Source organism: Rhinoraja longicauda, chromosome 40, assembly GCF_053455715.1.
Source record: "Rhinoraja longicauda isolate Sanriku21f chromosome 40, sRhiLon1.1, whole genome shotgun sequence".
Taxonomy (NCBI): Eukaryota; Metazoa; Chordata; class Chondrichthyes; order Rajiformes; family Arhynchobatidae; genus Rhinoraja; species Rhinoraja longicauda.
The window spans coordinates 5,969,342-6,041,222 of record NC_135992.1 but is presented as its reverse complement, the minus strand read 5'-3'; the positions used below and the strand labels follow the sequence as shown (position 1 = coordinate 6,041,222).

Below are 71,881 nucleotides of genomic sequence, written 5' to 3'. Positions count from 1 at the left end.
GCGGTAGAGTTGCTGCCTCACAGCGCCAGAGACCCGGGTTCAATCCTGTCTGTACGGAGTTCGCACGTTCTTCCTGTGACAGTGTGGGTTTTCTCCAGGTTCTCCGGTTTCCTCCCACAATACAAAGTCGTACAGATTTGTAGATTAATTGGCTTCGGTAAAAATTGTATATTGTCCCTAGGGTGCATGACAGTGCTCGAGTGCGGGGATCGCTGGTCGGTGCGGACTCGATGGGCCGAAGGGACCGTTTCTGCGCCGTGCCCCAAAACTAAACAAATTTAAATCTCCAGCTGTCATCATGGGAATTGAACTCTTATCTGTCCATTAATCCAAGCACCTGGGTACTGGTCATTGCACTTTCATTTGGTGGAGCATCACAACGGCTGTGAAGGCGGATGAAGGCTGTAGCAGAAAAGGGTCCCCGGTCGTCTTGGACTCCATGCCACTGGATCCTGACCCAGATCTGTCAAGGACTGTGTGGTGGCTGTCTGTGCACCACGTTAAACAAAGTCACGCACAGGCGTCCTCCATAAATGGAGAGGACAGTCACACTGGCTTTGAGTGACTGCCGATGATTCTTGCTATTGAGGGAGTGCAGCATAGGTTTACTATGTTAATTCCCGGAATGGCCGGACTGACATATGTTGAAAGACTGCAGCGACTAGGCTTGTATACACTGGAATTTAGAAGGATGAGAGGGGATCTTATCGAAACGTATAAGATTGCTAAGGGGTTGGACACGTTAGAGGCAGGAAACATGTTCCCAATGCGGGGATCGCTGGGCGGCGCGGACTTGGTGGGCCGAAAAGGCCTGTTTCCGGCTGTATATATATGATATGATATGATGATAATGTTGGGGGAGTCCAGAACAAGGGGCCACAGTTTAAGAATAAGGGGTAGGCCATTTAGAACTGAGATGAGGAAAAACATTTTCAGTCAGAGTTGTGAATCTGTGGAATTCTCTGCCTCAGAAGGCAGTGGAGGCCAATTCTCTGAATGCATTCAAGAGAGAGCTAGATAGAGCTCTTAAGGATAGCGGAGTCAGGGGGTATGGGGAGAAGGTAGGAACGGGGTACTGATTGAGAATGATCAGCCATGATCACATTGAATGTGATCATGGCTGATCGAAGCCATGGCTCGAAGGGCCGAATGGCCTCCTCCTGCACCTATTGTCTATTGATGATGAGGAGGGCGCTTTCATTCCTACAAATTTGACCTGGGCTCGACACTAAACAATCACTTCTAGATCTCAAAGTAGATACGCCACAAATCTTGCACTATGTCAAGTTACACCCCAAGAATCTATTACATTTGGCAAAGAGAAGGGTTGCTATTGTGTTGTGTCTGAATTTTGCCCATTAGCGACTACAGGTTTTATGTACTCAACTGCCTCTTGTTTCATGCATGAGTTTGTACAGCGACGTGCCAAAGACTCAGTGCCTTATTTTCTTTGTGCACACTTTTTGGTGGTTTAGACAGTGCTCGTCTCAACATTAGAAACTAGAGAAAAAGCCACGCCTAACCTAAAGTTCCCACCGAGACCCTGACAATAAGTGACCTCCATGTTTACATCAGACAGTTCTCTAACTACATGTCTGCCTGCTGAAATCCTACCTTAGTATAATCTATTATCAAAAATCTATTTACTAGCAACAGGATACAAATCAGATTTTTTGGGGAAAAATAGCAATAAAGGGATTGGCCCACACCTTTAGACTAACAGTGTGGGAACTGGCCTTTTGGCTCACCGAGCCCGCGCTGACCAGCGATCATCCTGTACACTTGCACTATCCTACACATTATGGGGCAATTTACAATTTACAGAGGCCAATTAACCCACAAACCTGTACGCCTTTGGAGTGTGGGAGGAAACTAGCACCTAGAGAAAACACACGTGGTCACAGGGAGAACGTATAAACTCCGCACAGACAGCACCCGTTGTCAGGATCGAACCCAGGTCTCTGGCATTGCACGGCAGCAACTCTAACGCTGCCCCACTGTTAAAAAGAACTACCCAACCTAATCCAGCCTTCCAACAATAGGGCCAGACCATTGCAGGTTAAGTACATGTCCAAGTACTCTTTGTAATGATGGCCTCAGCCTTCACTCAAGCAACTAATTCAAGACCCTTGTTACCTTCTGGGTGCAGAGCTACCTCATTTCCCCTCTAATCCTACAACTAATTAATTTTGGGGAAAGGGTTCTGTCTCGGGTTGTGTAGTCAGAGGACTTTCTAGTTCAGAGATACAGCGCGGAAACAGGCCCTTTGGCCCACCGAGTCCGCACCAACCAGCGATCCCAGCACACTAACACTATTCTACACACACGAGGGACAATTTACACAGACACCAAGCCAATTAACCTACAAACCTAACAATCTTTGGAGTGTGGGAGTAAACCGAAGATCTGGGAGAAAACCCATGCAGTCACGGGGAGAACGTACAAACTCTGTACAGACAGCGCCCGTAGTCGGGATGGAACCAGGATCTCCGGCTCTGCAAGCGCTGTCAGGCAACAACTCTACCGCTGTGCCACCGTGCCGCCCTTTTAACATTTTGTAGAAATATGAAGTCATGTACTTATCAGTGAGTTCCTGCAACAAAACGACAAGCTTTTATTTACTAAATGTTTGCAGCATGGATTGTGACACTGCCGTCGGGGAAAAACTAGCTGCTTAATTTTGTACATCTCTATCAAAGATATATCAACAAACTCCAACACATCCAGAACTCCGCTGCCCGTCTACTCACCCACTCCCCGATCCGTGACCATATCACCCCCGTACTTTACAAGCTCCACTGGCTCCCCATCCCCCAGAGAATCCAGTACAAAATCCTCATGACATACAAAGCCCTCCATAACCTGGCCCCATCCTACCTGACTGACCTCCTCCACAGGCACACTCCCACCCGTACCCTCTGCTCAGTGATCCCCGTACACTAACTGCTGCTAACCTCCTGTGTCCCCCCATCCGGACCAAACTCAGATCCTGGGGGGACAGGGCTTTCTTCATCGCTGCTCCCACCCTCTGGAACTCACTACCCCAAACCGTCAGAGACTCCTCCTCACTCACCACATTCAAAACATCACTGAAGTCTCATCTGTTCAGCACTGCCTTCAATCACTGACCGTTACCTCACCTTTTTGCTTTTCTCTTCGTTTACTCATTTATCTATTTATTTTCTTTTATGTTTTAGTAAACCTTGTAAAGCATCTTTGAGTGTTAGAAAAGCGCTATATAAATGTAATGCATTATTATTATTATAGAAATTAAAGCTTACGTTTTAGTTTAGTTTAGAGATACAGGGCGGAAACAGGCCACTCGGCCCATCAAGTCCCCGCCGATCAGCGATCCCCATACACTAACGCTATCCTAGGGACAATTTACAATTTTTTACCAAGCCAATTATCATACAAACCTGTTGATTGGCATCTGCAAAATTGCCCCCACATGTGCAGGGAGTGGATGAGAAAGTGGGATAACAAAGACCCTCCCCTGGGTAGATGTGGAAAAGACTTCCCAATACCGCCAAGTTGCCCCATGCTCAACAATACGATATAACTTTATTTATCCCAGGAGGGATATTAGTCTGCCAATAGTCATAAAACGCAAGAAAATAAATTAAACATGAAATTAAAGTGACGAGTAGAAAGGATTGGGGATGTGCAAAGATTCTGGAGGGGGTCAGTCAATCTTGTCATAAGCTATAGGAGCAGAATTGGGCCATTTGGCCCATCGAGTATACTTTGCCATTCAATCATGGCTGATCTATCTTTCCCTCTCAACCACATTCTCCTGCCTTCTCCCCATAACACCCTTACTAATCAAGAATCTATCAATCTCCACCTTAACAATACCCTATGACTTGGCCTCCATAGCCGTCTGTGGCAGTGAGTTCCAGAGTCGCCACCCTCAGGCTAAAGAAATCCCCGCTCATCTCCTTTCTAAAGATACGCCCTTTTATTCTGAAGCTGTGCCCCGTGGTCCTGGACTCCTATTAATAGAAACATCCTCTCCACATCCATTCTATCCACGCCTTTCACTATTCATAAATTTCAATGAGGCTCCTCCCTCATCCTTCTAAACAGGCCCAGGCCCGTCAAACGCTAATCATAGAGCTAATCATGAGTCAGCAGTGGAGTTGCCCGCCTTATAGCACCAGAGACCCGGGGTTCGATCCTCACTACGGGTGTTGTCTATACGGAGTTTGTACGTTCTCCCCGTGATCTGCGCGGGTTATCTCCAAGATCTTCAGTTTCCTCCCACACTCCAAAGACTTACAGGTTTGTAGGTATAAATGTAAATTGTCTCTAGTGTGTAGGATAGTGTTAATGTGCGGGGATCGCTGGTCGGTGCGGACCCGGTTGGCCGAAGGGCCTGTTTCCACACCGTATCTCAACTAAACTAAACTCGTCTGGTTCAGCACTCTTACCATCAGCATGCAGAAGTCCGGCAAGTGCCCAGTCATTCCAAACACAGTTGTCTTCAGGTACTTTTCATGTCCGGCGAGATCAATGAAGGTGATGACTTTGGTGGATTTCTCACAGATCTTTGTCCAGTCCAGCCCCCCACCGTGGCTGTCGGGCTTGTTCACCACATCGCCAGTGCTGTCAAAGCCCAGAATGTCGTTGCCGACGCTGCTCGTCCGCCCAGATTCCACCTCGTGCTTGTGCCGGAATAGCTTCTGCCGCGCAAATCCTCGCCCGTTGTCGAGCTCGCCGTGCGTCAGGACGCCCAACAATGTGCTCTTCCCAGCGTCCACATTCCCAACCACTGCTACCCTGGGGGGGGGAGGAGGAGGAGGAATGAACTCTGATGACTGCAGGCCACAAGGTTTAGCTTAGTTCATTATCGCCACGCGTACCGAGGTACAGTGAAAAGCTTCTTTGTTGTGTGCTATTCAGTCAGTGAAAAGACAATTCAGCGTGTCGATGCTGGTTTAAACCGAAGGTAGACACAAAAAGATGGAGTACGTCAGCGGGACAGGCAGCATTTCTGGAGAGAAGGAATGGGCGGCGTTTCGGGTCGAGACCCTTCTTCAGTCTGAAGGGTCTCGACCCGAAAAGTCACCCATTTCTACTCTCCAGAAATGCTGCCTGTCCAGCTGAGTTCCTCCAGCTTTTTGTGTCCATCTTCGGAAAAGACTATATAGGTCCAACATCGTTTTCTTGCACCCTTGGTTCCAGAGCCGGTTGGGATTATCCGTTTAGCTGGAGCAGATGTCACAGGCTCCGAGTGGATTTGAACGGTACTGGAGCGGTCCGCCCAGGCACCGAGATACCAGCCCACAAAGTCGGCCTCGGATTCCGGCTACTAGTAAGTAATTGTAAGAAAATAACTGCAGATGCTGGTACAAATCGAAGGTGTTTATTCACAAAATGCTGGAGTAACTCAGCAGGTCAGGCAGCATCTCAGGAGAGAAGGAATGGGTGACGTTTCGGGTCGAGACCCTTCTTCAGACTGAAGAAGGGTCTCGACCCGAAACATCACCCATTCCTTCTCTCCTGAGATGCTGCCTGACCTGCTGAGTTACTCCAGCATTTTGTGAATAAATACTAGTAAGTGATTGATCATTTTCCTAGAGATTGCTACATTTCCTACAAAGTTTCTAAACTACTTTACTGGCTGTAAAATGCTTTAGGATGCCCAAACTGCAACTGCAATAGAAATGCGCAAGTATCTTTTTCTTATCGTATTCCAGTAGGAATCTCAGGTTTTTTTCTGTACAATCTGTTAATTCACTTTAACTTTCAGCAAATATTTGATTTTCACCTGCCGCATTGGGAAGCATAACCTTGGTCAGGATTAGATTCCGGTGGCGCAACGGTAGAGTTGCTGCTTTACAGCACCAGAGACTCGGGTTGGAGCCTGACTACAGGTGCTGTCCATACGGAGTTTGTACGCTCACCCTGTGACAGCGCGAGTTTTCTCCGGGTGCTCCAGTTTCCTCCCACATCCCAAAGACGTGCAGGTTTGTAGGTTAATTGGCTTCTGTAAATTGTCCCTAGTGTGTCGGACAGAACTAATGTACGGGTGATCGTTGGTCAGCACGGACTCAGTGGGCCAAAGGGCCTTTTTTCCACGCTGTTTCTACCTAAACCTAACCTATTCCCTATGATACTCAATATCTTGGCTAAAGCACAAAATCGAGCCAAGCTTGCAGAGAAGGCAGCAGTAAACATAAACTGAGCCACACAGGTATTCCAGCATTTTCAGTAAATCAGGAGTGAAAAAGAAAAATGGGCAGCAAATTATCCTACATCCCAAACAATATTGTTGATTTACTCCAATTTTCCACAGGGGCAGTTTGACTCGAGTATTTTTTATTGCGTCTAATATAAATTACAACTTTATTACGTACTAAAAACAAACTTGTTTTTGCTTTTCCTTACCTGACCTCCAGAAAGTCATTCTCCCCGACTCGCTTGCGAACCAAGTAGTCGGCCACCTTCCCGCCTGCCTCCTGCCGCTCACGCAGAAGGATCAGATCAGAGTCGATCTGCTCCGACAGGCTCTTGACAGTCGCTACAGATGCTTCGATGTCGTCATCGTTCAGTCCGTATTTCTTGCCATCTGGAATAAGAGCCCGGGAGTTTATTGGGCATTTTCAAGGCGGAGAGTGATAGATTCTTGATTAGTAAGGGCATCAACTGGATATGGGGAGAAGGCAGGTGAATGGGGTTGAGAGGGAAAGGTAGATTGATCAGCCATGAATGGGATCACAGGTATCACAAAATGCTGGAGTAACTCAGCAGGTCAGGCAGCATCTAGGAGAGAGGGAATGGGTGACGTTTCGGGGCGAGACCCTTCTTCAGACTGAAGCCATGAATGGGATGGTGGAGTAAGACTTGATGGGCCAAGTGGCCTAATTCTGCTCCTCTGAATTATGGGCGCATGGTGGCGCAGCGGTAGAGTTGTTGCCTTACAGCCCTGGAGACCCGGGTTCGATCCCGACCATGGGTGCTGTCTGTACGGAGTTATTACGTTCTCCCCGTGACCGTGTGGGCTTTCTCCGAGATCTTCGGTTTCCGCCCACACTCCAAAGACGTACAGGTATGTAGGTTAATTGGCTTGGTGCAAGAGTGAATTGTCCCTAGTGTGTGTAGGATCGTGTTACTGTGCGGGGACCGCTGGTCGGCGCGGACTCGGTGGGCTGAAGGGCCTGTTTCTGCACTGTATCTCTAAACTAAACTAACTTATAAATGGAGCAGGCCTTACTGCACGAAGGTATCACAAAATGCTGGAGTAACTCAGCAGGTCAGGCAGCATCTTGGAGAGAGGGAATGGGTGAAGTTTCGGGTCGAGACCCTTCTTCAGACTGAAGAAGGGTCTCGACCCGAAACGACACCCATTTCCTCTCTCCCAGATGCTGCCTGACCTGCTGAGTTACTCCAGCATTTTGTGATACCTTCGATTTGTACCAGCATCTGCAGTTATTTTCCTACACTACAGGCCTTACTGCACTGTTCATTCATTTTCCTTCTGGAAACAAAAAATAATTACAGGAACATAAAAAAAAAGACCCAGTCACAAAGCGCACTGTGTTGTACTCCTAGCCAGGGAAATGTTAAGTAGGAGAGGAGAGAGCAGAACTTGGTCTGCCCACAGTTAGGCAATCCAAATTATAATCGAGAAACTGAAATCCACTTGCACCATAAACCCATTTTATCACCTCTTTCTGCTATTTGCCTGCATATGTTTATCCATCTCCTGTTAGGTTAGGTGGTTTATAATACTCTCTCAAAATTTCAACATCCTTTCTATTCCTAACCTGTTATGGCCTCATCTAAGGAGACTTCTTATATATCCTGCCTTAATAATGATGGCAGGATATATATTCAAGTAATACATTCCTTGACCAACAATGCTGATGGAGCAGGGGGTTCTTGACTAACAATTCCTTTTACGCCCCCCCCCCCCCCATCTCTCTGCACCTCGGAATACAGAGTTACCAATTCTGCCTGGCTACAGTGGCGCAGCAGTAGAGTTGCTGCCTCACAGCGCCAGAGACCCAGTTTCTATCCTAAGTACGGGTGCTGTCTGTACAGAGTTACAATAGACAATAGGTGCAGGAGTAGGCCATTCGAGCCAGCACCGCCATTCAATGTGATCATGGCTGATCATTCTCAATCAGTACCCCGTTCCTGCCTTCTCCCCATACCCCCTGACTCCGCTATCCTTAAGAGCTCTATCTAGCTCTCTCTTGAATGCATTTAGAGAATTGGCCTCCACTGCCTTCTGAGGCAGAGAATTCCAGATTCACAACTCTCTGACTGAAAAAGTTTTTCCTCATCTCCATTCTAAATGGCCTTCTCCTTATTCTTAAACTGTGGCCCTTTGTTCTGGACTCCCCCAACATTGGGAACACGTTTCCTGCCTCCAACGTGTCCAACCCCTTAATAATCTTATACGTTTCGATAAGATCCCCTCTCATCCTTCTAAATTCCAGTGTATACAAGCCTAGTCGCTCCAGTCTTTCTACATATGACAGTCCCGCCATTCCGGGAATTAACCTAGTAAACCTACTCTGCACGCCCTCGCCCTGTTGCACATTCACCCTGTGATAGCGTGGGTTTCTCCAGGCGCTCAGGTTTCCTCCCACATTCCAAAGAAGTACAGGTTTGTAGGTTATTTTACTTCTGTAGACTGATGGTATAAATAAAATACGTGGGAATCATATAACGTAATCCATAAAAGTATGTTTAAACTTTACCCGAGCCTTGGCCGATCACATAGATAGTCTCCCCACAACCCTCATCCATTCGCTCTCTCAGCTGCTTCAACAAGCAGTCGTACTGCTCCGAATTTGGGCTCACCAACACAAACTAGATAAAAATAAAGTTACAACACAATTACCCAAATAAATTGATTAGTCAATCAAAAGTGAAGCATTCTCACCAAATTTAAAGATATAGTGCTACAGTATCCACCATGTCCTTGAATAGTTAGGGCGGCACAGTGTCACAGCAGAGTGGCTGCCTCATAGCGCCAGTGCCATGGGTTTGATCCTGACTACAGGTGTTGTCTCTACTAGCCTTCACCTGGGGTAGATCGCCTGGCGCTGGGGAGCTGAGATTCCCCCCGACGCAGAAGCTTGATCGCCCCATCGAAGAAGGCCTGCCACCGGCTACGGGAGTCAAGATTGTCCCGTCAACAGGTTAGAGGCCCCTGACCGCTGGAGGACAAAGGAAGGAAGAGATTTAACTTTTTTTCGCCTTCCATCACAGTGAGGAATGCGGAGGAGTCACTGTGGTGGATGTTCATGTTAAAATGCATTTGTCTGTTGCTTTTTATTGGTATGACTGTATGGCAAATGAAATTCCTCATATGTTGCAAAACATACTTGGGCAATAAAGTATGATTATGATTACAGTCTACAGGGCGGCACGGTGGTCCAGCGGTAGAGTTGCTGCCTTACAGCGAATGCAGTGCCGGAGACTCAGGTTCGATCCTGACTACGGGCCCCGTCTGTACGGAGTTTGTACGTTCTCCCCGTGACCTGCGTGGGTTTTCTCCGAGATCTTCGGTTTCCTCCCACACTCCAAAGACGTACAGGTATGTAGGTTAATTGGCTGGACAAATGTTTTTTTTTTTAATTGTCCCTAGTGGGTGTAGGATAGTGTTAGTGTGCGAGGATCGCTGGGCGGTGCGGACCCGGTGGGTCGAAGGGCCTGTTTCTGCGCTGTATCTCTAAATCTAAAAAAAAATCTACACCTTCTGTGTGACTGCGCGAGTTTTCTCTAGGTGCCCAAGTTTCCCCTCACACTCCAAAGGCATGCGGATTTGTGGGTTAATTGACTTCCATGAATTGTCCTTAGCGTGTAGGACAGAACAAGTGTACGGGGAAATTATTGTTGGTCATTGGGGTCTTTGGGGGAAATGATTGTTGGTCAGTGCAGACTTGGAGGGCTGAAAGGCCCGCTCCTACATTGTATCTCTAAAAATGAAAAAATAAAACTACCAAGCTAACAGGTTTTTACAGCTTCGTCTAAAATGAATCTAGCAACACTTAATAATTATTCGAGGGTGACTTTACATTGCTGTATGGAATGTTAAACATATCTAAATATGAATGAAGCAAACAAGAAAAGAACCTCAAATCAGCAATTACTAGAAATCAGAGACAAAAGTGGAAAGTCCCAGAATTATACAAGTCAGTTGATCTTTCAAAAAGATTAAATCTAACTTGTTAACCCGTCAACTAAAAAGAGATTAAACCACGTGGGTACGTGACTCTTGTTTCGTCAATAATAGTAGGATATCAAGTTTGTGTACACAACAATGACTGCATAAACCAATGCCCAGGGTGTGAAAACTACAATGACAAGGCATAATGTTTTAAAAGGCAAGATCTTTCCTCAAGCTTTGGTTAAACATCATCAGTTTCAATCTCACTTTGCACAACCATTTGCACTTCTTCAATTATATCCAGTCTTAAATTATTCTGTCTTTATGTCTCATCACTCAACATTCTGTTTATGGTTATTGTATCTGCTTGATTAATTTTCCTATAATACCGGTTACTGTCAGCATTTCCGTTTTTACCCCACATACTATCTTTTGCATATAATTAAAGAGTTGGAATTTTTAATACTTCACCAGTAATCCAACAAATTCTATAGTTAAAGATAGACAACAAATGCTGGAGTAACTCAGCGGGTCAGGCAGCATCTACAGAAAACATCTAGGGTCGGGACCCTTCTGCAGACATCATCTATCCATGTTCCCCAGAGATGCTGCCCAACCCGCTGAGTTACTCCAGCACTGTGTCCATCTTTGGTATAAACCAGTATTTGCAGTTCTTTTTATTAAATTCTACAGTTGTCTCACCAGAACTTTAGAGACCTTGCAGATTTCACTGGATTACTGCAACATAGTTTTGATCTCCTTTGCCAAAGGAAGAAAATACAAGTAATTCCTTCCCTCCAGAGATGCTACCTATCCCATTGAGTTACTCCAGCTTTCTGTGTCTATTTTCAGTATAAACCCGCATCTGCAGTTCCTTTTTATTACACTCAGTCTTTATCTATCCTTTCCACCACAAGCACTAATGTTATGCTACGATGTAGCACCCTGAACTTCTGGATTCTACATCTAAGTGCTCCAGACTTGAGAACCGTGCAACTCAACAAGTTGCAAACTCCAAGGGCGGAAAGATAAGGAGGAAGAAGCTGTGTCTAGGTAGATAAATCATCATGTGTAGGAAGGAACTGCAGACGCTGGTTTGCACCGAAGATAGACACAAAATGCTGAAGTAACTCAGCGGGACAGGCAGCATCTCACTCTGGAGAGAAGGAATGGAGAGACCCAGTCCCAGAGAAGGGATGAGTCTGCCTGTCCCGCTGAGTTACTCCAGCATTTCGAAGCTAGCTTTGATAGCTGAAGAGTAACATAGGCTGTGTGTGTGTGTGTGTGTGTTGCTGACAATGCCGAGGGCATGTTTGGTGGAACTGCAGATGCTGGTTTACAAGCCGGAGAAACTCAGCGGATCAGACAGCATCACTGGAGAAAAGGAAGAGGTGACTTTTCGGGTCGAGACCCTTCTTCAGTCTGTATTATTGCTGAGTTACTCCAGCTTTTTTTGTCTCCATCTTAGTCCTCTTAGGCGTTTGAGTTTGTTGGCTGTGAGTGCGTGAGGCCCACACGATGTAGGGTCTCGACCACAAACGTCACCTGTTCCTTCTCTCCAGAGATGCTGCCCATCCCGCTGAGTTACTCCAGCTTTTTGTGTCTGTCTCTCTTCTATGTTGCATGAAGGCTTGGGCTCGGCCGTGGTGAGTGTAGGAGCCCTTTCTGGCCCAGTGCAGTGACCGACCAGCCCTCCCCTCACCTCACCCCCTTACCTTTGCACCGAAGATAGACCCAAAATGCTGAAGTAACTCAGCGGGACAGGCAGCATCTTTGTGGAGGGAAGGAATGGAGAGACCCAGTCCCAGCAGAGAAGAGATGAGTCTGCCTGTCCCGCTGAGTTACTCTCCAGCATTTCGTAGCTGGCTTTGAAAGCTGAAGAGCAACATAGGCTGTGTGTGTGTGTGTGTGTGACTGTGTGTGTGTGTGTGTGTGTGTGTGTGTGTGTGTGTGTGTGTGTGTGTGTGACTGTGTGTATGACTGTGTGTATGACTGTGTGACTGTGTGTATGACTGTGTGTGCGTGTGACTGTGTGTGTGCGTGTGACTGTGTGCGCGTGTGTCTGTGTGCGCGTGTGTCTGTGTGCGCGTGTGTATGTGTGTGTATGTGTGTGTGTGACTGTGTGTGTGACTGTGTGTATGACTGTGTGTATGACTGTGTGTGCGTGACTGTGTGCGCGTGTGACTGTGTGTGACTGTGTGTGTGTGTGACTGTGTGTGTGTGTGTGTGACTGTGTGTGTGTGTGTGTGTGACTGTGTGTGACTGTGTGTGTGTGTGTGACTGTGTGTGTGACTGTGTGTGTGTGTGACTGTGTGTGTGTGTGTGTGTGTGACTGTGTGTGTGACTGTGTGTGTGTGTGTGTGTGTGTGTGTGTGTGTGTGTGTGTGACTGTGTGTGTGCTGCTGACAACAATGCCGGGGGGGGGGGGGGGGGGGGGCAAGTTTTTGGTGGAACTTCAGATGCTGGTTTACACATGAAGATAGACGCAAAAAGCCAGAGAAACTCAGCAGCATCACTGGAGAAAAGAAAGAGGTGACTTTTCGGGTCGAGACCCTTCTTCAGTCTGTATTATTGTTGAGTTCTTTATTCACAACAGGTCAGGCACAACAGGTAACTCAGCAGGTCAGGCAGCATCTCGGGAGAGAAGGAATGGGTGACGTTTCGGGTCGAGACCCTTCTTCAGTCTGTATTATTGTTGAGTTACTCCAGCTTGTTTTTTTGTCTCTATTTTGGCGTTTGAGTTTGTTTGTTTGTTTGTTTGTTTGTTTGTTTGTTGGCTGTGTGTGTGTGTGTGAGAGAGTGAGGCCCACACGATGTTGTATGAAGAAGGGTCTCTCCAGAGACGCTGCCAGTCCCGCTGAGTTACTCCAGCATCTCTCTTCGACGTTGCATGAAGGAAAGCTTGGGCCGTGGTGAGTGTAGGAGAGCCCTTGTGGCCCAGACAGTGACCGACCAGCCTCCCCTCACCTCCCCCTTACCTTGGACGCCAGGTCGGGCTCCAGCTCCCCGTTGACATCCTCGTCCATCTCGCCGTCCTGCTCGGGGGCGAAGATGCTGGGCAGCTCCCCGGCGCCGGGCCGGGCCTCGGCAGCCGCAGCCGGCGCCGCCATTGATCCGAGGCCTCTCAGGAGGAGGAGGAGGCGAGGCGGAGCCGCCAACTCTCCTTAAAGGTTTATTTTCTCCGCCGACACAAAAGCCTGGCTGTTTCCAGGCGCTCCCCACCACTTCACTCGCTCTTCGGTCGCCCGGTCCTCGCGCGATTGTTTCAAGTCTCCCCCATCCCGATCCCGACCGTTTCAAGCTCTACTCGAGCCGGTTTCAAGTTCCCCCCCCCCCCCCCCCCCCAACACCGGAGCCCGACCGGCAGTTTCAAGGCTCCCCGCGCCGCTTGGCGGGGCGGCGGTTTCTAGGCCCTCCTCAGCACTGTTTGCAAACAACGGCCTTCCCGCCTTTCGGGTCACATCTAATCCTGTGCAAGTCAAATATGGGACATGTCTTCTGTCTGTCTTGCTTGCCCCTGATGCAGCTTTGGAGCAATCCAACCCAATATATAGTCTCCCACAACAAACACCACAATAAACAATGCAATTGTAGGACCTCCTACTGAGAATTTGTACTTTCTGATGAAACACTGCTGAAATCTCTGGCCAGCAGCCACAACTAGTATTTATGCAGCAAGTGTGACCTGTAAAAATAAATGCTGGAGCAACTCAGCGGGACAGGCATCACCTCTGGAGAAGTCACCCATTCCCTGTCCCGCTGAGGAAATCCAGCACTTTGTGTCTTCCTTCTCGGTGTTAAACCAGCATTTGTCAAATCATCTTTCTTGCTTGTCCCTGATGCAATCTTGGAGCAATACAGTCCATCACAACAGAAAAACACAATAAACAATGCAATTGTATGATCTCCTTCTGGGAATTTGTATTTTCTGATGCAACACTCTTGAAATCTCGCAGCAGCAGCACGACTGGTAATTACATAACGTATAACCATTAAGGTTACACTGAAGATAGACACAAAATGCTGGAATAACTCAGCGGGACAGGCAGCATCTCTGGAGAGAAGGAATGGGTGACGTTTTGGGTCGAAACTGAAGAAGAGTCGGGAGAAGAGTCTCGACCCAAAACGTCATCCATTCCTTCTCTCCAGAGATGCTGCCTGTCCCGTTGAGTTACTCCAGCATTTTGTGTCTATCTTCGGTGTAAACCAGCATCTGCAGTTCCTTCCTACATATAACCTGTAAGTGTTGTTATCGAACAAAATGGGACAGCAAGTCCCAAATTAAATGTTTGGTAAAAGAACTGAGTTTGGATGAACATTTTAAAAGTGGAAAAAAAAAGATGGCGGAACGGTCATATGAGGAAAGATTGAAAATACTAGTCAAGTCAAGTCAATTTTATTTGTATAGCACATTTAAAAACAACCCACGTTGACCAAAGTGCTGCACATCTGATTAGGAAAAAAAAAAGAAAGTTACAGTGGCAGGCTAGGCTTGTATTCACTGGAGTTTAGAAGGATGAGAGGGAATCTTATAGAGACATATAAAATTATAAATGGACTGGACAAGCTAGATGCAGGAAAAATGTTCCCAATGTTGGGCGAGGCCAGAACCAAGGGCCACAGTCTTAGAATAAAGGGGAGGCCATTTAAAACTGAGGTGAGAAGGAACTTTTTCACCCAGAGAGTTGTGAATTTGTGGAATTCTCTGCCACAGAGGGCAGTGGAGGCCAAATCACTGGATGGATTTAAGAGAGAGTTAGATAGAGTTCCAGGGGCTAGTGGAATCAAGGGATATGGGGAGAAGGCAGGCATGGGTCATTGACTGTGGATGATCAGCCATGATCACAATGAATAGCGGTGCTGGCTCGAAGGGCCGAATGGCCTCCTCCAACACCTATTTTCTATGTTTCTCTGTAAGAGAAGTTGGAGGGAACTTCCTGACCTTAAGTCCTTGCAACCTAAAGGCTCAGCCTCCACAATTAGAATGAACAGTTTCTTTTGTCAAAGGTTGGTGAATCTGTGGAATTCACACTCACAGACAGCTGTGGAGCCCGTCATTGTGCATTTTTAAGGGGGGGGATTGACAGATTCTTGTTTACTTAGGGTGTCGAAGGTTATGGGGAGAAGACAAGAGAAAGGAATTAAGAGAGAAAGATGGATCAGCTATGATTGAATGGCGGGGTACACTCGAAGGGCTGAATGGCCTAATTCTGCTCCGACGACACAAAACTATGAGGAATATCTGGGATATTTAAGAGACCAGAATTGGGAGAATGACTTCAACAAAGAAAAATAAACTATCTCAAAATACTCAAACCACCTTCAAAATAATTTAATTTGAAGAAATGATTTTCCTATATATTTGAAATAATTGCAAACAGTTGAAAAAATATATTTATATAATTGCACTAAAGTTGATGCTACACTTCAAAATCCATTGAATCCATGTAAATCACAAAAAAATTTGAGAGTTTTACAAGTATAGAGTGAGACCATTGAAATATTATTCAAAGCTTCAATGCCATTGTCAGAGGCATGTACAGATGATAAGCTGATGAGAGGTAAACAAACACATGCAATTGTACAGTCATTTCTAGCCTCGTATCATCCTAAAACTCCTTAATTAGATTAGTTTAGTTTATTGTCACGTGTACCGAGGTACAGTGAAATTTTGTTGTTGCGTGCTATCGAGTCAGCGGAAAAATAATACATGATTACAATTGAGCTATTTACATTGTATAGATACACGATGAGGGAATGGCGTTCTACTTCTGACGTTCAAGGCCTTCTACGCCCGCACCTCCAGACTCAAGAACAGCTTCATCCCCAGGGACATAGCTGCCATGAACCAGTCCTGCTGAGCCGGATGGTCACATCGTATAGTGAACCGGCACAGATCTACTTGCACTTTATTCTGTTTTAAAGCTGTTTCTAATTTGTTTCATTGGGTTGTTTAAATTAATACTGATTAGCTAATTAATTTATTGCATCGTATGGGAGGCGCATTCCCAATCTCGTTGTACGCCTATACAATGACAATAAAGATATATTGTCTTGTATTGTATTGTATTGTAGTGCAAGGTAAAGCCAACTGAGAGGCATTTAAGAAGATCATAGTTAAAGTAAGAAATGTTGCTGTAGGAATAGAGATGTAATATAATTGTAGATCTGCTTCTGTGGCTAGCACACAAATAGTCGCCTGTGTTGGACGTCATCTTGGAAGCAGACATACACGTGAATTGTTGTCTTGGATATAAAGTTAAAAATGTGGCAGTGAATCGGTACAGAGCAAGAGTTCACAATAAGCAATACAATTACGGCCAAATAAACTATTTTTAAAAATACTGCTGTAGTAACTCAGTGGGTCAGGCAGCATCTCTGGAGAACGTGGATAAGTGACTTTCTAGGTCGGGATGAACCTGAAATGTCTGAAAGTCTGAAGAAAGGTCCCAACCTTTACCTATCCACGTTGTCCAGGGATGATAAATGACCTGTTGAGTTACTCCAGCACTTTATGAATTTGTTGTTTTTGTCAATGCCTCACTATTTTCTGTAGGCGCTTGCTGACGTGCACAAAATTTGATTCCATGTTCTTAAATCATTTGCAGCCTCCTCCAGCCTCACGACCCTCAATGCCATATGGAGTCCACACCTAGGAGTCCACACCTAGATCAGCGGATAAAGTAGATGAGGGGCAACTGCATCTGCTCTTCTAGGTGTGGATTCCTATATCGGTGAGACCAAACGCAGACTGGGCGATCGTTTAGCTGAACACCTTTGCTCAGTCCCCCTTGGCCTACATGATTTCCCGGTTGCCAAACACTTTAATTCCCATTCCCATACTGACCTTTCTGTCCTGGGTCTTCTCCACTGTCAGATTAAGGCCAGATGCAAATTGCTTGGGCAGCCTACAACCCAGTGATATGAATATTGATTTCACGAACTTCAAGTAACCCTTGCATTCCCTCTCTCTCCGTCCCTCCCCCACCCCAGTCCACCTACTAGTTTCAGTGTCGTTCTGCTTAGCTTCACTGTTTGTATTTACTTGTTATCACCTTCTCCGCAGCCAACAATGGGCCATTGTGGGCTCCACCTTTCCTTGATACTAGTTGTTGGCTTTTATTTGTCCTTTTGCATACCTTTCATTCATTTGTCCTCTGTACTTTTTCTTACCCCTGGTTTCCCCCTCCCCTGACTCTCATTCTGAAGAAGGGTCTCGACCCCTATCCATTTTCTCCAGAGAGGCTGAGTCATTCCAGTACCTATCTGCAGTACACATTGTGTTGTGCAGCTGCAAGTACGAAAGTCATTGAAAGCAGTGGATAACCCTCAATCGCTTGAGGACAGGTGTCGGACGTTATGGAGTAGCGATGAAGAGTTGGGGTCTCGTGGACAGTGCCTCCTGCGAGTGTGGGGACCCAACACAGACAGTGGAGCACATAGTCACCAGTTGCCCCAAATACCGGCCACCGAATGGTGAACGAGGTATGATTGACCTGGACGATGACACCTCACCTTGGCCTGGCTCGCCTCAACGGAGCTGCAGGTCTAAAAGACATACGACAGAAGAAGCAGAAGAAGTACGAACAGTATAAGACAATAACTGCAGATGCTGGTACAAATCGAAGGTATTTATTCACAAAATGCTGGAGTAACTCAACAGGTCAGGCAGCATCTCAGGAGAGAAGGAATGGGTGACGTTTTGGGTCGAGACCCTTCTTCAGACGAATGTCATTGTTCTACCTGGGACATATGACAACAACACACTTTTTGTGTTTCCCTTCTTTTTTGACTCTTGGCCTCTTGAATGGGGTGGCAGTCCCAAGGAGGGCCAGTAGGGGGCGGCGGGTTTGCGCGATGACGCCAGCGCGCCGGGTGCCGCGACGCTGCCCACCCCGCGGTGACGTCACGGCGGTCGTGTGTAGCGGGTGACGTAGTGCACGGACGGCGACGGCGGCGGGGTGAGCGGACCCTGGGGTTGTCCGTGTGTGTTCGACGCCCCAAGCAAGGACTCGGTCCTTTAACTTCTCCTGCGAAGCAAGGCCTGGTGTGCGGCTCCGTCCGTCGGCTGTTGGAGACGCGGAGGGGCGACTGGAGTGGAGTTTGTTTGCTGCCCATAGAGAACTGTGGAGAGTGTGAGGCGGAGACGGTCGACGCACAGCAGGGTCCCAGGCAGCGACTCTCTGGTGGGTCTTAACGCTCAAGAGTGGGGGGGGGCAATAGTTTCCCCAAACTACAGAGAAGATCCCCAGTGGTGTTGGTCAAGGAGCAGAGGAGGATCCCATTGAGGTTCCCAGGGCAGTGGGGTCCCCACAGTGAATCTGAGGGGGGTGTAGGGGGTCTCCAGAGTGATAACAGGGGAGGTAAGGGTCTCCACAGAGTGATAACAGGTTAGATAAGGGTCTCCACAGAGTGATAACAGGTTAGATAAGGGTCTCCACAGAGTGATAACAGGGGAGAGAGGGGTCTCCACAGAGTGATAACAGGTTAGATAAGGGTCTCCACAGAGTGATAACAGGTTAGATAAGGGTCTCCACAGAGTGATAACAGGTTAGATAAGGGTCTCCACAGAGTGATAACAGGAGAGAGGGGGGGTCTCCAGAGTGATAACAGGGGAGAGAGGGGTCTCCACAGAGTGATAACAGGTTAGATAAGGGTCTCCACAGAGTGATAACAGGAGAGAGGGGGGGGTCTCCAGAGTGATAACAGGGGAGAGAGGGGTCTCCACAGAGTGATAACAGGTTAGATAAGGGTCTCCACAGAGTGATAACAGGTTAGATAAGGGTCTCCACAGAGTGATAACAGGAGAGAGGGGGGTCTCCAGAGTGATAACAGGGGAGAGAGGGGTCTCCAGAGTTTTACTCCAAGCCAGAGACCCCCCCCCCCCCCAGTGATAGCAGAGGAACGAGGTGTCTCCAGAGTTTTACCCCAAGCCAGAGAGGGGTCTCCAGAGTGATACCAAGGGTGAGAGAGGGGGGGGGGGTCCTCAAACTTGGGGAGAGGAGGGAACCAAAGTAATTCTGAGAGGAGAAGGGGTTCCCCAGAGTGATTGCCAGGAGAGAGCTGGTTCCCTGAGTGATTTTTTTTTTAGGGGAGAGGAGGGAACCCCAGTCAGTCTCAGGGGAGAAGGGGGAAAGGGGTCCCAAGAGCAATTTTCAGGGAAGGGGAGGGGTCCCCAGAGTGATTCACAAGGTGGAAGGATAATCCTTGGAGTCATTCCGAGAGCAAGGAGTGTATAGTCAGCACAGTTCCCAGGATAGAGATAGAGGGGCAGGAACAGTGTGATTCTTAAAGTGCAGGGGGGAAATCGGAAGGGGGGCGGGGTGGGGGGGGGGGGGGGAGGTTAGGCTACCAGGAGCATCCTGTTGAAATTGCAGGACATGTCAACTGGAGGAACAAGCATGGATGCACAGGGGAGACAGATCTGTGGGATGATCTGAAGATCTAAGAAGAATGCACCCAGAGAGACCGATCCATCTGCAACCAAGAATGTTCTTGTGGCAAAAGTTGCGGCTTATCGAGAGATTATAAATATCACATTGGAATGGCTGGACTGCTGGGAACAAAACACTGACGTTTGTCTTCAAAGTGTTCTTTTCGTAGGAAGAAAGTGTCCTTAAAAGATTCTCCCACTTTCCTGACCTTTCTTCATTGGAATCATACAGTATATTTTTCAAGAACCAGGAAGTAATCATTGCAAATCATTTGAATGTCACAGCTTTTGTTTGAATTTGATTGTTACGGAGTTGCAAAGATACCTGGCGCTACTGCTCGGAAGTCTTAACATGACTATAAGGGACCTGGAATGTGAACTGAGCTCAGGGTGTACTTTTTCTTGAGGCTTGACTACGTTTCAGACAGTTCGTTGTGCTGAACTGAAAAATGAGCTGTGTCCCTTGGAAAGGAGATAAGTTGAAACTGGACTCTGATGTGCAGCCGCCCACTTTGATTTACCACGAGAAGCAGAGAAGAGAGTTGTGTGCACTTCACGCTCTGAACAATGTCTTCCAGGACGGGAGAGCATTCACCAGAGACACACTGCAGGAGATATTTCAGAGGTACTTGAAGCAGGAGGAAAAGATGTCACTCTGTCCTATTGTGGTGTGGATTAAACCGTGGAGTTGTTGGGTAACGCTTATGTTCGGGTTAATATGACCCTGGTTTGGTGGGAGGTTGAGGTAGAAGGTGGACACAAAATGCTGGAGTAACTCAGCGGGACAGGCAGCATCTCCGGAGAGAAGGAATTCCTTCTCTCCAGGGATGCTGCCTGTCCCGCTGAGTTACTCCAGCATTTTGTGCCCACCTTCGATTTCAAACCAGCATCTGCAGTTCTTTCCTACACATTTTGAGGTAAAATATGGTGGGTTTTAATCCCATTCTGGGGCAAGCTAATGATGTAGGTTTACTGTGGTAGTTTAGGAGGATTGTGCTGAAAGAGCTGTCTTTTTTTTTTGCTGGATAAGATTTTGAGCTGATATTCCATCTGCTATCTAGGTGGGCGTTAAAGAACACATAGCTACTAATCAAAGACAAAGATCAATCCACGAGAATGATCCCGATGATGATTGGGTTAACGTATGGGGAACGTTTTTTGGCACAGGGCCTGTAATCACTGGAGTTTAGGAGGATGAGGGGGACCTCATTGAAGCCTACTGAATAATGAAAGGCCGAGATAGAGTAGATGTGGAGGGGATGTTTCCACTAGTGGGAAAGTCTAGGAACAGAGGCCATAACATCAGAATAAAAGGAAGTACGTTTAGAATGGAGATGAGGAGGAATTTCTTTGTGTGGGAAGGAACCGAAGATAGACAAAAAATGCTGGAGTAACAGCGGGACAGTCAGCATCTCCGGAGAGAAGGAATGAGCGACGTTTCGGGTAGAGACCCTTCTGACTGAGAGATTTGATTTAGTGTAGTATTAGTGTAAATGGGTGGTTCACAATCAGCACGTACTTTAGTTCAGTCTGAAGAAGGATCTCGACCCGAAACATCACCCATTCCTTCTATCCAGAGATGCTGCCTGTCCCACTGAGTTACTTCAGCATTTTGTGTCTCTGAGGAATTTTTTTAGCCCGAGGATGGTAAATCTGTGGAATTCATTGCCACAGATGATGGTGGAGGCCTAGTCATTGGGTATTTTTAAAGTGGAGGTTCTTGATTAGTGCAGGTGTCAAGGGGTATGGGGAGAAGTCAAGAGAATGGAGTTGAGAGGGAAAGATAGATCAGCCGTGATAGAATGGTGGAGTAGACTTAATAGGCCGAATGGCCTATGTCGTGGCCTAAACAAGCACACAGCTCCTTATGGACTAAATGTTAGTAGTCGTCGTTGGGTTTAAAGTTTTTTTGGTTGTCAAGAAAAGGTTTGATATAGGTTGTAGAAATAGAAAACTGTTTTTCTTTATCAGAGTCATATAGCACAGAAACAGGCCTTTCAGCCCAACTTATCCATACCGACCATGATTCCCCATCGAAGCTTGTCCGAATTGTCTGCGTTTGGATTATATCCATCCAAACCTTTGTTACCCATGTACCAGTCCAAGTGTTTTTTTAAATGCTATTATAGTACCTGCCTATCTCCTTTGGCAGCTCGTTCCATATACCCACCATCCGCGAAATGGCTGCTCCTCGGAGTCCTATTAAACTTACCCCTCTCACCTCAAAGCTATGTCTTCTGGTTTTTGATTCTCCCAGTGTGGGTAAAAGACTCTGTCTATTCCCATCATAATTTTATGCACCTCTATAAGATCATACTTAAGTCCTCGTCCAACCTTTCCCAATAGCTCAGGCCTTCGAGTCCGGGCAACGTCCTCATGTCTTCTCCGCGTGCTTTGCACCTCATTGGCATCCTTCCCTCAGCAGGGAGTCATACAGTGTGGAAACAAGCCTTTCGACCCAACAAGGTATACTTGAACCTGTTTTCAGGCTCTTGGAACTTCTTCCTGATGGTAAGAACGAATGAGAGCTTGGCCAGAGTGATGTGGGTCTTTAATGATTTTTGACTGCCTTTTTGCAGGCAAAGCCTCCTATAGATCCCTTTGACGGTGGGGCTTTCAGTACCAGGCAGTGTCTACTACCCTCTGCAATCTCCTTCGTTCCTGGGCGTTTGAGTTGTCGAACCAGGCTTGTGTTGCAGGGAAAGAAATAGTTTTTATTTGAGTTGAATAATCTTCAAGAGTCAAGAGTGTTTTATTGTCATATGTCCCAGATAGAATAATGAAATTCTTACTTGCGGCAGCACTGCAGAATATGTAAACATAGTGCACTGTAATAAACAATATAATGAACGAGAGGGGGAAAAAAAGTTCAGTGGGTGTATATATACACACACTCACAAATACACACATATATATATATATATAGACACACAAATGCACACATACATGCACACAAAAAACAAGCAATAATAGTGCAATAATAACAATAATAGTCAAGAGTGTTTTATTGTCCCAGATAGAACAATGAAATTCTTACTTGCTGCAGCACAACAGAATATGTAAACAGTCTATGTAGTTTAGAACTAATTTGAGGTTGTAGTGTTTAATAGCCAAATGGCTGTAGGGTAGAAGCTGTTCCTGAACCTGGATGTTCCAGTTTTCAGGCTCCTGTGCTTTCTTCCTGATGGCAGGGGTGAAATGAGTGTGTGAGCAGGGTGGTGTGTTCATTAGATTTTGGGGAACAAAACGATTTTAGTTTGCAGAGAAAGGGGAAAGGCGAGGGAGAATAGAAGGGGTTGTCTCTCGTACAGTGATCAGGAAATACTGAATGATGCTGATGGCGATGGTCCTGATGGAAGATGGTGGTAAAGCCTAGTGAATAACAAAACTTATGAATGGGGATGGTGAACACGAGACAAATGCAATCTGAAATCACCAGAACAGGAGAGAAAAAACAAACACTGCGCTGGAAATGTGAGGTACAGGACGCGGATGGGTGATATGCGCAGGAAGGAACTGCAAGTGCTGGTTTAAACCAAAGATGGACACAAGATGCTGGAGTAACTCTGGGTCAGGCAGCATCTCCGGAGAAAAGGAACAGGAAACGTTTTTGGTCGGAACCTTTCTTCAAACTGCAAAAGTCTGAAGAAGGGTTTCGACCCAAAACGTCACCTATTCTTTTTCTCCAGAGATGCTGCCTGACCCGTTGAGTTACTCCAGGATTTTGTTTCTATCTTTGGAATGGGTGATATCCTCAAGTATTGAATTGATTCAAGTGTCTGAAGAAGGGTCCCAACCCGAAATGTCACCGCCCATGTTCTCCAGAGATGCTGCCTGACCCGCTGAGTTACTCCAGAACGCTGTGTCTTTTATTGAATTCATAGTTGGGTTCAGAAGTCGTAAGTAAAAGATGAGATGTTGCCTTAGTATAGAAGTAGAAAACCGTGGGAATATTCAGCAGGTCAGGAAAAAAAGTCAATATTTCAGGTCGATGAACCTTCATCTGCAAATTTCTTGTCTTGAAATGCTGATTCTTTCTCCTCTTCAACGATGCTGACCAGCTGAATGTTTCCAGCATTTTCTATTTTTATTTTCAGATTACTAACATATAAGGTTCTTGTTTTTTCTACGGTCCAATTCGTTCTGCTTGTGATTGTGCTTTGCCAGTACCTCCTTTTTAGTAAATCATGAATGACACATATTGTGCCTGTAACAGAGAACAATGACCCGAGGCATCTTGGAGCACACCTTCGAAAACAGAATTCCTCAAAGAAGGAGATATTATCTTTATGCTCTCCTTCCCCTCCCTGAATTCTTCCATCCCCATACACTCTCCATCCTACCTTTTATTATTCCTACATGTTCCAACCCTCCCTCTCGGCCACCTCCCTCTCCCCTTCACCCCCCCCCCCCCCTCTTAAAGATAGTCAAAGGGTCTCCAATGAGGTAGGTGGTAGATTAGGACCTCTCTCTAGCTGGTGATAGGATGGTTCAGTTGCCTGATAGCGGCTGAGAAGAGACTGTCCCTGAATCTGGAGGAGTGCGTCTTCATACTACAGTAGCTCTTGCCTGATGGGAGAAGGAGGAAGAGGGAGTGCCACCTTAAACCTGCTGTCCGTGTTAGTGAAGGTGCTCCCGAAACACTATTGAAAAGAGTAAGGGCCAGAATGTAGACCCAGCAAGAGCAAAGAAATTGTGCAAACTTTCCAAGGCGGAGTGGTGTTGGGCATGAAGGGGAATTTGTCGGTGCCCTTCTAAATTTAGTATACTGAGGAAATAACACCACAGAAACACTTCATGTGCCCTAGCCAGAGTAGACATCCATTTTGTACATGAGCTGTAGACCTAGTTGTGCCACACTAAGTTTGCCACATTTCACCAGCACATCATTCTATCGCCATCCCAACCTCCACCCCATCTGTTGTTGAAACCTGCGTTCCAGATTCAATTATTTTGATGCAATCTCCCCGACCGCCAGCCTCTGTAAATAAACTCAGCTCAAAAGACAACCCATGCGTTCTGGGTGCTGAGCATTCATCATGCTATTCTTTGAATGAGCGCTACTTCCCAGCATCCAGACTACGTTTACTTATCTCTTGCACGTAAGAATTTCATTGTTCCGTTTCGGGACGTCAGACATTAAAACACTCTTGACTCTTGACACCACAGATTTAGCATTCTTGCTTTTTCAGGCCTTAGCCACCCCTGTATCTCACTTCCTTAGTTTAGTTTTAGTTTTTAAGAGTTACAGCATGGAAGCAGGCCAACCGAGTGTGCCGACCAGCGATCACCCCGTACACACTAGTTCTATCCTACACACTCGGGACTATTTACAGAAGCCAATTAACCTTTTCCACCTGCGCGTCTTTGGGATGTAGGTGGAAACCGGAGCACCTGGAGAAAACCCACACCGTCACAGGGAGAACGTGCCAATTCCGTACAGATAGCACCCGTAGTCTGGGTTGAACCCGGGTCTCTGGCGCTGTAAGGCAGCCACTCTACCGCTGCGCCACCGTGCCTGTACCTTCTGTAGAACTCGTCAACATACCTCCAAATTGGATTCCTGTGTACACACCACAGGTGCTCCTCAGTTACGATGGGATTCCCTTTATTCTCAACTTGTGTAAAATTCTAAAGCCCGGCCGCTTAACCAAGCATTTATTAACTAATGGTATTGCCTTCCTGGATGGTGTCATTTTATTTTGATTAATCTTCTCTGAAGGCCTTTGTTTTTCTCTCTTCAGAGCTGCATTATCTTAGTGTGCTCACGTAGTTCTTGCCGATATATTACTGTTTCTTTGGATACTTATCTCCGGAAAGTAAACCAAATATTGACGCAGTCTCTGATTTGATATCGAAGGCTGTGGCAACTTCTACCACAGTCAACCATTTCAACATTATTCCCAGTTGCATCTTGCACAGGCATTTCTCTCATTATCTCCCACCACACCAGTCGCCTTGCCACTTTCCAAAGGTAAGAAACTTACAGAAACTTACAAAATTCTTAAGGGGTTGGACAGGCTAAATGCAGGAAGATTGTTCCCGATGTTGGGGAAGTCCAGAACAAGGGGTCACAGTTTAAGGATAAGTGGGAAGTCTTTTAGGACCGAGATGAGAAAGTTTTTTTTCACACAGAGTGGTGAATCTGTGGAGTTCTCTGCCACAGAAGGTAGTTGAGGCCAGTTCATTGACTATATTTAAGAGGGAGTTAGATGTGGCCCTTGTGGCTAAAGGGATCAGGGGGTATGGAGAGAAGGCAGGTACAGGATACTGAGTTGGATGATCAGCCATGATCGTATTGAAAGGCGGTGCAGGCTCGAAGGGCCGAATGGCCTACTCCTGCACCTATTTTCTATGTTTCTATGTAATTCAATGGTCCAGTGGCATTCTATCGTCGTACATCACAGCGTGGTTTGGGAACAGGACCATCCAAGACCGCAAGAAATTGCAGAGAATTGTGGGCGCAGCCCAGTCCATTGCACAAACCAACCTCCCTTCCATTGACTCCATTGACACTTCATGCTGCCTAGGCAGGGTCACCAGCATAATTAAGTGCGAGTCTCAACCCGGTCACTCCCTCTTCTCCCCTCTCCCATCAAGCACGATGTACAGAGGTGTGAAAACTCATCCCTCCAGATTTGGGAACAGTTTCTTCCCGGATGTTATCAAACAACTGAACCACCCTATCAACAACTAAAGAGCGGTCCTGAACTACCATTTACCTCATTGGAGACCATTGGACCATCTTTATTCTGACTTTACTGGACTTTATCTTGCACTAAACGTTATTCTCTTTATCCTGTATCTGTACACTGTGGACAGCTCAATTGTAATCAGAGAGAGTCTTTCCGCTGACTGGATAGCACGCAAGAAAAAGCTTTTCACAGTACCTCAGTACACGTTTCAGGTCGGGACCCTTCAGCCTGTGTTTAAAATGCGTTGGACAGAACTGGGCAGCACTGTGACGCAACTGTAGAGTGGCTGCCTTATAGCGCCAGAGGTTCGGGTTGGATCCTGACTATGGGTGCTGTCTGTACGGAGTTTGTACGTTCTCTGGGTATTCTGCAGTTCATCTACACTTCATGCTGCCTCAGCAAGGTCATCAGCATAAGCAAGGACATATCTCAACCCGGTCACTCCCTCTTCTCCCCACTCCCATCAAGCAAGATGTACAGAAGTGTGAAAACGCATCCCTCCAGATTTGGGAACAGTTTCTTCCCGGCTGTTATCAAGCAACTGCAGAGACGTACAGATTTGTAGGTTAATTGGCTTCGGTAAAATTGTAAATTGTCTCGAGTGTCCCTAGTGCTAGAGTACTAATCGCTGGTCAGCGTGGACTCGGTGGGCCGAAGGGCCTGTTTCCGCGCTGTATCTTTAAAGCAAAGTAAACTGGACTGAGAGGATGAGAAGGTCTGAGATCCGTTTACAGTGCTGGTAACCAAGAATGGTACTAGACAGGATTGGGAAGTTGCAGAGACATTGAGGTTACAATATTGTCCCAATAACAAAGCATAAGCTAAAAAAAAACAAACTCTATAATATTCCTGGATACAAGTTGTTCGACACAAATGGGGAAGGGAAGGAAGGAGGAGGCGTGGCGGGATTGCACGAGAAAAATCGCTGGAGAGAGGATGTCCTGGAATGATCAAGGATAGAATGTGCATTTTTAGAATTGAGAAACAATAGCGGTGCAATTGCACTGAGACTATGTTTCTATGTTTGTAGTGACGCAAATCTTGGAGGCATAGTGAATTACAAAGAGAATAGTGTAGGAAAATAACTGCGGATGCTGGTACAAATCGAAGGTATCACAAAATGCTGGAGTAACTCAGCGGGTCAGGCAGCATCTCTGGAGAGAAGGAATGGGTGACTTTTCTGAAGAAGGGTCTCGACCCGAAATGTCACCCATTACTTCTCTCCGGAGATCCTGCCTGACCCGCTGAGTTACTCCAGCATTTTGTGATACAAAGAGAGTTGTGATCGTCTGAAAGAGAAGAGGCTGGTGAAATTCCCAACAAGTGGGAATGATGTTGTTCAAGTTTGCAGGGAAAATTGCAAAGATGTGCAAAAGTCAAAGTAGTTATCAATATTTCCAGCACGGACCATGACCGTAACAATGCTGAGAATGATCAGCCATGATCACATTGAATGGCGGTGCTGGCTCGAAGGGCCGAATGGCCTACTCCTGCACCTATTGTCTATAATGCTAGGGGATAGTGGGATAGCGTTGCTGAAGTGTGTTCAAGGGAACTTTCTCGATGGGGATTTTTTTGTGTGGTTAAATAAGACTTTAGGGATATAGCGTGGAAACAGTCCCTTCGCCCCACCATGTCTGTGCCGACCAGCGGTCAACCCTACACTAGCACTACCCTACACACGAGGGACAATTTTACAACTTTACTGAAGCCAATTAACCTACAAACCTGTACGTCTTTGGAGAGTGGGAGGAAACCGGAGCACCCGGAGAAAACCCCCACGGTCACGGAGAATGTACCAACTCCGTATGGACAACACCTAGTCACAATCGAACCCGGGTCTCTGGCACTGAAAGGCAGCAACTCAATTGCTGCGCCACTATGCCGCCCCTGGTCTGGGAAATGAAGACTGCCAAATTGATCAGCGTGGAGGCATCTAGGAAACGGTGATTATGATATCAAGCTTTAGAATATTCATACTCGTACTTTATTTACCAAGTATGTTTTGCAACATACGAGGAATTTGATTTATACCAATAAAAAGCAGCAAAACACACGCAATACATTTTAACATAAACATCCACCACAGTGACTCCTCCACATTTCTCACTGTGATGGAAGGCGAAAAGAAAGTTCAATCTGCTTCCCTTCTTCGTTCTCCCGCGGTCGGGGGCCTCGAGCCTTCCGTTGACGGGACGATCTTGGCTCCTGTAGCCAGCGGTCGGGCCCTCCGCGTCGGGGCGATTAAGCTCCCGCATCGCGGGGCAATCTCAGCTCCCCCATGCCGGGCAATCAGACCTGGGCTGTTATAGATAACAATGTAGTCCCCTCAAAGGTAGAAGTTCTTCTTCTTTGAAGAAGTTCTCCTCCTCTATTTTCTTATACTACCTGTTGCTCCACAAAGGTAGAACTAGTCAATTAGAAAGGAGTTCATTTTGATGAACTTTGGTCTATGTAAATTGGAATCAAACTTCAGCTGGGGAAACCAATTGAACAATGAGAGTTGGGCGGCACGGTAGCGCAGCGGTAGAGTTGCTGCTTTACAGCGAATGCAGCGCCGGAGACACAGGTTCGATCCTGACTACGGGTGCTGCACTGTAAGGAGTTTGTACGTTCTCCCCGTGACCTGCGTGGGTTTTCTCCGAGATCTTCGGTTTCCTCCCACACTCCAAAGACGTACAGGTATGTAGGTTAATTGGCTGGGTAAATGTAAAAATTGTCCCTAGTGGGTGTAGGATAGTGTTAATGTACGGGGATCACTGGGCGGCACGGACTTGGAGGGCCGAAAAGGCCTGTTTCCGGCTGTAGATATATGATGATGATATGATGAGAGGCTTTTAAAGGTGGAGATGTTTTAGCTACAGTTCAGATGCAGTCCCACATAGCAGGTTCAAGAACAGCTTCCTAACAACCATCAGGCTCTTCAACACCATAAACACTAACTAAAACTATGAACTACAAACTGTCTTGGTTACACTAAGGACGTTCGGCGATTGTTCTTTTCAACTTGTTGAATTTGTTAAATTTATTATGTTAACTATATTAGTCTGAAAACTGATCACCAGGTTCCAGAATAGCTTCTTCCCTTCACCATCAGGCTCTTGAACACTACACAACACTAACCTATGAACTGTCTTTGGTAGAAATAAGAGCTTCTGACTTTTTCTGCAATGGTTTTGCATTTAATAATTTATCTACATTTATTATTATTGCTCTAGATTGGGGGTTATTTTATTCCAATTTTTGGTTATAATATGTTATCTATGGGTGTTGTGGGTGCAGTTATTTTTAGTTTCGTTTATTGTCACGTGTACCGAGGTACAATGAAAAGCTTTTTGTTACATGCTATCCAGACAGCGGAAATAGTATACATGTTTACAATAGAGCTGTCCAGAGTGTGCAGATACAGGATAAAGATAATAACATTTAGTTCCAGATAAAGTCCAGTCAGGTCTGATTAAAGATATTCCGAGTCTCCAATGGGGTAGATGGTAGTTCAGGACTGCTAGTATTTGGTGATAGGATGGTTCAGTTGACTGATAACAAACAGCCTAATAATATGCTGCTGCAAGTATTAATCTCATTGTTCAGTTTTTGGTACAGATGACAATGAAATACTCTTAATTCCTTCTTAACTCATCTATATACTAAAACTCTTGTTTATTTGTTTGTTCCTGAACTAAAGCCAAAACGGTACACGATAGCGCGACAATTTTAGGCCCACCTTACTCACCGTCGTTCCTTTGGTGCTAATGGAAGAAGTTTCATTGAAATCGGTTATATTTTAAAAGTTATTCACATTTTAAAGTTTAAATCTCTCCTAGGGAGGGAGGGGGAGGGGGGGTGGGGGGGAGGGGGGGGGGTGGGGGGGAGGGAGGGGGGTGGAGGGAGGGTGAGGGAGGGAGGGGGGGAGGGAGGGGGGGAGGGAGAGGGAGAGGGTGGAGGGAGGGGAGGAGGGAGGATAAGGGGGTTTGAGTGGGATGGAGTGGGGAGGGGGAAGGGGAGGAGGAGGGGGGAAGAGAGGGTGCTGCACCAATGCAGGAGAGGTTTGGGCCCAACGTGTCCACTTGGTCTAGTGAAAATTAAAACCGGATCAAAATGCAACAGAGGTCAGCACGGTGGCGCAGCAGTAGAGTTGCTGTCTCAGCGTCAGAGACCTGGGTTTGATCCTGACCTGGGGCGCTGTCTGTACTGAGTTCGGACGTTGCTCCGGTTTCCTCCCACGCTCAAAATATGTACAGGTTTGTAGGTTAATTGGCTTCGGTAAAAATTGCAAATTGTTCCTAGTATGTACGATGGTGCTAGTGTGTGGGGGTCGCTGATTCGACCCTTTTGTGGGTCGAACGGCCTGTCTCCACCCTGTAACTCTAAACTAAACCAAAAAGAGAAGGTGTTGCAGATACCAGTTTGTGCGAACCAGGCTTATTACAGAAGGAAGGCTTAAAAAGGGAAATGTGAAGCTGAAAGCATAAAGAAAAAGGACGTAGCAAACATAAAATGAATCCTAAAAATATTCTATAGTCATGTGCATGAGTGTTGTAAGAGGAGAGGCGGGGCAGATCTGAAACCAGAAAATAAATTACTCACACAGGCAGATTGTATGGCTGAGATACTGAATAAATAATTTACATCAGTATTTATTCGGAAAAATATTGTGCAAGGCTTAGCAAAGGAAGATTATAACAGAGATTTTGAGTTGTCTAAACATTGATACACTAAAAAAGGTTATCACAAAATGCTGGAGTAATTCAGCGGGTCAGGCAGCATCTCTGGAGAGAAGGAATGGGTCAAGACCCTTCTCCAGACTGATGTCGGGGGGGCGGGACAAAGAAAGGATATAGGTGGAGACAGGAAGACAGTGGGAGAACTGGGAAGGGGAGGGGAAGAGAGGGAAAACAAATCGAAGGTATCACAAAATACTGGAGTAACTCAGCGGGTCAGGCAGCATCTCTGGCGAGAAGGAATGGGTGACGTTTCGGGTCGAGACCCTTCTTCAGACTGATGTCGGGGGGGCGGGGCAAAGGAAGGATATAGGTGGAGACAGGAAGACAGTGGGAGATCTGGGAAGGGGGAGGGGAAGAGAGGGGATGTACCAGCATCTGCAGTTATTTTCCTACTAAAAAGGTTAGCATTCTTCAAGTCCTGCAATTCTAATTTCTCACATCCAGCACTAGACAGGTACATAGATAGGACAGGTTTGAAGGGATATGGCCCAAACGCGGGCAGGTGGGACGAGTGGAGCTGGGACATGTTGGCCGGTGGGGGCAAGTTGGGCCGAACGGCCTGTTCCGCACTGTATCACTCTATGACTCTATAACACTTCTCAAAGGATCTTTCACTCACTTCAAGTCTGACTTTCTAAAACTCAAAATTAGCTTTTTTCCATGATATTTTGCATTGTCCGGCCCATTTAGTCTACTCCGCCATTCAATCATGGCTGATCTTTCCTCTCAACCCCATTCTCCTGCCTTCCCCCCCTCCCCCCCATAATCTTCGACACCCTTGCTAATCAAGAATCTGTCAATCTCTGCCTTAAAGTTACCCAATGTCTGGCCTCCACAGCCGTCTGTGGCAATGATGTTCAATATTGTTTACTTACAAATTGCTGAGCTTTTCCTACCTAAACATTAATTTATTGAGCCTTTATTTCCTGGATTAGCTTCCTCTACCTCTCTACATCTTTCCCTTCCCTCAATGTCTGAATATAATGTCAGAGAATCCTCTGAGTCTAATTTGCTCCTTGTCTCTCTCATCCAAATGTCAAGAATGTTTAATCGTCAAATGTTCTGACAATGAAATTTTTACTTGCAGCAACATTACAGGTCGGTAACACAATACACATTGATAATATATAATAAACATTTATTCAGTAAATTAATAACCCCAACACTAAGTGAAAAAAAAGCCCAAAGTACATATTTAATTGGTTAGGCAGGCTAGGGTTATGTTTCTTGGAGCGCAGGAGTAATCTTATAAAGGTGAAGACAATCATGATGGGAATAGTTAGGATGAAGGCACATAGTCCATTCCCCAGAGCAGGGGAATCAAGAACCAGTGGATATAGTAGGAAAATAATTGCAGATGCTGGTTCAAATGGAAGGTAGACACAAAATGCTGGAGTAACTCAGTGGGTCAGGCAGCATCTCTGGAGAGAAGGAATGGGCGATGTTTCGGGTCGAGACCCTTCTTCAGACCGATGGTCGAGACCCTTCTTAAGAAGGGTCTCGACCCGAAGCGTCGCCCATTCTTTCTCTCCTGAGATGCTGTCTGACCCGCTGAGTTACTCCAGCATTTTGTGTCTTCCAATGGAAGCTGAGAGGGGAAAGATTTAATAGGAACCTGAAGGTTCCCTATATTATAGACACAAAATGCTGGAGTAACTCAGTGGGACAGGCAGCATTTCTGGAGAGAGGAAATGGGTGGCGTTTCGGGTCGACACCCTTCAGACTAGTCAGGGAAAAGGGAGACGAGAGATATAGACGAGATATATTTCCCTTTCCCCTGACTGGTTTGTACCTCTCGTTTCCCTTTCCCTGACCATCATTTCTTTTTGCATGTCTTCCATTCATTTGTTCCATATCTCTTTATACCACCTTCTATATCCCTCGTTTCCCTTCCCCCCCCCCCGACTCTCAGTCTGAAAAAGGGTCTCGACCCGAAACGTCACCCATTCCTTCCCCTCCCCAGAGACGCTGCCTGTCCCGCTGAGTTACCCCAGCATTTTGTGTCTATCTTCCAGCATCTGCAGTTCCTTCCTACATGGTTCCCTATATGGAATTAGCTGCCAGAGGAGGTATTTGAGACAGGTACTACAACAACATTTAATTGATATTTGGACATGTGCGGGCATTGGAAAGGTTTAAAGGGATATGTGCCAAATGCTGGCAGATAGGACAAGTGTAGATTGAGGAAGATGGACACAAAATGCTGGAGTAACTCAGTGGGACAGGCAGCATCCAGATTGGGGAATGTGGGTCAGCAGGTGCAAGGTGGGCCAAAGGGCCTGTTTACTGCTGTATGGCTCTATCACTCTCGTGTTATGTGGTGTTCAAGAACCTGATGGTTGTTGGGAAGAAGCTATTCTTGAACATGGTGGTCACGGTTTACAGACTCCTGTACCACCTTGCCGATGGGAAAGAAATGAGAGCGTGGCCAGGGTGGCGTGGGTCTTTGATGATGCCAGCCGCCTTTATTTCTTGTTTTTTTGCCTGCTTTTTATCCACTTGGGGAGATTAATTGTTACAGGCACGAAGCGGCAAAGTGTTTCATCTTGTAAGAATTCTGGTCAGGTTGAACACAACAATGCACGGCTCCATAGGAAAACTAAAGCAAACAATTGCACTGATTTTTTTTAAAAAGGCAATAAACCTGTTGCTATGGTAACAATAGCACAATGCAGAGTAAAGCACAAGGCGCTTATCAGTGTTTACATAATTCAATTGCAGGATCTGAAAAATATCCCAGTGCTCAATCCTGGCTACTATCAAAGGAATCTTTCAGACTGCAGTTGATGGCTGTTTCTAAATAAAACGTCGCCTTTGGTTGCAACGTGCTGTTGTACATTCAGAATTTATGGTGTGCACAGTGCAGTAGGCCTCCGAGATCTGCTGTGAGATGCGATGGTTTACTTGCAAGGGTGTAAACAACATGAGTTTACTGTTTAGTTTAGAGATACAGCGCGGAATCAAGACCTTCGACCCACCGGGTCCGCGCCGACCAGCGATCCACGCACACTAACACTATCCTACACACACTAGGGACGATTTACAATTTTACCAAGCTTATTAACCTACAAACCTGTACGTCTTTAGAGTGTGGGAGGAAACCGGAGCACCCGGGGAAAATCCACGTTGGTCTCGGGGAGAACGTACAAACTCCATACAGACAAGCACCCTTGGTCTGGATCGAACCTGGGTCATCGGCGCAGTAAAGCAGCAACTCTGCCGCTGTACCGCCCCGTCTGCCTTGTTGTAACGTGGACTTTAGGGGAGGCTTCATCCATTTGTATATCTGGATAAAGTAAAGCTTTAAATGCAGGTCAAATGTACGTCAGACCCATGATAATGCTTGCCCTAGTGTTCGTAAAATTACTCAGTCCCTATTAATTATCAGAAAGACTTAAGTGTACACAGCTCACCTTTCATTGTTGCGCACCTGGTTGCTGGTGTTTGATCAAGCTTCTAGAATCACATGAGGAACGTCTTCAGCCAGAGGGTGGTGAATCTGTGGAATTCATTACCTCAGACGGCTGTGGGGGCCAAGTCAGTGGGTGTTTTTAATGCGGAGATTGCTAGGTTCTTGATTAGTAAGCGCGTCAAAGATTACGGGGAAAAATAGGTCAGCCATGATTGAAAGGCGGAGTAGACTTGATGGGCCGAATGGCCTTATTCTGCTCCTAGAACCTATGAACTTATGAAGGTGAGGTTCTCCCTCAGCCTAATATGTTTAAAGCCACAAAACTCTGGAAAGGCTTCATGCTGGTCGAAGATCTGTTGTTAACACACTGTATGTTGACAAAAATTTGCATTCGTACATTCGTTTTAAAATGCTGAGTTTATTTTTTACAAGTTAACTATGTTGCGGGAGACGTGAAACCCACACCCGGGTCAGTTGTCACAAGATCCACTTCGTGGTGACCCGGTTGTGAGTTATTTACATTTAATGCCACGTGATTGTGACGGACACGTTTCACAAATGCATCCAAACCACTGGGTTGTCAGAATTTATTTTGAAACCACTTCTGCGACAGAACAATTACAAGCTGGACTTGTACCAATTGTGCATGGTTGGATGGCCTCTGTAGTCCAGTCACTTGCATGGATGTGGTGAACCCTTTTAATGTCGGTGGAAAATGGCGGTTTGCTCGCTGCAAAGCTGTGGCAAGGTTTGTTGGCAGCATTCCGGCTCTTTTTGCCCTTAATCTACACGTGGATCCTGGAAATGTAATCAAAATGTGTTTTTCTATTTGTATGCCAACTCGGAGCTGTATTCAATTTTTACCGTGTGGGGAAGAAACTGCAGATGCTGGTTCAAACCGAAGAGAGACTTATACATCTGATTGCAACCAGGTGCTGTAAATATCCCAGCGCCACACAAAAAAAACAGGCCACTCGGCCCACTATGCATATACCAGCACTCTTGGACAACCTTCCACATTTTCCGTAACCCCTGTAATTTTATAGGGACACAAGGCAGGAATAGAATTTAGGCCATTTGGCCCCTCAGGTCTGCTCCGCCATTCGATCATGGCTAATCTATTATACCCTCTCAACCCCATTCTCCTGCCTTCTCACCGTAACCTTTGACACCCGTACTAATCAAGAATACTATCAATCTCTGCTTTTAAAATACCCAATGACCTCCACTGGCCTCCACAGCCGACTGTGGCAATGACTTCCACAGATTCACCACCCTCTGGCTAAAGAAATTCCTCCTTGTCTCCATTCTAAAGGTACATCCTTTTATTCTATGGCTGTGCCCTCTGGTCCTGGACTCTTCCACCACTGGAAACATCCTCTCCACATCCACTCTATCCAGACCTTTCATTATTTTTTTTTTGTTTTCCTTCTTCAAATTCATACGATTTGCTTTCAAAATGTCCAGTTGAATTAGGTCAATTAATTTTCGTTCCCTGCAACTCGCTCTGTTTATGAAACACACTCTTCTCCTCTCTCCTTTAGTTATTTTGCCAATTATTTTAAATTGCATCTCGCTATTGATTCTCCACTTTTGGAAACAGATCCTCCCAATTGAATCTGCTAAAATGACCATTTTGCATTACTGATGCAATTTGCATCTCAGAAACTAATTTTCAGCAAGCAATGACTGTGATTTTTGGTGGACTGGAATGATATATAGGTGAGCATTATAATTTCCAGGGGGGGGGGGAAACAAACATATGGTTTACATGGTGCCTTACATTTGCTCAGCAGATCCCAAATAACTTTAGGTATTGACTAGACCAAGTGGACCCGTTGGGCCCAAACCTTTCTTGCATTGGTGCATCCCCCTCCCCTCCCCCTCCACCCCTCCCCTCACCCCCTCCACTCCCTCTCCTCCCATTCCCCCTTCCCGTCCCCCCCTCTTCCCGTCCTCCCCTCCCCCCTCCCCCTTCCCCTCCCCCCTTCCCCTCCCCTTCCCCTTCCCCCCTCCCCCTTCCCCTCCCCCTTCCCCTCCCCCCTTCCCCATCCCCTCCCCTTCCCCTCCCCCCTTCCCCTCCCCCTTTCCCCTCCCCCTTTCCCCTCCCCCTTTCCCCTCCCCCCTTCCCCTCCCCCCTTCCCCCCCTTCCCCTCCTTCCCTCCCCCCTCCTCCCCTCCCCCTTCCCCTCCTCCCCTCCCACCCCTTTCCCCTCCCACCACTTCCCCCTCCCCTCCCTTCCCTCCTCCCTCGCTCCCTCGGAGATAGATTTAAACTTTAAAATGTGAATAACTTTAAAAATATAACACCGATTTCAGTGAAACTTCTTCCATTAGCACCAAAGGAACGACAGTGAGTAAGGTGGGCCTAAAATTGTCGCGCTATTGTGCACCGTTTTGGCTGTAGTTCAGGAACAACAAACAAGAGTTTTAGTTTATAGATGAAGAACGGGAAAGGCTAATCTTTAGTGTGTGGGATGGAACTGTCAATGCTGGTTTAAATCGAATGTCTAATCCTTCATGTGGGGCCATGTGTGGATGTATTGACTGATGTGATCAATGCATAAACAGTCCATCCTCTAGGATTGATGCAAAAAAAACAATCCTGCAAGCCCTCTTTAAAAGAGCAGAGAATAGTACAGCATAGGACAGGCCCTTTGGCCCATGATGGCTGTGTTGAACATGATAACTTGTTAAAACTAAGCTCCTCTGCCTGCATGTGCTAAGACAAACATCGAAGGTAGACACAAAATGCTGGAGTAACTCAGCGGGCCAGGCAGCACCTCAGGAGAGAAGAAATGGGTGACATTTTGGGTTGAGACCCTTCTTCAGACTGAAGTCCGAAGAAGGGTCTCAACGTGAAACGTCACCCATTCCTTCTCTCCTGAGATGCTGCCTGACCCACTGAGGTACTCCAGCATTTTGTGTCTACCTTCGATTTAAACCGGCATCTGCAGTTATTTTTAAAGACAAGCATGGACGTGTCTTGGCCAACGATCTCTCGACCTGAAACGTTACCCGAACCTTCTCTCCACTTCAGCCTGTCCCGCTGAGTTACTCCAGCATTTTGTTTTCTATCTGGTTCGGTACAAACCAGTATCTGCAGTTCCTTCCCACACAGCGGCACGGTAGCGCAGCGGTAGAGTTGCTGCTTTACAGCGAATGCAGCGCCGGAGACTCAGGTTCGATCCTGACTACGGGTGCTGCACTGTAAGGAGTTTGTACGTTCTCCCCGTGACCTGCGTGGGTTTTCTCCGAGATCTTCGGTTTCCTCCCACACTCCAAAGACGTACAGGTATGTAGGTTAATTGGCTGGGTAAATGTAAAAATTGTCCCTAGTGGGTGTAGGATAGTGTTAATGTGCGGGGATCACTGGGCGGCACGGACTTGGAGGGCCGAAAAGGCCTGTTTCCGGCTGTATATATATGATATGATGATATGATCACTAAAATAAGATTTGGCTTTAGTCTAGGGATACAGCATGGAAACAGGCCCTTCGGCCCACCGAGTCCACGCGATTATTGAACACCCGTTCGCTCTAGTTCTATATTATCCCACTTTCTCATTAACTCACTACACTTTGGGGACTGTGTACAGTGGTCAATCACCCTACAAACCCGCACGTCTTTGGGATGTGGGAGGAAACCGGAGCACCCGGAGGCAGCCATTCGGCCCATTCTAACCATGTTGGCGAATTAGGCAAATTGTGAGAAACGTTGTATTTGCGTGGATATCACTGGCAAAGCCTTCATATGTAGTCCCTCCCAAGCATGCCAGATTTAAGTGCCTGCGTTCCAGATTTATTTATTGAACTGAATTTCATTTCCCAGCTGCCGTGGTGGGATTCGAACTTGTGAACACTTGCACTCGGTCCGATGCGGGTTGCTGGGTGTACCGACCAATCATTTCCATTCCCCTTCCCATTCCCACACTGACCTTTCTGTCCTGGGCCTCCTCCACTGCCAGAGTGAGGCCACACGCAAATTGGAGGAACAGCACCTCATATTTTGCTTGTATGTACGTATATAACCCATATACACAACCCACATATTACAACCCAGCAAGATGAATGTTGAATTCCCAAATTTTAAGTAACTCCTACCTCCTCTCTCCTCCCCTCTCCCCTTGCCCCCTTCCTACGCCCAAGTCATTTAACCAGTTCCACAGTTCTCCACATTGTATCCCTCTTGAGATCACACCTTCCCCGGCCATCATTGGGCCTACCAGGGCACCACCAATTTCTCGCCTCCAGCTTTTCACCCCCTACTTTCAGTCTGAAGAAGGGTCCCGACCCGAACCGTCACCTATCCTTTTTCGCCAGAGATGCTGCCTGACCCACTGAGTTACTCCAGCGCTTTGTGTCTATCTTTGGTATAAACCAGCATCTGCAGTTCTTTATTTCTGAGTTTTCCAAAGTTTGAACCCAGCTCACTGGCATGTCCTGGAACATAACAATGATGCTACGGATGTGTAGGAAAATAACTGCAGATGCTGGTTCAAATTGAAGGTAGACACAAAATGCTGGGGTAACTCAGCGGGTCAGGCAGCATCTCAGGAGAGAATGAATGGGTGACGTTTCGGGTCGAGACCCTTCTTCAGACTGCTATAGAGATCCCTCTGATAATTGTGAACCAGGCAAAGCTGATGCAATATTGTCATTCGATAAAATACAAGTACTGACAAGTTAACTTTTAATGTTACTGCCACTTGAATTGCCCACAGAAAAATAGAATGTAAAAATAGATTGCTGTTTTCGTACAACTGAGCAGTTAGCATCACATGGAAGAAAGATAATGTTCTGGAAGATATCTATCTTCAGGGCTTGAAGTCTATTATTCTCTGAAGTGTCGTTTTGAAATGCGCTTCGATATTGGCTTGTGTCTACAGGGAGCGTTTTGATTTGGACAAGGCTTCGAGTGAAATACTTAGATGTTTATTTGTCAGTGCGGATGACCAATCACTCGGGGCAGATTGCAGGTGAAAGCAGCTGGTTAATTCAGTGACTCCATTAGCGTTGCTAAAAGGTCAAAGTTGGCTCTGTAGGGCGTCACACTAGTGCAGTGGCAGAGTTGCTGCCTTACAACGGCAGAGACCCAGGTTCGATCCTGACCACGGGAGCAGTCTGTACGAAGCGTGTACATTCTCCCTGTGACTGCGTGGGTTTCTTCCGGGTGCTCCGGTTTCCTCCCACACTCCAGGCTTGTACTCGCTGGAATTTAGAAGACTGAGGGGGGATCTTATAGAAACATATAAAATTCTTAAGGGGTTGGAGAGGCTAGATGCGGGAAGATTGTTCCCGATGTTGGGGGAGTCCAGAACCAGGGGTCACAGCTTAAGGATAAGGGGGAAGTCTTTTAGGACCGAGATGAGAAAACATTTCTTCACACAGAGAGTGGTGAGTCTGTGGAATTCTCTGCCACAGAAGGTAGTTGAGGCCAGTTCATTGGCTATATTTAAGAGGTAGTTAGATGTGGCCCTTTTTGCTAAAGGGATCAGGGGGTATGGAGAGAAGGCAGGTACAGGATACTGAGCTGGATGATCAGCCATGATCATATTGAATGGCGGTGCAGGCTCGAAGGGCCGAATGGCCTACTCCTGCACCTTGTTTCTATGTTTCCAAAGACGAACAGGTTTGTAGGTTAATTGACTTTGGTAAAGATTGTAAATTGTCCCTGGTATGTAGGATCGTGTTAGTGTACAGGAATCACTGGTTGGCATGGACTTGGGGGCCGAAAGGCCTGTTCCGTACTGTAACTAGCCTAAACTATTTAGATTGGCTCTGTTTTCTGTCAGTCCTCCTCTGGTTCCAACTCACTGGATAAAGCAGTGAAGTTGAAAAGGACACAACTCGAGAGAGAGAGAGAGAGAGAGAGAGAGAGAGAGAGAGAGAGAGAGAGAGAGCATGAAATTTCAGGCTAATGCTTCAATAGTCAAGAGTGTTTTATTGTCATATGTCCCAAACAGAACAATGAAATTCAGACTGAAGAAGGGTCTCGACCCCAAACGCCACCCATTCCTTCTCTGCAGAGATGCTGCCCGTCCCGCTGAATTACTCCAGCATTTTGTGCCTATCTTCGGTTTAAACCAGCATCTGCAGTTCCTTCCAACACAATGAAATTCTGACTTGCAGCTTGAGTGCAGGACAGATGAAACGCTGCACCAAGTGCCACCTTTCAGCATAGAGACATTAAACTGAACTCCTGCCTGCTCTCTCAGGTGGAAATAAGAAGAATGATTTGCTAAAATGTGGACACAAAGAACTGCAAGTGCTGGTTTATACCAAAGATAGAAACAAAGTGCTGGAGTAACTCAGCGGGTCAGGCAGTACCTCTGGAGAAAAAGGATGGATGACGTTTCAGGTCGGTGGAAAGGTCCCAACCCGGAACGTCAACCATCCTTTTTTCTCCAGAGATGACATCTTGGACAATACAGCTCACCCCCTCCATGACACACTAGTCAACCTGAAGAGCACCTTCAGCACAGACTGGTTCCACCAAGATGCAGTACAGAACGCCACAGAAGATCTTTCTTCCCTGTGGCTATCAAACTGTACAACCCCTCCCCCCTTCTGTCATGGGGTAGACTGACTCCCCTCTCCCCCCCCCCCCCCCCCCCCCACCTCACCAAATCTGTGCACACTTTAATTTCACGTTTCATATACCTTGTGTTTTATGATTGTTGACAGATCGATTTCCTTCCTGGAATAACTAAAGTTGTATCGTATCGTAGATCTGTTGAGTTGCTCCAGAACTTTGCATCTATCATAGGGTGGTGTGTCACTGTTTCACAGTGGAATCCACGCTGCCCTTGTGGGGCCAACATTTATCCCCCTTGCAACATTACTGAAACCAGACTTGCCTAGATATTTTGACATTGGAATTTCTAAAACCTTGCCGTATGCAAATTGGCTGGTTTGTTAAGAGTCAAGAGTGTTTTATTGTCATATGTCCCAGATAGAACAATGAAATTCTTACTTGCAGCAGCACAACAGAATATGTAAACATAGTGCACTGTAAATAATATAATAAACGAGAGAGAGAAAAAAAGTTCAGTGTGTGTACATTTATATGTGTATACACATACAAATACACATATATATAGATTGTATTGTATTATATTATATTATATTATATTTATAACCTTAGATAGTTCCTCTGTCCCTCGCTTCCCCCCTTCCCCTTCCCAGTTCTCCCTCTAACTTCCTGTCTCCACCTATATCCTTCCTTTGTCCCGCCCCCCCTGACATCAGTCTGAAGAAGGGTCTCAACCCGAAATGTCACCCATTCCTTCTCTCCTGAGAAGCTGCCTGACCTGCTGAGTTACTCCAGCATTTTTTGAATAAATACCTTCGATTTGTACCAGCATCTACAGTTATTTTTTTACACTACACACACACACACACACACACACGCACACACACACGCACACACACACGTACACACACACGTACACACACACGTACACACACACACACGTACACACACACGTACACACACACACACAAGTACACACAAAAAACAAACAATAATATTACAACAAACAATAATAGCGCATTGTTTGCATGATACAGTGGTGACCACATTTTAAAAGTACTTAATCGTCTGGAAAAAAACAAACTATTTGGGGACCTTTTGAGGGGATATGAAAGAAGTTAATGACATGCTTGTCTTATCATTTTCCGCCTCTTCAATGACGAACTTTGCGTTTGTCTGGCAGGTTGTCCCCAAACACCATGGTGACGCCACACAAGAAGAGCATGCTGGGAACCGGGAACTATGACGTTAACGTTATCATGGCCGCCCTTCAGACGAAAGGTTACGAAGCTGTTTGGTGGGACAAACGAAGGTAGGGACAATGGGAAGATCTCTCCACATTTCACTCTGCAGCTTGAGCATGTAATCGTGGCTCTGTGCAAAACTCAAGCAGATAAACCAGTCTTTGATAAACCACTGATAGACACAAAGTGCCGGAGCAGATCAAGCAGCATCTCTGGAGAAAGAGGATGGGTGACGTTTCGGGTCGGGACCCTACTTCAGACTGTCAGTAGGGGGTGGAGTGGGAGAGAAGGCTAAGTCATTGGGTACTTTTAAGGTGGGGATTGACAGATTCTTGATTCGTAATGGTGTCGGGTTAAGGGGAGAAGGCAGGAGAATGGGGTTGAGAGGGAGTGATGGAGTAGACAAGATTGATGGAGTAGACTTGATGGGCTGAAAGGCCTAATTCTGCTCCTAGAACTTATGGAGCTGTAGGCGAGATAAGACAGTGATAAACCAGTCTAGACTCAATGGAGAAACATCTTCGCTGAGGGTGGCAAATTGTAAAGAGTCAGAAGGCAATGGAATTTCAATGAAAATATATTCTGCTTTGAGGTTGATAATTTTCTTGTGCACAAAGGAAATTGAAGGGATTTAGACAAGGAGATGAAGGTAAACTAGAAAATTAATTATGATCATTGAGTCATACAGCGTGGAAAAAGGCCCTTCGGCCCAACTTGCCAACATCGACCAACATGTCCCATCTGCACTAGTCCCACCACCTGTGCTTGGACCATATCTCTCTAAACTGTTCACCTCCTCCCCCTTCTGTCGTGGGGTAGACTGAGACCGACTCCTCTCCCCCACCCCAATCCTTGCACATTCCCAATCCTTTCCACTCGCCACTTTAATTTTGTGTTTTGTGTTTAATGACTGTCGGCAGATTAATTTCCCTCCTGGGATAAATAAAGTTGTATTGTATCGTAAACCTGTCCTGTCCATGTACCTGTCTAAATGTTTCTCAAACATTGCGATAGTACCTGCCTCAACTACCTCCTCCGGCAGCTCATTCCATACACCCACCACCGTTTATGTGAAAAAGTTAGCCCTCATGTTCCTATTAAATCTTTCCCTCCCGCATCTTAAACCTATGTCCTCTGGTTCTGGATTCTCCTACTCTGGGCAAGAGATTCCCTGCATTTACCCAGTCTATTCTGCTCGTGATTTTGTACACCTCTATAAGATCAACCCTCATCATCCTGCACTGTAAAGAACAGTCCTAGCTTGCTCAACCTCTCCCTATAACAACATCCTCGCAAATCTTCTCTGCACCCTTTTCAGCTTTGCAACATCTTTCCTATAACATGATGCCCAGAACTGAACACAATACTCTAAATGCAGCCTCACCAACGTCTTGTATAATTGCCACATGACCTCCCAACTCCTTTTCTGATCTATACTGATCTTATTCAATGTAGCAGCCTAACGATAGTGTTCTATAACCATCTGATGTGTTGAACTCCCACTGAAGTCAACAGGATTGCTTTTAAAGAAAAAACACAAAATGCAGAAGTAACTCAGCGGGTCAGGCAGCATCTCTGGAGAAATGGATTGGGTGACGTTTCGGGTCGGGACTCTTCTTTAGACTCGGTCTGAAGTCTCGAGTCTGAAGAAGGGTCCCGACCCAAAATGTCACCTATCCATGTTCTCCATGCTGCCTGACCCAGTGAATTACTCCTGCACTTTGTTTTTTTTGTAGTTCCTTGTTTCTACAGTTAGATAGCTTCTCTGGCCACCTCTCTCGTTGCGTTATGTGGCATTGTACTGTGCAAATCAGGTGGTTCATTTCACTACGTTACAACAATGGATAATTTTCACAAATACCTCAATGATTTTCTGGATGTCTTTTCACAAAGATGTGAAAAATATCATGCACTCATATTTCATTCTTGTTTAAAACAGGAAGCAATTTTAATCTCCAGGCATGTGAATTTTCCGCGGATTTCCGCGTTCTTAAAATTCATTTTCTGCGCTTTTTGCATGATTTCCGCCTTTTTCACTTTGCCAAATAAACGGAGAAATCGGATTTTAAAAAAAAGATGTATAGACTTGTAATGAACACTGGGGTTCCGCAAGAAATTTCCCGTGCCCTGGAAGTCTCCCTGAAAATGTGGCACCTAGGCTGGGCAAGGCAGCCAATCTGGACCTCATCGGGACTTCCATGGCCAATTTGTCAATTGGGCCGCTAGAGGTCGCTAGGGGTTCCGCAAGATATCCCCCGCGTCCTGGAAGTCTCCCCGAAAATGTGGCACCTAGGCTGGGCAAGGCAACCAATCTTGACCTCATCGGGACTTCCATGGCCGATCGGTGGGTTAAATTTGCAACCAGCAAATCTATCCCCTTAGCCGACTTCCTTGGCCTGCTGGATAAACCAGCAAAGCTCTGGAACCAAGAGTGCCAGAAAATCAGTGGTGGAACTGTAATGAGTAAATATTAAATTTAAGTGCAAGATTGTATAAGATTCAAGATTCAAGATAGCTTTATTTGTCATCCAAAAAAGTTTTTTGGACGAAATTCAGTCCAACTAAATTAACTAAGACAGGGTTAAAATATACAACACAGCAGAAAAGCCAATTACCACCTTTTTGGGCTGATTATCAATTAATGTGCAAATTTACTTAAATGTAATTAATATACAGTGCCATATTCACATTATTTTGTAATGTCTGTTTTTACTTTGAAATTAACAAAAAAAGAGGCTTGAAACTGGTAATTTTGTGTGTAATTTTCAAAGAAATTCCAATTTTTGTACACCTCACGTAAGCGCTCGGCTCTTTTCCTCTTTTTTTTTACCTCACACACATGCCTAAATCTCCAAGCTATCATTCTTGTATCGTTCCTCTTTATTGAAGTACTTTTTCTCTATAATAGAAGAAAAATGTTTGATTCCTTTGAGAATCATTTTTTAACAGAACTGAACATTACCTCCATTGTTTCATCCAGTGAGTTGGAACCAGAGAGGCCTGACAGAAAACAGAATCTAATTAAATAATTTGGGACAGCACAGTGGAGCAGCAGTAGAGTTGCCGTCTTGCAGTGCAGAGACTCGGGTTCGATCCTGACTGCGGATGCTGTCTGTACGGCGTTTGTACGTTCTCCCTGTGATTGTGTGGGTTTTCGCCGGGTGCTCTGGTTTCCTCCCACCCACATTCCAATGTTGTACGGGTTTGTAGGTTAATTGGCTTCTGTAAATTGTCCCTAGTGAGCAGGATAGAACTAGGTGGGCTGAATGTCCAGTTTCCACCCTGTATCTCTAAACTAAACTAAACTAGTGTTCAGGAAATATGGAAAACTGAACAAAGCTATAATACAATTTTGGCACAAGGAACTGCAGGTGCTGGTTCACAAAAACAGATATAAAGTGCTGAAGTAATTCAGCTGGTCAGGCAGCATCTCAGGAAGACATAAATAGGTGACGTTTTGGGTTGGAGACCTTCAGACTAATTGTAGTTTTGTTTTAGTTTAGAATTACAGGCCTTTCGGCAACCAAGTCCGCGCCAACCAGCGGTTACTCGTGCACTAACACTATCCTACACACTAGGGATAATTTACCAGTTTACTAATTAACTTGAAAACCTGTTCGTCTTTGGAGTGCGGACACCTGAGCACCATGACAAAACCCACACGGTCGCAGGGAGAACGTACAAACTCCGTACAGACAGCACCCGTGGTCAGGATCAAACCCGGGTCTCTGGCGCTGTGCGGAGGTAACTCTGTCACTTCGCCACCGTTTTGTAGGAGGCGAAAGCTAGAAGAGAGGTGAGTTTAAGGGACGGTTATTCAAGCGAACAAGGAGGAAGGAAATAAAAGATCACACTAACAGATTTAGACAAGAGAAAACAGGAGGAGATTAGAATGAAGCGGAAAACCAGTTTGGTGGAATGATTGAATTTTTGGCCATTATCTGTGGTTGACCAATAAAAGAATTAAAGATTCAAGTCAGAAGGCTGAATGGAATATAATAGACAAATAATTAAAAGATTAATAAGGAAGATTTATTAACAGTGCAAGACAAAACTAGCCAGAAATGAAAAAAAGAGGTATTAAAAGCTGCCTCACAGCATCAGATCCTGAAGTTTGCACGTTCACCCAGCGACTGTGGGCTCCGTCCATGTGCTCCGATTTCCACCCACATTCCAATGACGTGTGAGTTTGTAAATTAATTGGGCTCAGTACATTCCTCGTGAGTGTGTGGGGGGTGGATCGAAAAATTGGAACGACATTGAACCAGTGTGAACAGGTGGTTGAAGGTCAGCATGCACTCCGTTGGGCCAAAGGGCCTGTTTCCATGCTGTAACCCAAACTAAACGAATGCTTTTATAAACATTTTAAAAATAAACTAGTTAACTAACTGGGCATTAGTGTTCAGGAAATAACAATGAAACCTATGATGTCTGTTGGATTTGAGGTAGTTTACATCGATCTTTGCAATATGAGATATAAAATGAACGAAATAGCTATAATTTGAGAACTGGAAAGGAGAAAGACTCAGGAAAGTTCCAGTCACCAGGGAAGTGGTTCTGAGCAAATTCATAGAGCTACAGACTTCATGTCCCAGCTTCTGAAGTGGATAATGAGATCATGTGTTGGTCTCGATTTTCAACGGTTCCCTAGATTTGGGGAAGAATTTGATTAGTACGGGGGTCGGGGTTAATGGGGAGAAGGCAGAAAAATGGGGTTAAGAGGGAAAGATGGATCAGCGATGATTGAATGGCGCAGTAGACTTGATGGGCCGAATGGCCTAATTCTACTGCCATCACATATGAACATGTGAACATATGAAGAACGAGAAATAACAAATATAAGCCTTTACTCTAGTTGGTGTAGGTAGTCTTACAGTAATGTAGAGTCAAAATGCAGCAACAAGGAACTGCAGATACTGGTTTGCATTAAAAAGACACAAAATGCTGGAGTTACTCAGCGGGTCATGCTGCATCTCTGGAGTACATAAGTTGCAGGTCGGGACCCTTCTTCAGATTGATTGTGGTGGTGGTGGTGGAGGAAAGCTGGAAGAGAGGAAGGGCAGGACAAATCGTGGGCAGGTTATGGGTGAAAACAGGTGGAGGTGGGGGCAGACAAATGGTTGGACAAAGGCCAGAGATGAGAAGAAAACATAAGACGTGCGACAAAGGGATTTAAATTTAAATTTTTTAGATTTAGAGATACAGCGCAGAAACAGGCCCTTCGGCCCACCGGGTCCGCGCCGCCCAGCGATCCCCGCACACTAACACTATCCTACACCCACGAGGGACAATTTTTTTACATTTGCCCAGCCAATTAACCTACAAACCTGTACGTCTTTGGAGTGTGGGAGGAAACCGAAGATCTCGGACAAAACCCACGCAGGTCACGGGGAGAACGTAAAAAATCCGTACAGACGGCGCCCGTAGTCGGGATCAAACCTGAGTCTCCGGCGCTGCATTCGCTGTAAGGCAGCAATTCTACCGCTGCGCCACCGTGCGGCCACATTGAAGAGTTGTGATTGTGAAGCCGGAGAAAGGAATGGAGGTGGACAGAAAATATAGTTTTAGTTTAGTTTGGAGATACAGCACGGAAAAATGCCCTTCGGCCCACCGTGTCTGCACCGACCAACCATCCCCTATCCTACACACACTAGGGACAATTTACAGTTATACCAAGCCAATTAGCCCAGGCAGGTCATGGGGAGAAGGTACAAATTCCGTACAGGCAAGCACCTGTAGTCAGGATGGAACCCGGGTCTCTGGCGCGGTGAGGCGGCAGCTACGCCACTGTTGATCCCCATTTGATGACCCTGGCAATGTTATATTTAAAAGAATGAAACAATCAATTGTCATTGAACTAAACCAGCCGATTTGAAGTGATTTCTCGAGTCTAGCTTTAATATTGAGAGTGTGACACTGGAATGCAAAATCTTCCCTACTCAAATAAACAGGACTGCGTTTGTTTGCAAAATCAGTGAGTCATTGTGTGTTGAAGTGCACAGTGGAAATGCTGCAAGCTTGGATGGTCGTTTGTGTGCTCATGAAAACACGAGCAATCTCTTCTGCTTCTCTGCTCTTTATTTTCCTCTGCAGAATGATTTTATGCCTGAAAAAAAAAAAGAGGTCTGAATGTTTGAGTTCCGGCTCTGATAGCTGGCGTGATTTGTTTTACTTCGGGCTCCCGGCGCGCTCTCATTAAGATAAAAGTCAGCTGCAGCATCTCAGCGGGGCTCATCTGGAAACGGTCAGAGCGCATGTAATGTGCTCGGCACGTTATCTCTGCGTCAGAGGCCTGTGAACCCACACGTGAGCTTTGAAAGTTGCCGTACGCTGATGTAACAATGATTCATAAGGACAAGTCGCCTCCAGTGTCCAAGTGGCCAATGTTGTTCTTAGTTGGAGGCTTAAGTGGCGAGCCGATTTTCTTATCTATCCTCCTGCAGCCTTTGGGTCACCGCTAGAATGTCTTCTCTGCGGCTTTTCAATAAAGCATGCGACACAGGAAACGAAACAGGCCATACAGCCCTGAAACCCGCTCAGCCAATTCTGAAGATAGACCGGAAAAAACTGGAGTAACTCAGCGGGTCAGGCAGAGAGTTGTTAATCTGTGGAATTCTCTGCCTCAGAAGGCAGTGGAGGCCAATTCTCTGGATGCTTTCAAGAGAGAGTTAGATAGAGCTCTTAACGATAGCGGAGTCAGGGGGTATGGGGAGAAGGCAGGAACGGGGTACTGATTGAGAATGATCAGCCATGATCACATTGAATGGCGGTGCTGGCTCGAAGGGCCGAATGGCCTCCTCCTGCACCTATTGTCTATTGTCTATTGCAGCATCTCTGGAGAAAAGGAATAGGTGGCGTTTCGCGCCGAGACCCTTCTTTGCTCCACTGCCAATTCTGTAGTTTCGTTTAGTTTAGCTTTTTAGTTTAGAAATATGGTGTTCTTTGCTGGAGAAACGGGCCCTTCGGCCCACTTGGTCCATGCCATCCTGCATACTAACACTATCCTACACGCACTCGGGATAATTTACAAATTTACCAAGCCAATTGGCCTACAAACCGACAGGTCTTTGGAGTGTGGGAGGAAACCGGAGCACCCGGAGAAAACCTACGCATGTCAGGGGGAGAGCGTACAAACTCCGTACAGACAGCGCCCGTAGTCAGAATCTAACCCAGGCGCCGTGAAGCGGCAGCTCTACCGCTACGCCATTGTGCCGCCATTTCTTCTCTTGGTCCCATGTGAGCGATTTGGGGGTGCAACAGGTTGTACTTTTGCACAATCACCCATCAGTGGTCATTGCAAATGTATATTTGAGCGGTGCTGACTCGAGGGGCCGAATGGCCTATTCCTGCATCTTTTGTCTATTGTCTATATTCCTTACGAGTCATACAGCTCTCTGTAATTGAATATTTGTGTTACCTTAAAGTCCATTCTGTCTCTGATCTCTGCCACTGCACCTGTAAAATAAATAATACTTTCCGTTCAGTTTTAACCTAGGTTACATTTTATAAGGAAAAATACATTTTTCTTCCAATATTATATGAAATCATGAGGGGAATTGCTGGGATAAATTCACAGAATCTTTTACCCAAAGTAGGGGAATCAAGAACCAGAGGACATGGGTTTAAGGTGAGAGGGGAAACATTTAATAGGAACCTGAGGGGCAACCTTTTCACTCTGACGGGGTTGGGCAAATGGAACGAGCTACCAGAGCAGGTCGTTGAGGTTGGTCCAATAACATTTAATAGACACTTGGGACAGGTGCATGGATCGGAAAGGTTTCAAGGGATATATGGACCAACTGCGGGCAAATGGGACTAGCATACATGGGGCACCTTGATCAGGAAAGGCAAGTTGTGCCGAAGGGTTTGTTTGAGTCCTGTATGTCATGGAGTGATACAGTTTGAAAACAGGCTCTTCGGCCCAACTTGCCCACACTGATCAACATGCACCACCTACACTTGTCCCACCTGCCTGCGTTTGGCCCATAGCTCCCTAAATCTGTCCTATCCGTATACCTGTCTAAATGTTTCTTAAACGTTAAGATAGTACCTGCCTCACCTACCTCCTCTGGCGTCTCGTTTCATATACCCACCACCCTTTGTATAAAAAAAGTTGCCCCTCAGGTTCCTAATAAATCTTTCCCCCGTCACCATAATTCTATGTGCTCTGGTTCTCGATTCCCTTACTCTGGGCAAAAGACTGTGCATTTACCCAGTCTATTCCTCTCATGATTTTGTACACCTCTATAAGATCACCCCTCAACCTCCTGCCCTCCCAGGAATAAAGACCTAGCATGCTCAACCTCTTCCTGGAGCACAGGCCTTCGAGTCCTGGCAACATCCTCGTAAATCTTGACAACCTTTTCCCATAACATGGTGATCGAAACTGAGCACCACATTCTAAGTACGGCATCACCCATGTCTTGCACAACTATAACATGGCCTCCCAACCTCTGCATTCAATACTCTTGACTGAAGAAGGCCAATGTGCTGAAAGCCATCTTCCAATTTCTGCACTCAGTACTCTGACTGAAGAAGGCCAATGTGCTGTAAGCCATCTTCAAACCTACACTCAGTACTCTGACTGAAGAAGGCCAATGTGCTGTAAGCCACCGTGGCCACCGTGTCTAACATAGAAACCTAGAAAATAGGTGCAGGAGTAGGCCATTCAGCCCTTCGAGCCTGCACCACCATTCAATATGATCATGGCTGATCATCCAGCTCAGTAACCTGTACCTGCCTTCTCTCCATACCCCCGATCCCTTTAGCCACAAGGGCCACATCTAACTCCCTCTTAAATATAGCCAATGAACTGGCCTCAACTACCTTCTGTGGCAGAGAATTCCACAGACTCATCACTCTCTGTGTGAAGAAATGTTTTCTCATCTCGGTCCTAAAAGACTTCCCCCTTATCCTTAAGCTGTGACCCCTGGTTCTGGACTTCCCCAACATCGGGAACAATCTTCCTGCATCTAGCCTCTCCAACCCCTTAAGAATTTTATATGTTTCTATAAGATCCCCCCTCAGTCTTCTAAATTCCAGCGAGTATAAGCCTAGTCTATCCAGTCTTTCTTCATATGAAAGTCCTGCCATCCCAGGGATCAATCTGGTGAACCTTCTCTGTACTCCCTCTAATGCTAGAATGTCTTTCCTCAGATTAGGAGACCAAAACTGTACACAATACTCCAGGTGCGGTCTCACCAAGGCCCTGTACAACTGCAGCAGAACCTCCCTGCTCCTATACTCAAATCCTCTTGCTATGAATGTCTACTTGTGAATGCATGACTATGGACAAGGGGCTTGCCGTTTGTAGAGCACCACCTGATATTTCTGCATTTTGTTGTTTTTGTTTGCTTCCTCCAGAGATGTTGACACCATCGCCCTCTCTAACGTGATGGGCTTCATCATGAACATCCCCTCCAGCCTGTGCTGGGGCCCGGTGAAACTTCCGCTCAAGCGGCAGCACTGGATCGGCGTGCGGGAGGTGGCGGGCATCTACTACAACCTCGACTCCAAGCTGAAGTTGCCGGATCAGATCGGCAACGAGGACGAGCTCCGGTGAGTGATCCGGTGCGGTGCGGTGATGTGCCGGAAGGGGAGTGGAAATGGCTGGTAACCGGGAGGTCCCGGAGGCCTCGGTCTCGGCGGACCGAGTGCAAGTGTTCACAAGTTCGAATCCAAGCTGGGGAGTGAAATTCAGTTCAATAAATAAATCTGGAATTCGGTCACTTAAATCTGGCATGCTTGGGAACGACTACACATGAAGACTTTGCCAGTGATATCCACGCAAATACAAAGTTCCTCACAGTTTTTCTAATTGGTCAACATGGTTAGAATGGGCTGAATGGCTGCCCCTGGGTGCTCCGGTTTCCACCCACATCCCAAAGACGTGCGGGTTTGTAGTTTGGTTGACCACTGTAAACTGTGCCCAGTGTGTAGTGAGTTAATGAGAAAGCAGGATAACATAGAACGAGGGCGAACGGGTGATACATAATCGCCGTGGACTCGGTGGGCCGAAGGGCCTGTTTCCATGCTGTATCTCTAGACTAAAGGCAAATCTTATTTTAGTAATGTGCAGATACTGGTTTATACCGAACCAGATAGACACGAATTGCTGGAGTAACTCAGCGGGACAGGCAGCATCTCTGGAGACAAGGAATGGGTGACGTTTCGGGTCGGGGCCCCCCTTCAGACTGAGAGTCAGGGGAGAGGGAGACACAGAGATAAGGAAGGGTAAGGTGCGAAAACGAGACATCAAAGGGGATGAAGGTCAAAACCCCCTCCTCAATCTACAGGCCGAACCTTAAGGCTAATGTACCTAAAGTAAGAACCTTACTAGATTAAGTTGTAAAATTTCCCCTAGTGTGTAGCATTAGTTTAGTTTAGGGATACAGTCCGGAAACAACCCCTTCTGCCCACCAACCTGTGATCCTTCACACTTTAACACTGTCCCACACACTAGGGTTCATTTACACGGTCTCCACCCAAAACGTCACCCATTCCTTCTCTCAAGAGTTGCTGCCTGTCCCACTGACTACATCCAGCATTTTGTGTCTATCTTTGGTTGCAACCAGCATCTGCAGTTCCTTCATACCCAGGGATAATTTACATTTGTACCAGGCCAATTAACCTCCAAACCTGCACGTCTTTGGAGTGAGGGAGGAAACTGAAGGACTTGGAGAAAACTCAAGCAGGTCACAGGGAGAACGTACAAACTCCGTACAGACAGCACCCGTAGTCAGGGTCAAACCCGGGTCTCTGGCGCTGTAATTAATAGACCATATGTGCAGGAGGAGGCCATTCGGCCCTTCGAACCAGCACCGCTATTCAATGTGATCATGGCTGTAAGGCAATAACTCTACCACCATGCCACCATATAGCAATTGTAATATTTGTAAAGTAGCGCAGCAGTAGAGTTGCTGCTTCACGATGCCAGAAACCCAGGTTCGATCCCAACTATGGGTGCTGTCTGTATGGAGTTTGTACGTTTGCCCTATTAACATTTTTTAAATCCCGGATGCACATTCCTCCCACATTCCAATGATGTACAGGTTTGTTGGTTAATTGGCTTCAGTAAGTTGTAAAGTTGGCCCTATTGCGTAGGATAGTGTTCGTGTACGAGGTGATCATCGGTCGCGCGGACTCAGTGGGCCGAAGGGCCTGTTTCCGTGCTGCATCTCTGAACTAAACAAAGCTAAAGAACATTTCAGGGTTAAGTTGTAAAATTGTCTCTAGTGCGTAGGGTAGTGTTAGTGTTACGGAGTGTTCGCTGGTCGGTGCGGACTTGGTGTATCCACCTGTATTCCATGCTGTATCACATTGAATGGTGGTGCTGGCTCAAAGGGCCGAATGGCCTACTCCTGCACCTATTGCCTATTGTATCTCTAAAGTCTAAAGTTTTTATTACAAGTGAATTTCCTCATTGGGGAATCGCGCTGAAGTCACAATGAATGTAATTTATAGCAGTTGTAGTAATTCTAATGTGTTGCAGCCTCATCTTCCGCCTCAGCTCTAACGTGATTGCGTTTAAAAAAAATGTTTTAACCACACACGCCCAATTCTTTGCGTTTATTCCTTCCGCAGAAAGTTCCTGAAACACCAGCTGAGGGGGAAGAACTGTGAGCTGCTCTTAGTTGTAAGCGAGGAGGTGGAGATTCATCAGAGCTGGAGGATAGACGGCTGAAGTCTCAATCAAACCGAACCTTGGTAGCCACTGCAACTCTGCCTTCCGTGGACAGAACCAGAACTCCAACCAGAAACAGTGAACGCAGAAGACCCCATCAGAAGAATGGTTCATTTTATTTCAGGTCTGCATATCTTCACACGAACACAGTGGCCTAACTATCCTACACAAGAGTTGGTGCTTTTTTTTAAACTATATGTATATATATATATGTGTATACATATATATATATAAACTACTCGAAATGTGGAAAACCTGATGAGGGACAATGTGTTTTGTTTTTGTCTTGTTGCTTTAGTAAAGAAAGTGTAAAATATATAAATATAAAAAATGAGGAAAGAGATTAGGTAGGGGCCGGGCATACCCTCGATCTCTGGGGCCAAGGCTAAAATTAAAGGAAAATGTTTAACTGAACGGCATGCTCCTCTCCACATCGGTGTCTCACTACAATCTCACTAGATTTTGTTGCTCGAGAGTATTTTTCAAGAGACACAGAAGACACCGCAAACACTCTCCTTTTCCTTTGGACAGTGTCTCTAGAAAGACAGCGAGCAAGAGACACAGCTAATGTGGTGATTCTTCTTTTACATGTCTCCACATTTCTGTCCCAGCTCAGGACACATCAAGAGCTGACTTTCGTTTTCTAATTGAGAGTTAAGAAAAGATTAGATTTCTAAACATTAAATATTAGGAAACCAAAGCAAACAAAAAACGATTGCTGCCAATGGTGTTGCGAAGGTATCGATATCTGGGAGAGCACTTGCGATGGCCAAAATGATTTATTTTTGTCCATTCAGAGTTTGCACACGGACGTAAAGTGACAAATCAAGTTTTAAAATTGTTTTGGCTCCTTGGTTCTTAAAAGAGGACACTAAACTCAGTGACTGCATTGACAATCTGGTCGAGAGTAGATGAAATGATTGGGGTGCTGTTGGTATTGCGTTTCTAATTGCTTTGTAGCTTGGTTTAAAAGGTATCATGCTGCTGCCTTTGATTTCTCCTGCACAATTCAGTGGCCCCTTTACTTGTAGTCGTCGTGGCTGCCCCTCGAGGTCGAGGATGATGGTCGATGTTCCGATGTCAGAATGAAGACGTGCGTTTGTTTAACGTGTACTTGGCCCTTCACAAATCAATCAACTCATTCCAACGGCAAGGGAACCAAGACAATTGGAGCTGATAGATTTGTTGCAGCCTTCTCAGCCGTTGAGTTCAAGATAACTTTGTCCGCCTGGTCCGCCGTTGAGGTCTTGTACGTTGGATCGTTCTTAGTCCGGACCCTCATCCTCGACCTTACCGCCATGGGTGGCCCGACCAGAAGCTAGTGCTTCTGAAGGCATCGCTCTCGGAATCATGGGGGCACGCAAGCCTCTTCACCACAACAAGGTGAATGATCCAAAGTAGTACCTGCCACCAATGGCATGCAGATAGGTCGCCATCCCTGCGCCCACTACGATCTAACTCCAATGACGTCTGTCGTGCAGAGTAAAAATGTGTAGGGAGGAACTGCAGATGCTGGTTTAAACCGAAGATAGACACAAAATGCTGGAGTAACTCGGCGGGACAGGCAGCATCTCTGGAGAACAGGAATAGGTGACGTTTCGGGTCGAGACCCTTCTTCAGACTGAGAGTCGGGGGGAGGGGGAGGAAAACGAGGGATATAGAAGGTGGTATAAAGAGATACGGAACAAATGAATGGAAGATATGCAAAACGTAACGATGGTCAAGGAAAGGTGGAGCCCACAATGGTCCATTGTTGGCTGTGGGCTAGGTGATAAAGAGTTATACAGGCAGTGGAACTCGACCTGACGTAGAGTGTGGAGTAAGCTAATCCTCTCTGTTTTCTGATGGTGGGCTCGATTCAAAGATCCACACGTCCAAACCAGAGGACAGTCAACAAAACTCAAATCCAAGGTATTTATTCACAAAGTGCTGGAGTAACTCAGCGGGTCAGGCAGCATCTCAGGAGAGAAGGAATGGGTGACGTTTCGGGTCGAGACCCTTCTTCAGGGTCTCGACCCGAAACGTCACCCATTCCTTCTCTCCTGAGATGCTGCCTGACCTGCTGAGTTACTCCAGCATTTTGTGAATAAATAACTGACTCCGGGTGCTGTCTGTACGGAGTTTGTACGCTCTCCCCGTGACCACGTGCGTTTTCCCTGGGAGCCCTGGTTTCCTTCCGCACTCCAAAGACTCCAAAGGTCTGTAGGTTAATTGGCTTTGTAAAATTGTGAATTGTCCCCAGTGTGTGTAGGATAGTGTTAGTGTGCGGGGATCGCTGGTCGGCGCCGTGGGCCGCAGGGCCTGGTTCCGCGCTGTATCTCTTAAAAACTAAACTAAACTGCATTCGGCACTCTTTTGGCACCTTAAAAATTGTTTTGACAATCCATTTAAAGACCTTCTAGATTCACAGAGGTTAAGGACTTTGTCCGAATGAGGTGAATGTATATCCAACTCGTCTTGCAGCTGAGCTGTATTATAGCAGCAGATGCTGATGCAAGAACTGCAGGTTGAATGGACTTGTTCTGGAAGTTTGGGGTTTATACTGGAGGCTTTGCCGATCTGATGTTCTCTTGCGTGTCTGTCCTCCAGCACGTTCTGACTATTAATGCACGGGGTCACGTCCAATTGAAAGATCGTACATTGAGGAAAAGACTTGTCCTTGCTGTGCCTTACTTTGCCTTGTCTTATGGACACTGGGGAATGAGGTCACGCCGAGTTTACTTTCAACGTAATTTTTAAAAGGCGCAATTAAAGACTTGTGCATTTCTGGAAATAATGGCTCTTCGAGAGTCTTGAGGCCATAAGCTTGGGGCAAATTTCCTCAGATGTTCATCAGCTGCAGCTGAGTATGAGAGTTAGAACTACCGTGATCGGAGAAATGAGGACATATTGAGGGACATAGGTCACGTTAGGGCAGCACAGTGGCGAGGTGGCACAGCGGTAGAGTTGCTTCCTCACAGCGCCAGAGACCCGGCTTCGATCTTGACTACGGATGCTGTCCGTACGGAGTTTGTACGTTCTCCCCATGACCGCGTGGGTTTTCTCCGGGTGCTCCAGTTTCCTCCCACATTCCAAAGACAAACAGGTTTGTAGGTTAATTGGCTTGGTTAAATTGTAAAATTGTTCCAAAGTGTGTGTGTGTGTGTGTAGGATAGTGTTAGTGTGCAGGATAGTGTTAGTGTGCGGGGATCTCCGGTCGGCACGGACCCGGTGGGCCGAAGGGCTGTTTCCGTGCTGTTTATCTCTAAACTAAACCAACCTTGCGCTTCACAGAGGTCTGCGTAGATAGCTGAATAAAAATCCTCATAAATATACGGTTAGAGGTCAGAATCTTGTGGATTCCAAGAAAGAACAGAGGCCGTGAAAGGGATGTTGCCTTGAACCCTCAATCTCCGATCTTTCATCCAGACCTGACCCTATGGACAAGAAGTGATAAGAGCAGAGCACTAAGTGGACGAACACACACATGGAGAGGGCATTCTGACTGCCATATGCTCCAAAAATGACTACTTATTCAGTTAATTCCAATCATACGTTCTAGGAGCTGAATGAGGCCATTCGGCCCATCAAGTCCACCGCCATTCAATCATGGCTGACCTATCCCTCTCAACCCTATTCTTCTGCCTTCTCCCCTTAACCTCCGACACCCGCACTGATCAAGAATCTGTCAATCTCCGCCTTAAAAATATCCATTGACTTGGCCTCCACAGCCGTCTGTGGCAACGAGTTCCACAGATTCACCACCCTCTAAAGATCCTCCCCTTAATGTCCAAATTACAGGCAGGCGAGATGGATATTTTTTTAATCTCCTTTCATAACATCAGGGTTTCCTGAAATGTTGCGCAGTCAACTGGATTCTTATGAAGTACAGGAACAATGAGAATCAAGGAACTTAACTTGATTTGGTTAAATAATGAATGTCAGAACTTTAATCCATGAAGAAGAAGAGTTCCCTTGATTCACTGTGTAGGAAGGAACTGCAGATGCTGGTTTACACTGAAAAGAAGACACAAAATGCTGGAGTAACTCAGTGGGACAGGCAGCATCTCTGGAGAGAAGTAATGGGTGACATTTCGGGTCGAGATCTACAGACTGGTGAAGGGTCTCGACCTGAAACGTCACCCATTCAACACTAGTCAGGTTGTTACTTGAGCGTGGGTTTACAGGCTCAGTTCCAGCAAGCGCCTGCCGCTAAGACACGACTACATAACGTTCTCCAAGTTTCTGTTGTAGCCCTTCAATAATTTGAGGCACAGTGTAACTGGTCCTCCTTGGTCAACAGAGTGGTTGTCATGATGTTTATTTTGTAAAGATTTGGGCATTGTCACTTGAGGTTGAGGAACATTGGGGGCAGCCAGCTGTGGGAAGGTCCTTTATTGAAACATGTTGGGGTAGCAGTGACACAGGGCAGACAGGTTCCAGGTGACACGGTGGCGCAGCAGCAGAGTTGCAGCCTTACTGCGCCAGAGACCCAGGTGCGATGCTGGCTACGGGTGCTTGTCTGTACGGAGTTTGTACGTTCTACCCGTGACCGGCACGGTGGCGCGGCGGTAGAGTTGCCGCCTTACAGCGAATGCAGCGCCGGAGACCCGGGTTCGATCCCTACCACGGGTGCCGTCTGTACGGAGTTTGTACGTTCTCCCCGTGACCTGCGTGGGTTTTCTCCCAGATCTACGGTTTCCTCCCACACTCCAAAGACGTGCAGGTTTGTAGGTTAATTGGCTTGGTAAATGTAAAAATTGTCCCGAGTGGGTATAGGATAGTGTTAATGTGCGGGGATCGCTGGTCGGCGCGGACCCGGTGGGCCGAAAGGGCTGTTTCCGCGCTGTATCGCTAAACTAAAGGATCAATGTGCCATCGACACATCAACAAAGAGAAGTAACTGAATGCAAATCTCAAAACCTCTCGGGACTCTGGGCCAAAGGGGAAGTCGGTGTTAGATGTCTAATTGCTGGCAAAAATCCAGTTTTATTTTGAGGATGAAAACTCATTGACAGGTAAACGCCATTACCCCCTTGATGCTTTCCCCCTTCAACAACAGAATTGATGTTGACAAATCTAACATAGAAGGTGAAGCAGTAGGTCATTCGGCCCTTCGAGCCAGCACCGCCATTCAATACGATCATGGCTGATTGCCCAAAATCAGTTCCTGCTTTTTCAACATATCCCTTGATTCCGTTAGCCCTAAGAGCCTAACTCTAACCCATGGCTCGCTTCAAAAACTGATGCCTTCTGAATGTCAGATCTTGGAGAGGATTCCTTACTTGGTCTTTAAATCAACTCATGCTACTGACTCTGGCCCTGAGAGTTGTTTTTGTTCTAACGGACCAAAGATGAATAGAGAAAGGGGAAGTGTAACTGGATATTTTTTTTCAATTCCGATGCGGTCTTTACTGTCAATGCAAATGGGAATGTTCCTTCTGCCTGACCAGACGAACGCTGAGGTCTTGGAACGATAGGCGGTGGAGTTCTGCTTTTCGACGAGTCAGGGTGTGTAAGCAGTTCCTAAAATAGACACAACGCGCTGGAGTAACTCAGCGGGGCGGACAGCACCTCTGGAGAGAAGGAATGGGTGACGTTTCGGGTCGAGACCCTTCTTCAGACTGGTTAGGGATAAGGGAAACGAGAGATATAGACGACGGTGTGGAGAGATAAAGAACAGTGAATAAAGGATATGTAAAAAAGTAACGATGATAAAGGGAAATATTCGAACCGAAACGTCACCCGTTCCTTCTCTCCAGAGATGCTGCCTGTCCCGCTGAGTTACTCCAGCTTTTTGTGTCTGTCTTCGGTTTACACCAGCATCTGCAGTTGCTTCCTACACAAGCAGTTCCTAAAGTCGGGGATCCAAAGCTGGTACCGTCCTGGTAAAGGGAGCAGCGTTTTGAGACGGCGTTTACAGGTTGCACACTGTGTGCGGAGCGGGTAGGGATGGAAGCAAGGTGGTCGGTCGCCTGGGATCGCAGAGATGGTGTTTGTGGATCACGCTCGGGAGATGCCCGGAGATAGGAAGCAGGGTGGGATGGTCTTGTAGATTGTGTTGGGGGTGAGAGGTGTGTGTGGACCGTGTAAGATTTTATGAAGGTCTGCCTTTGAGGGAATTTGTTGCAGGTAGATTGCGGTGTATGGGCCTGTACCTAAAGCAGCGTTTTCATTTTGCACACCTGTTGCAGGTAGATTGCGGTGCATGGGCCTGTACCTAAAGCAGCGTTTTCATTTTGCACACCTGTTGCAGGTAGTTTGCGGTGCATGGGCCTGTACCTAATGTAGCGTTTTCATTTTGCACACCTGTTGCAGGTAGATTCCGGTGCATGGGTCTGTACCTAATGCAGCGTTTTCATTTTACACACCTGTTGCAGGTAGATTCCGGTGCATGGGTCTGTACCTAAAGCAGCGTTTTCATTTTACACACCTGTAGAGCAGTGCCTGTAAATTTCTGCAGAGCTCTGTTGCAGAAAGCCGTGCATCTGCCGCTGCATTTCTGGAAGCGATCAAAGTAGACACAGGCACAGGAGCTGGAAGGGAATCTACACCGCCTCTCATTTGGGCGGGGGTTAGTCTTGATCCTCTCGTTTTCAGGGCGGGTCGTCGTTGAGGTAACGTGTTCCAAAGGTGCACAAAGACTGGGGTGTCTCTGCAGTTCACAAGGCATCTCTGCTGCTCCCCTCCTCCCCGTTTAACTGGAGTCAACAGAACAAACACAGTCTCTGAGCATCACCCATCTTTCAGCCTTTATCCAACATGGGCTTCACACACACACACACACACGCCTCTACTTCCTCTGCACTTTAGCAATCACAATAACATTGAAGCATAACTAACACAGAACTTGGCACGATTGCAAGTGGGAGGTCAGTCGATATGTACTTCTGTTTTATAACCTCCATGTCTTATCCCGTGTATTTGAGAGAGGGTGACAAATTTCTAAGCTATATAATAAACACTATATGTTTTTTTGGGGGGTAATTGTGAGGATTGTTTTTGCTTTGAAATCCCCAGGCCGCAGAAATAAATGCTAAGTTTCCGACTTGATAGATTATCGTCATCAACTTTGTGTTGTGGCAACTCAACAATTCGTACTGTTTTCGGAGCTGGGAGACAGGACCTACTCCCGCTCCTAATTCCTATGTTTCGACAAAATTTCCCATCAGTTTGTTTAAATACGAAACTGCTAATGGTTTTTTTTTGTGTGTGGCCTTCATGTGTAAGATGAAAATGTTTTGAGAAAAGTTGCTATTAAACTTGGCAATTGACTTCTGTTTGAATAACTTTCTTCCAAGACTTGTTTTTAATCTGTGGAGAATCTTTAGTTTTGAGTTTGGAGATACACCGTGGAAACAGGCCCTTCGGCCCACCGAGTCCGTGCCGACCAGCGCTCACCCCGTACACTAGCACTATCCTACACACTACCAATTAACCCACAAACCGGCACGTCTTTGGAGTGTGGCTGGAAACCGGGGCACCCGGAGAGAACCCAGGTGGCATCGGGAACATACAAACTCTGTACAGACAGAACCCGTAGTCAGGATCGAACCCGGGTCTCTGGTGCTACAAGGCAGCAAATCTACCACCTCACCACTCCTGTCCTTATTCTCATAGTATTTAAGTATATATTAGATACAGGTAAGAGCTTGAGGGAAAGTTTGTAATTATGATTGCTGATATCAGATGGGCAGAGATTTGTTTACATAACTTACCACTAATATAAATAAAACACTGACTTATTTATAAGCCTAATACACATAACTATCCAGCATTTGTCTCACCAGCTATTTGTACGTTTGCATGGTATTGTTCAACCAATTAGTTGCCTCAGCGCCAGAGAACTGGGTTCGATCCTGACCTCGGGCACTGTCTGTGTGGAGTTTACGCGTTCGCCATGAAACCGCGTGGGTTTTCTCCGGGTGCTCCGGTTTCCTCCCGCACTCCAAAAACGTAGGTTAGTCGCCTAATTCTACTCCCCATCACATGATCTTATGATCTTGTACCTTGACGGGCATAAAGGCGGAGACATCCCCAGGGTGTGACGTGGTGTTGTGGGAGGTGAGGGACGATGTCATGGGGCGGCAACAAAGCTTTGAAAACCTTTGCCGACCACAGGCGAGGAGTCAAATGACTGGGGAACACCAAACGTGGTGCCGCAATCTGCAGGGATGATAAGAGGACATTATCGAATAGTGAAAGGGCCTGGATTGAGTGGATGTGGAGAGGATCACTAGTGGGAGAGTCCAGAACCAGAGGCCGTAGCTCAGAATAAAAAGACGTACCTGTTGAAAAGAGATGAGGAGGAATTTCTTTAGTCAGAGGGTGGTGAATCCACGGAATATATTACCCCAAACGGCTGTCATTGGGTATTTTAGACAGGATTAGTAAGGGTGTCAAGGGTTATGGGGAGAAGGCAGGAGGATGGGGTTGAGAGGGATAGATTGATAAGCCACGATTGAATGGCAGAGTAGACTTGATGGGCCGAATGGCCTAATTCTGCTCCTCGAGCCTATGAACTTATAACTGCAGGCCAGTGGTGCAGCGGTAGTGTTGCTGTCTCAGCGCCAGAGGCCCGTGTTCGATCCTAATTACGGGTGCTGTCTGTACGGGACTTGTACCATCTGCCTGTGACCTCGTGGGTTTTCTCCGGGTGCTCCGGTTTCCTCACACATTCCAAAGACGTGCAGGTTTATTGGCTTTGGTAAATTGTCCTTGGTGTGTGGGTGTAGGACAGAACTGGCGTAGGGGTGGTCGCTGGTCGGCGCGGACCCGGTGGGCCGAAGGGGCTGTTTCCACGCTAAAGTCTAAATCTCAATACGGGATCGGGTTTCGAATGGGCCAGCAGCAGCCCGATCAACCGAATGGCCTCCGCCCAGTGGTGCGGAGCTTCGAAGGCTCACACGTTAGCCGGGTACGACCTCAGTCAGGGTTCAGCCACAGTTCACAACCAGCTGGAGCGGTGATTTACAGCCATGTCACATGAAGTCCTCGCTAATCTCTTGACAAAGCCACATTGTGTTGCACTTGCTCTCAAAATACCTCGCACTTTGCAAAAAGGAACTGCGATTGACATATCTCCATGGTGCTATCATGGAATGCAATGACACCACTTCCTTAGTGCGGCTGTATAGTTTAGTTTAGTTTAGAGATACAGCGCGGAAACAGGCCCTTCGGCCCGCGCCGGCCAGCGATCCCCGCACACTAACATTAACCTACACACACATTAGGGACAATTTACACGTGCACCAAGCCAATTAACCTACAGACCTGCACGTCTTTGGAGTGTAGGAGGAAACCGAAGATCTCGGAGAAAACTAACGCAGGTCATGGGATCTTGGAGAAAACCCACGGGGAGAACGTACAAACTCCGTACAGACAGCGCCCGTAGTCGGGATCGCAGGCAGCAACTCTGTGAGGCAGCAACTCTACCGCTGCGCCACCGTGCCAACGACGGTACCAAATGGCACGAGATGCCTTGGCACTCACTGCAGGCAGCAAGTGGCAAAGCCAAACTCGTACCTTGTCATTGGGCACAAAACGCTGGAGTAACTCAGCTGGTCAGCCAGCACCTCTGGAGAAAAGGAACAGGTGACGTTTTGGGTCCTGACCTTTCTTCAGATCCTGTCATTTTAAAGCTTTATCTGTTTTGTTTGGTTTATGGTCACGTGTACCGAGGTACAGTGAAAAGCTCGGCCCATCAGGAATAACAACACAGGAATAATAAATAAGACCCTTGAATGCACTCCACCCAAAACGTCACCTAACCATGGTCTCCAGAGATGTTTACATTTTACAGAGATAGATAGATTCTTGATTAGTACGGGTGTCAGAAGTTATGGGGAGAAGGCAGGAGAATGGGACTAGGATGGAGAGATAAATGATTGGATTGTGGAGTAGACTTGATGGGCCGAATGGACTCATTCTACTCCTATTCCTGATAACCTTATGACATTATGATGTTATAGAGTCATATCCCCCACCCCTACCCCAAATCAATTCCACTTACCCATCACGCTACGCTCAGAAAAGCGGCCAACAAAATCAAGGACCATTTTTTCTCATCTCCCCACTCCTGCTCAGCAGAAGGTACAAGATAATGAAAGCACTATCCACCAGACTCAAGACCCCCCAGCTACTTCTCCACTGTTATCAGCGAATGGACTTCCGATATGCTAAGAATTCCCAATCTTCCGGTCTCCGTTTGGACAGTCATGGTGGCGCAGCGGTAGAGTTGCTGCCTTCCAGCATTTGCAGCACCGGAGACCCCGATTCGATCCCGACTACGGGTGCTGTCTGTACGGAGTTTGTACGTTCTCCCCGTGACCTGCGTGGGTTTTCTCCGAGATCTTCGGTTTCCCCCCCACACATCAAAGACGTGCAGGTTTGTAGGTTAATTGGCTTGGTGTATGTGTAAATTGTCCCTAGTGGTGTGTAGGATAGTGTTAATGTGCTGGGATCGCCGGTCGGTGCGGACTCGGTGGGCCGAAGGGCCTGTTTCCGCGCTGTATCGCAAAAACTAAACTAAACCAAAGGTAGACACAAAATGCTGGAGTAACTCAGCGGGTCAGGCAGCATCTCGGGAGAGAAGGAATGGGTGATGTTTCGGGTCGAGACCCTTCTTCAGTCTGAAGAAGGATCTCGACCCGAAACATCACCCATTCCTTCTCTCCCGAGATGCTGCCTGACCCGCTGAGTTACTCCAGCATTTTGTGTCTACCTTCGATTTAAACCAGCACCTGCAGTTCTTTCCTAAACTAAACTAAACCTTGTTTCGGCCCTTACACTTTTTTTTTCCATCTTCACTTTCTCTGTAGATGTCACCTTATATTCTGTGCTCTATTTTCTCTTTTGCACTTCCAGATGTACTCATGTGTGGTACGATCTGCCTGCAAAACTTTTCACTGTACCTCGGTACACATGACAATACTAAACCAATACCAATATGTTCTCAAAACAAGAATGTGGCTTTGATCGTTTCCACGACTGTTGTTATGTCCGTCTCCCATTGTGAAATCCTACTGTGTGTTTCATGACTTTAGACTTCAAGATTCAATTTAATTGTCACATGTACCAGTTAAGGTACAGTGAAATTTGAGTTACCATACAGCCATACTAAGTAAAAAGCAGCCACATAAAATAAAATTTAACATAAACATCCACCACAGCGGATTCCACATTTGAGATTGTGGAGATACAGAGCGAGATTGTGGAGATTCGACTTTACAGACACGGCGTGGAAACAGGCCCTTTGGCCCATCGAGTGCGTGCCGACCAGCGATCACACCGTACACTACCACTATCTGACACATTAGAGGCAATTTACAATTTTACCAAAGCCAATTAACCTACAAACCTGCACGTTTTTTAGTGTGGGTGGAAACCGGAGCACCCGGAGAAAACCCACGCAGTCACAGGGAGAACGTACAAACTCCGTTACAGACAGCACCCACAGTCAGGATCCAACCAGGGTCTCTGGCGCTCTGAGGCAGCAACTCTACCGCTGCGCCACCGTGCTGCCCTTGATGGTTCTCCGTGTCAGAGCTTCTCTAAGTCGGAGAATAGCTTCTCTAAGTCGGCTTGTATACACTGGAATTTAGAAGAGAGGGGATCTTATCGAAACGTATAAGATTATTAAGGGGTTGGACACGTTAGAGGCAGGAAACATGTTCCCAATGTTGGGGGAGTCCAGAACCAGGGGCCACAGTTTAAGAATAAGGGGTAGGCCATTTAGAACGGAGATGAGATGAAAAACTTTTTCAGTCAGAGAGTTGTGAATCTGTGGAATTCTCTGCCTCAGAAGGCAGTGGAGGCCAATTCTCTGAATGCATTCAAGAGAGAGCTGGATAGAGCTCTTAAGGACAGCGGAGTCAGGGGGTACGGGGAGAAGGCAGGAACGGGGTACTGATTGAGAATGATCAGCCATGATCACATTGAATGGCGGTGCTGGCTCAAAGGGCCGAATGGCCTCCTCCTGCACCTATTGTCTATTGTCTATTGTCTAAAAGCATTCCATAGGAAGGAGACATTTTATCGCTCACAAGTGCTTTCATACTAATTATGGTCACCAACATAATCAAGGACCAGTCTCACCCCGGTCACTCCCTCTTCTCCCCTCTCCCATCAGGGAAGAGGTACAGAAGTGTGTAAACGCACGCCTCCAGATTCAGGGACAGTTTCTTCCCAGCAATTATCAGGCAACTGAACCATCTTCTCATCAGCCAGAGTGCAATCATTGGCCTCCAATCTACCTCATTGGGGACCTTTGAACTAACTTTCATCAGACTTTATCTTGCACTAAATGTGGTCCCCTTTATCCTTTATCTGTGCAGTGTAAACGGCTGGAGTGTAATCATGTGTCGTCTTTTCTTTGACCTGGACACCAAGCAAACAACTGCATTTCACTGTATTTTGGTTTCGTGACAATAAATTAAACTAAACTAAACTAAACCAAACTGGACAGTGGTCCAGCGGTAGAACTGCTGCCGTACAGCGCCAGAGACCCGGGTTCCATCCCGACTACGGGCGCTGTCTGTACGGAGTTTGTACGTTCTCCCCGTGACCTGGGTGGGTTTTCTCCGAGATCTTCGGTTTCCTCCCACACTCCAAAGACGTACAGGTATGTAGGTTAATTGACTGGGTAAATGTAAAAATTGTCCCTAGTGTGTGTAGGATAGTGTTAGTGTGCGGGGATCGCTGGGCGGCGCGGACTCGGTGGGCCGAAAAGGCCTGTTTCCGCGCTGCATCTGAAATATGAAAAATAAAATAAAGTAGTGCTTCTTAAACTGGTGAATGGTTCACACAAATGGGTGAATGAAACTAGAGGGGTGCTTGAAGGGTGAATGACTTTATATATGTGGAAAAATATGATACTGGAGAGATTTTTTAATGTTATTTTTATTTGTATTCAAAAGTGTATTCTGTTTACCTGATGGGAAAGTTTTGCTTGTGTGTGGCACTTCATACAGCCATGTAATACATAATATAAACTTATTGTTCCAGACTTTCTTCAACTGTTGTAAAATTCAAATTTGTATTTGATTTTTACCCATAATTGGATATGAAAATGTGACATTTTTTACACATCATAATTTATGTGAAAATATATACCTGTCGTAATGGCCTACATTTGTCCAGACCAAATATTTTTGAGGATGTTTCATATGCCTTTCCAAACCCGACTTTGCTTGGAGAAGGTAGTTGCACATATTCACGTGGGAGAGCAAAAAATATCGTGCTCATGTACGTAACGCATCGTGTCCTGAGAGTTACGTACGTAAGATGCCGTTGGCAATCATGAAAAAAAAATAGAAGGTATTTATTCACAAAATGCTGGAGTAACTCAGCAGGTCAGGCAGCATCTCAGGAGAGAAGGAATGGGTGACGTTTCGGGTCGAGACCCTTCTTCAGACTGACCCGAAACGTCACCCATTCCTTCTCTCCTGAGATGCTGCCTGACCTGCTGAGTTACTCCAGCATTTTGTGAATAAATACCTTCGATTTGTACCAGCATCTGCAGTTATTTTCTTATACTTATGAGAAAAAATAAAATATATATATCTATATACTATTAAAACTCAGATCTTGAATATATATATATATATTCCACTGATGTCGGCTGAATACGGCAATTCCGGCAAAACGGTGAACCGTAGCGCCACGATTTTTGTACCGCCTTAATTAGCATGCGGTTCGCTGCTGGAAAATGATATTTTTATTTAATTCGGAAGCATATTTTTTAAGTTACAGAGGTTTAAAAGTGCTGCCCCCCCTGATTTATCGAAGTTTTGACAGAAGGGGGGCGCTGCGGTGCGGATTGTGATGTCACAATGCCCCTGTGAGATGAACTCGAGCTGACCCCCCTTCCCCCCCCCCCAGCGGTATTCAGCGTGTGACGTCACAATGCCCCTGTGCTACATTGTTGCGAAGAGCTGTCAAGTCAAGTCCATTTTATTTGTACAGCACATTTAAAAACAACCCACGTTGACCAAAGTGCTGTACATCTGATTAGGTACTAAGGGAAAAATGAAATATACAGTGGCACGCAAACAGTTCACAGCGCCTCCTCAATGAGCCTCAAACGGTAGGGAGTAGAAATAGGTTTTGAGCCTGGACTTAAAGGAGTCGATGGAGGGGGCAGTTCTGATGGGGAGAGGGATGCTCTTTCCACCCTCCCCCTCTCTCCCTCCCCCCTCCCCCCTCCCCCCCCTCCCCCCCTTTCCGCCCTCCCCTTCCCCTCCTCCCTCCTCCCTCCCTCCCCCTTCCCTCCCTCCCCTCCTCCCGGTTACAATGGAATCCCTACGAGGACGGGCCCAACGGGGAAAGTGGGGTACTGGGAAAAGGGGAGAGCCCCCTCCCTCCCCCCTTCCCCCTCCCTCCCCCCTCCCTCCCCCTCCCCCCTACCCCCCCTCCCCTCTCCCCCACCCTCCCCACCCCCTCCCCCTACCCCCTCACTCCCCCCTTCCCCCCTCCCCTCCCCCCCTCCCTCCCCCTCCCCACCTCCCTCCTCCCTCCCTCCCCTTCCCTCCCTCCCCTCCTCCCGGTTACAATGGAAACCCTACGAGGACGGGCCCAATGGGGAAAGAGGGGTACTGGGTAAAGGGGAGGTCCCCCTCCTCCCCCCTTCCCCGCTCCCCTCCCCCTCCCTCCCCCTACCCCCCTCCCTCCCTCCCCTCTCCCTCCCCCTACCCCATCCCCTCCCCCCTCCTTCCCCATCTCCCTCCACACCTCCCTCCTCCCTCCACACCTCCCTCCTCCCTCCCTCCCCCTTCCCTCCCTCCTGTCCTCCCGGTTACAATGGAAACCCTACGAGGACAGGCCCAACGGGGAAAGAGGGGAACTGGGAAAAGGGGAGGTCCCCCTCCTTCCCCCCTTCCCCCCTCCCCTCCCCTCCCAAACAGTTCACAGTACCTCCTCAATTAGCCTCAAAAGATAGGGAGTAGAAATAGGTTTTGAGCCTGGACTTAAAGGAGTCGATGGAGGAGGCAGTTCTGATGGGGAGAGGGATGCTCTTTCAAACCTTCCCCTCTCTCCCTCCCCCCTCCCCCCCCTCCCCCCTTTCCGCCCTCCCCTTCCCCCCATCCCTCCCCACCTCCCTCCTCCCTCCCTCCCTCCCTCCCCTCCTCCCGGTTACAATGGAAACCCTACAAGGACGGGCACAACGGGGAAAGAGGGGTACTGGGAAAAGGGGAGGTCCTCCTCCCTCCCCCCCTTCCCTCTCCCCTTCCCCCCTCCCCCTTCCCCCCTCCCCTCCCTCCCTCCCCCCTCCCTCCCCCCTACCCCCTCCCTCCCCCCTACCCCCTCCCTCCCCTCTCCCTCCCCCCTCCCCTCCCCCCTCCCATCCCACAACGGGTAAAGAGGGGTACTGGGAAAACAGGTGGTCCCCCTCCCCCCTCCCTCCCCGCCTCCCGGTTACAATGGAAACCCTACGAGGACGGGCCCAACGGGCCCACTTGGTCTAGTATACTATTAAAACTCAGATCTTGTATCTATATATATATATCCCACTGATGTCGGCTGAAGACGGCAATTCCGGCAAAACGGTGAACCGTAGCGCCACGATTTTTGTACCACCTTAATCAGCATGCGGTTCGCTGCTGGAAAATTATATTTTTATTTAATTCGGACGCATATTTTTTAAGTTACAGAGGTTTAAAAGTTCTGCCCCCCCTGATTTATCGAAGTTTTGACAGAAGGGGGGCGCTGCGGTGCGGATTGTGATGTCACAATGCCCCTGTGAGATGGACTCGAGCTGACCCCCCTTCCCCCCCCCCAGCGGTATTCAGCGTGTGACGTCACAATGCCCCTGTGCTACATTGTTGCGAAGAGCTGTCAAGTCAAGTCCATTTTATTTGTACAGCACATTTAAAAACAACCCACGTTGACCAAAGTGCTGTACATCTGATTAGCGCCTCCTCAATGAGCCTCAAACGCTAGGGAGTAGAAATAGGTTTTGAGCATGGACTTAAAGGAGTCGATGGAGGGGGCAGTTCTGATGGGGAGAGGAATGCTCTTTCCACCCTCCCCCTCTCTCCCTCCCCCCTCCCCCCTTTCCCCCCTCCCCCCCTTTCCGCCCTCCCCTTCCACCCTCCCCTCCCCTCCCCCTTCCCTCCCCCCACTCCCCTTCCCCCTTCCCCCTCCCCTCCTCCCTCCACACCTCCCTCCTCCCCCCCTCCCCCTTCCCTCCCTCCCCTTCTCCCGGTTACAATGTAAACCCTACGAGGACGGGCACAATGGGGAAAGAGGGGTACTGGGAAAAGGGGAGGTCCCCCTCCCTCCGCCCTTCCCCTCCCCCTCCCTCCCCCTCCCCCTCTCTCCCTCCCCCTCCCCCTCTCTCCCTCCCCCCTTCCCCCCCTCCCCTTCCCCCCCTCCCCTCCCCTACCCCCTCCCTCCCCCTCCCCTCCTCCCTCCACACCTCTCTCCCTCCCCCTTCCCTCCCTCCCCTCCTCCCGGTTACAATGGAAACCCTACGAGGACGGGCCCAACGGGCACACTTGAGATGGGTGCTACAGTGAGAAGCACTATGTGACCGCGAATGTTTCAAAACAAGCACTTAAAAAGCACTTATCTCTTTTTAAAGTATATTTTTTTATTGCAAGTCACTTAACATACACAGATCAGCATTGGGCCCATATGCTCGTGGGCCACCGGGGCAAGTGTTTCGAAAAAAGCACTGAGAGTGTGTATGGGGAGAGAGAGAATGGGGGGGGGGGTCTGTGAATGGGGACTGGGGACAACAGGGGTCGTTGCGGAGGGGGCTTGGTGGTGGGGGAAAGAGGGGTACTGGGAAAAGGGGAGGTCCCACTTCCCCCATCAACCCCTTCCTCCCCCCTCCTTCCCACCTCCATCCCCACTCCCTCCCCCCCTCCCTCCCCCCTCAATCCCAACCTCCATCACCACTCAGCCCCTAACTCCCCCCCTCCCTCCTTCCCTCCATCCCACCCTCCCCCACTCCCTCCCCCCTCCCTCCACCATTCCATCCCTCTCCCCCTCCCCCCTCCTTCCACCATCCCTCCACCCCTCCCGGTTACAATGGAAACCCTACAGGGACGGGCCCAACGGGGAAAGAGGGGTACTGGGAAAAGGGGAGATCCCCCTCCCTCCCTCCCCCCTCACTCCCCCTTACCTCCCCCCTACCCCCTCCCTCCCCTCTCCCTCCCTCCTCCCCCTTCCCCCCTCCCCCCCTCCCCTCCCCCTCCCCTCCCCTCCTCCCTCCACACCTCCCTCCTCCCTCCCTCCCCCTCCCCTCCCTCCCCTCCTCCCGGTTACAATGGAAACCCTACGAGCACGGGCCCAATGGGGAAAGAGGGGTACTGGGAAAAGGGGAGGTCCCCCTCCCTCCCCCCTCACTCCCTTCTCCCTCCCCCCCTCCCTCCCCCTCCCCTTCCCCCCTCCCTCCCCTTCCCCCCTCCCCCTCCCCCCTACCCCCTTCCCTCACCTCTCCCTCCCTCCCTTCCTCCCTCCCCTCCCCCCCTCCCTCCCCCTCCCCTCCCCCCTCCACACCTCCCTACTCCCTCCCTCCCCCTTCCCTACCCCCACTCCCCTCCCGGTTACAATGGAAACCCTACGAGGACGGGCCCAACGGGCACACTTCTTCTAGTATATATATAAAATTATACACAAGGGAGAATAAGACGAAAATTACCAAAAAAAACATAAGAAAATTTAGTCAAGGGTGACTGAGATTTTGTGATAAAGACTCAAGGGTGAATGAGTTTAAGATAGAACCAGTGATGTGGAGATTGTTGGTCGGCGTGGACTCGGTGGGCCGAAGGGCTTATTTCTGCACTGCATCTCGCGACTAAACTAAACTAAACTAAACTAATATAGAGGCTGGGGGGCCTTTGATGCTCATCTGGGGAAAATATATGAGGCCACAGGTTAAGTCCCCATTCAGAAGTGGCATTAAGTGAGCTGCTGCCTCACAGCTCCAGAGACCACAGTTCGACTCTGACCTTGGGTATTGTACCAGAGCACCCGGAGGAACCCCACGTGGTCACGGGGAGTTTGCAGGTTCTCCGTGTGACCACGTGGGTTTCCTCCGGGTG

General features: G+C 47.2%; 2 protein-coding genes across 4 annotated transcripts in view; one reads left to right on the top strand and one right to left on the bottom strand.

The window, feature by feature from the left end:
* gtpbp1 (GTP binding protein 1) overlaps positions 1 to 13,429 on the bottom strand; it is a 37,215-nt gene extending 23,786 nt beyond the window's left edge. For 2 of the 3 annotated variants that reach the window (XM_078430556.1, XM_078430557.1), the window contains exons 1-4: positions 13,108 to 13,429; positions 8,715 to 8,826; positions 6,394 to 6,574; positions 4,434 to 4,782 (exon numbers count right to left, since the gene is read on the bottom strand). In XM_078430556.1, the coding sequence (XP_078286682.1) occupies positions 4,434 to 4,782; positions 6,394 to 6,574; positions 8,715 to 8,826; positions 13,108 to 13,239 (774 nt within the window). In that variant the 5' untranslated portion in view covers positions 13,240 to 13,429. Of the gene's footprint in view, positions 1 to 4,433; positions 4,783 to 6,393; positions 6,575 to 8,714; positions 8,827 to 13,107 lie in introns of those variants that run through there. The other variant, XM_078430558.1, reaches the window with a different exon arrangement.
* A 4,651-nt stretch (positions 13,430 to 18,080) lies between these two features.
* On the top strand, positions 18,081 to 55,813 carry josd1 (Josephin domain containing 1). Its single transcript, XM_078430633.1, has 4 exons — positions 18,081 to 20,187; positions 42,109 to 42,237; positions 51,533 to 51,727; positions 53,753 to 55,813. Exons 1-4 carry the CDS (start codon positions 20,012 to 20,014, stop codon positions 53,850 to 53,852), a joined length of 600 nt encoding a protein of 199 aa, XP_078286759.1. The 5' UTR covers positions 18,081 to 20,011; the 3' UTR covers positions 53,853 to 55,813.
* The last annotated feature ends 16,068 nt before the right edge of the window (positions 55,814 to 71,881 follow it).

Bases quoted from the DNA above. Each gene is read 5' to 3' on its own strand.
- josd1 (XM_078430633.1), top strand. From the start codon at position 20,012: ATGAGCTGTGTCCCTTGGAAAGGAGATAAGTTGAAACTGGACTCTGAT. The intron at 42,238-51,532 runs GTAGGGACAATG...TGCTTCCTCCAG, and splicing joins GTTTGGTGGGACAAACGAAG to AGATGTTGACACCATCGCCC. The intron at 51,728-53,752 runs GTGAGTGATCCG...TTCCTTCCGCAG, and splicing joins GGCAACGAGGACGAGCTCCG to AAAGTTCCTGAAACACCAGC.